The sequence below is a fragment of the Taudactylus pleione genome, unplaced genomic scaffold (assembly GCF_031769625.1).
Source record: "Taudactylus pleione unplaced genomic scaffold, aTauple2 ptg000051l, whole genome shotgun sequence".
In the NCBI taxonomy this organism is placed as follows: Eukaryota; Metazoa; Chordata; class Amphibia; order Anura; family Myobatrachidae; genus Taudactylus; species Taudactylus pleione.
This window is the reverse complement of record NW_028284453.1, coordinates 3,616,079-3,688,167: the sequence shown is the minus strand read 5'-3', so window position 1 is coordinate 3,688,167 and position 72,089 is coordinate 3,616,079. Positions and strand designations below refer to the sequence as shown.

The 72,089-nt window shown below is 43.6% G+C and overlaps 1 protein-coding gene and 2 pseudogenes across 1 annotated transcript; 1 reads left to right on the top strand and 2 right to left on the bottom strand.

Annotated features, from left to right (window-relative positions):
- Positions 1-10,597: 10,597 nt before the first annotated feature.
- On the bottom strand, positions 10,598-10,715 carry LOC148535466 (5S ribosomal RNA; annotated as a pseudogene).
- A 9,041-nt stretch (positions 10,716-19,756) lies between these two features.
- LOC148535465 (5S ribosomal RNA) lies at positions 19,757-19,874 on the top strand (annotated as a pseudogene).
- Positions 19,875-52,052: 32,178 nt separating this feature from the next.
- On the bottom strand, positions 52,053-65,122 carry LOC148535464 (galactoside alpha-(1,2)-fucosyltransferase 2-like). Its single transcript, XM_088462641.1, has 2 exons — positions 65,071-65,122; positions 52,053-53,397 (listed from the first exon to the last, which is right to left on the bottom strand). Exons 1-2 carry the CDS (start codon positions 65,072-65,074, stop codon positions 52,325-52,327), a joined length of 1,077 nt encoding a protein of 358 aa, XP_088318767.1. The 5' UTR covers positions 65,075-65,122; the 3' UTR covers positions 52,053-52,324.
- Positions 65,123-72,089: the final 6,967 nt, after the last annotated feature.

The window sequence follows — 72,089 nt, the reverse complement described above, 5'->3', positions numbered from 1 at the left end:
TAATTATGTTCCTGTTATTCAATCTTTACATAAAGTAGGGAGTAAAGTGACTTGTGATAATATGCTCATTCACAAATATTCTGTATATGGTATGTGATATTTGACATTATTATAGATTCAATGGAGTCATGTAAATAAACAGCTGTAGCCACAGTAGTTATAATCGTGATTACACAAAATGTTTGTGGCTTGGTGCTATAACGCTGCTCCTTTATAGTATGTTCGCTACTCGCAATAGCCACACATATACAGCAGGTACTGACAATACTATTTAATTATGTTGCTGCCCGGCATTCAGATACAAATAATACAGCCGTGATCAGAATTAGTCAATAGCAAAGAGTGTGTGAGCTCCTCTGGCACCTTCCGATTCCATGAGTAAGCCACAGGCAAAATGCGCATCGGTGGGTTACAATTTCTCTGACCTACTGCTTACTAGTGTAGCCACAAACGGAATCGGTATGTAATGCCGGAAGCTCATTAGCCGCCGGATGAAATACCGATGCCAGAAGACTGAAGGCTCTACATCCCGACTGGGGCTGGTAAGTACCCTAACCCTCCCCTGTCCCCCCCCCAACCCTCCCCTGTCACCCCCTAACCCTCCCTTAGTGGTGCCTAACCCTGACCTCCCCCTGGTGGTGCCTGACCCTAATCCCCCCTTCCCCTAGCCTAACCCTAACCCTCCCCAGGGGTTGCCTAACCTTAATCACTCCCCAGGATCCCTAAACCTAACCCTAACCTCTCGCGGCTAACACTAACCTGTCCCTTCTTACCTACGTTTGGGGTGTGGCTGTATTTTGATGCCTGTCTTTAATCACAAATTGGGGTTTCTGCGTCGGGATTCTGGCGACCGGCATTGCGGACACTGGTAACTTAACTACATCCAGCCACGAACACTCTGATACAATATTCCCGGGTCCTCCTTCCCTATAGTACAGCACCATCATATATCCATCATACGGAACGCATTTGCTAATGTAGGTAAAAAGGCATATAAAACAAATAGGTATGATACTAGTATCGTGCGGCGTTGGCTCAAGCCATGCATCGTTATGCTTAACCTGGCACTTTACACTATATAGAAACCTTTGTAATTCCTACACCGTTCACCTGATTGGGATGTAATTATCCTCAAATTAAATCTGAAAGTCTGCAGTTAAAGCACATCTTGTTTGTTTCATTTCAAGGCCATTGTGGTGGTGAATAGAGGCCAAAATATGAAAATTCAGTCAATGCCCCAATATTTATGCACCTGACTGTATATATATATATATATATATATATATACCCCCTATGCAGAGTTGCATGCATCTTGCAGTATGCACGCCCATTATCGGTACACTGGGTTTGCTACTCGTCAACATAATAATCATCATCATCATCAGTCTATACTTGGTGCAAACAATATATCTGGAAACAGGCATATTTCCACTTCCATTGAACTCAGAATAGCAGCACTTACCGAGCTGTTGGGCTGCTCCCAGCCTCTATTGGCACTGTGTGGATTGGAAGGGCAGCAGGTGCCCAAAAAACAGGACTGTCCTGCAAAACCAGGACAGATGTGGAATATTCCTGTGTTGAAAAACATTTAACCCTCATCTAGCGTAAATTTAGAGTCATTTTGACACAGTGCATACAACAAGCCATAATCCCACAACATACCATTATTCCCTCACACTAATACGTGTCGTGTATAATAATTCTACATTTATCATATTCATCAAGAGACTTAGGGGTATATTTATAAAAGTGAGAGTTTTTAGAAGTGGAGATGTTGTCCATAGCAACCAATGAGATTCCAGCTATTATCTTCTAGAGGGCAACATCTCCATTTCTAAAAACTCTCACTTTAGTAAATATACCCCTTAAACCAATTTTCCGGGGATCTTAATTTCTGCGGCTAAAGTTAAGAAATGTATCTAAATTATTAATGATTGCTTACAATGATTGTTCAAACATAAAAAGTGCACTCAAAGCATACAAACTATAGAGCAATTAATTTATGCCTATCTAGTGCAAAATAGGAAATTATAACAAATGTTATTTAAATTTAACAACTGTCGTCATGGTTTGTGTAATGCATGGAGCCTATCAAGAGCTGGCTCTGACTGAGTGCTTCATCTGTTTGCCTTAGAACAAAAACAATGCTTAAAGCAACAGAATCTAATTACAATAATAGTTAAAATCAGGACTTGCTTTGGTAAGTTTTAATAGCTGAGGCCCTTTCTCATTGTCATCATCATCGTTTACTTGTAAGTAACCTCAAAACCGAGCATCCCAGCATAGTCATCAACACAAATTATACCACAAACAAAATTAAATTAGAGGATTCTCTACAATGAGAACAAGGGGGGTCATTCAGACCCGCTCGCGAGCAAAGTTTGCTCGCAAGCGGGTCGACGTTGTGAGAATGCGCATGCGCACGACGGAGGGAGCTCTGGGGTCTCGCACCAAAGGGGGAGTGCTGTCGATGGTGACTGACAGCACGCCCCCTTTGGTGGGCGTGCCGGCCAGACGGAGGCGTTCCCATGGGAACGCCTACCGTCTGAGTCCGGCCCCACTGACATCAGTAATGATGTCAGTGGGAGTGACTTTGGCTCTGATAGAGCCAACATCACTCCAGGGCTTGTGGCAGCGAGACCCTACCGCAAGGGTCTCGTCGCAAGCCCGATGGTCGCGATGGTCTTGACCAACGCGACCATCATCATGGACGCTCGCATAAGCTGTGGGTGGTAACCCACAGCTATGCGAGCATCCATAAGGCCGCTCCACATTTAAATAGGACGGCCCTGATTCATTGCGAGCGTTCTGCTCAGAGCGTTCAGCTCTGAATCAGGGCCAAGGTCCGATCGTGCCGAAAAATTTGCAGAAACACTCGGGTACTTTGTAAGAGTCATTGCTATCTTCTCTGTGTACATTGGTGCCATTTTTCTGGGGAGGAGGGGGCACAAAAATTTGCATAAAGGCCCCCTCATTTATAAAAAAAACACATGTAAAAACAAAACAGGCCCATTCGAGATGGATGAAAGAAGCTCAGACAGACAGTAGACAGGGACCTGTTTGTGAGAGAGTTTTATATTGCTGGAATGTGACCGCTGTTGTTAAAAAAAAACACGACTGTATATTGAGAGAAAAACATGTAACAAAAACACAGGCCCTGATTCAGAGCCGGATGCTCTGACAGAGCGCTCGCTCTGAATCAGGGCCGTCCCTGCTCCTGGGAGGCCGCTCCAAAAAGGAGCAGGGACGGCCCTGATTCAGAGCGAGCGCTCTGTCAGAGCATCCGGCTCTGAATCAGGGCCTGTGTTTTTGTTACATGTTTTTCTCTCAATATACAGTCGTGTTTTTTTTTAACAACAGCAGTCACATTCCAGCAATATAAAACTCTCTCACAAACAGGTCCCTGTCTACTGTCTGTCTGAGCTTCTTTCATCAATCTCGAATGGGCCTGTTTTGTTTTTACATGTGGTGTTTTTATAAATGAGGGGGCCTTTATGCAAGTTTTTGTGCCCCCTCCTCCCCAGAAAAATGGCACCAATGTACACAGAGAAGATAGCAATGACTCTTACAAAGTACCCGAGTGTTTCTGCAAATTTTTCGGCACGATCGGACCTTGGCCCTGATTCAGAGCTGAACGCTCTGAGCAGAACGCTCGCTCTGAATCAGGGCCGTCCTATTTAAATGTGGAGCGGCCTTATGGAGGCTCGCATAGCTGTGGGTTACCACCCACAGCTTATGCGAGCGTCCATGATGATGGTCGTGTTGGTCAAGACCATCGCGACCATCGGGCTTGCGACGAGACCCTGCGGTAGGGTCTCGCTGCCGCAAGCCCAGGAGTGCTTTTGGCTCTATCAGAGCCGAGAGCACTCCCACTGACATCACTAGTGATGTCAGTGGGGCCGGGCCAAGACGGTAGGCGTTCCCATGGGAACGCCTCCGTCTGGGCAGCCACGCCCCCGGCACGCCCATCAAAGGGGGCATGCTGTCAATCACCATCGACAGCACGCCCCCTTTGGTGCGAGACCCTTAACGACGGCTTGGCCGTCGTTATTCGGGTCTCGCGCATGCGCACGACGGAGCCGCCTCTGTTGTGCGCACAGCGTTCGCGAGCGGGTCAGAATCAGGCCCACAGTCTCAACATAGGGAAAACTTCTTTGTTTATAGTTTTTGTAATAATATGGGTATTATGAGTTAACAGGCAACTGATTGTAGCAGAGTAGGGAAATCATGTAACATTTTTGTTTAAACTAGTTAATCTGCAGGTGGGTGCGTACAGTTTGGGAGAAGTACTGTAGGCCAGGTGAGGAAGGCAGGGAGGTGACACGTGGATTCACTCAGCTGGGGTTAGAGAGGGGAAGCTCACGTTTTTAGAGATTAATGCCAAGGTGGAGGATTACCATAGAGGAGCTGTGAGATTTCACATCCAGGGAGCAAACAGAGAAGTTCTTTAGGTTTCTGATTACATGTTCCATTTGATAAACGTGCCAGACACTGGATAATAATAATAAAAAAAACCCATTGTTATGGAAAATGGGTGACTTCTTCCATGATGCTGCTGTCATGTGACAGTGCAGACAATGGACCTCATTCAGAGTCGGTCGTAAGCGGCCGCTCGGTCGTACGCATCCAATGTTTCCAAACCACGCATGCGCACGGTTAGTTGTGTGCATGTGCGTACGAGGCTTTGCGATCCAAAATGCTGTTGATCGTACGGCTTATGAGCAGGAAGTGGCTTCCGAGAGTTGATTGACATGAAAGGCCATTTGTGGGTGTTGACAGGGGTGGTGGTCTGAAAACGCAGGCATGCCTCAGCGTTTTGAGGGCGTTTTAGGGGCGTGCATAATTTACCTGCTACGACCGACATAGAAGGCCGGAAGTAGTAAAACATCACTCTGCGAGCAGGTTAGAGGCCTGGCTGATCGTACAACTTGAGGTTGGGCATGTGCTCTCTCAAGCCCCAGAGTACAATCGATACTATCGAATGTTATTGATGTTAGGATTGATGTTTTTATTTTGAGCCACACAATGCAAGCAGCTAATAATCGTTTGTTGAAGCTAATAACACTGCTAATTGGCTTGTAATTGATTCAGCTGCGTTAGCATTAGCGAATAATAAGAATAAATAAATTTCATGGGGATGGCTTATTCTATGCGTTTTTTTGTTAATTTTAACATGCATTTAACAACAGCACAACATTATTATTCCAAAATCCGGGTTTAAAATCTTTTTTATTTACAAACGCACTACCAGTAAAACATCAGCATGAACTAAATGACATTTGAACAACACAACATAAGCGGCCGCAACCATCAGAAGAAAATTAACATACAGTGACTGACAACGATTGACTCGATCACTAGCTGCTATCACTCGCTAGCTAGAGGAGGTGATTTGTTCATGTATGGGCGTCACTTTGGTTGCGACCGACCAGCCGTGCGATTGCTTCCTTTTTCAGTTTCTTGGTCGTTAGGCGTACGACCGAGTGGCCGCTTACGACCGAAAAAGCTGGGATTAGCAGTGGCAAACGCAGGATTTCCAGAGGGGAGTTTCCAAATGCTTAATTTTAGAGCGAGTGTGGCCAGTCAATGAAGAGGGCAGAATTAGTACTTAACCAGCTTTAATAAGCGGCATACAAAGTGTATTGTATGTATTAATTTCAGCATATACAGGACCAGTGATCACAGTAATCCATTAAATGCGTCAGTAGGCCATCCTGTCTGAGGTGAACGTATTTATTTTAGATGTGGGCACCATTCCAGACTATTGGAGAAAGTTCGGGAGCCTGGAGGAGCAGAATAAGAACCTAGCACTGCCCTGGACATATATGTACATATTGGGCTCTATAGCAGTGCATCTCTAACAGTGCATGTTTTCCAGATCTTCTAGTTGGTGCACAGGTTATTTATTACTGGCTGATACATGTTAAAAGACCCACAGGTAGTGTTAATTATTTCATTTGTGATACTGAGAAAAACATTCAGCACTAGTAACAATCTATTATATTACTATTTCTATTGTGATCATGGTGTGGGCTGGGGAGGGGGGTTTCCAGGCAGACGGAAACCCCCCCTGCGTTTGCCTATGATTAGCAAGGCAAGCTCTAGCCAATAAGAAGAATTTTTATATATCTCAAAGGAAGATCTTATTACCTCATAGGGCAATTAAAAGGAGAAAGTATGATGGATAAGTCACACTACTTGTTAAATGGAACATTGCTATAATGAAAATGGCAATGACGCTGTGTTTTGATGGAGCACAGGCAAGAAATAATGGATTAGATGAAGAAAAATGGGTCTCCTGCAGAAATATAAAGTCAAATTGACCTCTCCTAAAGGTGCGTACACATGGTACGATATCTATGAACGATATGAACGATAACAATATCGCTCAACAAGTAATCATTCATTTTTATGCAGCGAGCGACCAACGACAGTGGCGGACTGGGCCGGGGGGCAGGGTGCCATCTGCCCCCCGGACCGGTACAATGCTAGTATTCCACGGCCGCCTGGCTGCCTGTGGGAGTACTGTAAGACAGTCGCAGATGGTTCTTCAGCTCCGATGGGCGGCTGGCCAGCTACGCTTCTAGATAGAGCCGACTAGTTGCAGAGGCTAATCAAAAATGGCTGCCCCCATAGTAAGCTACAAAGAAATGGCCGCTGTCGACCAATGGGGAGCCAGGTTTCCTTTCCCAGGAACCCTGGAGGCTGAAAAGTGTAAAAAAGGGGGTGGGGCTTACCGGAGAGTCTGTCAGTGAAGAGGAGCTAAATGAGAAGTTGGATGGCACCCAGGGAGGAGACAGACAGGGCAGAGGTGAGGAGTGATCCAGTGTACAGGAGATCCTGTGCTTCCTGTCTTTTCTACCCTTTTAGAAACCAGGTAAGTGGAGGGTGGAGCTTATATACAGTGTATGTGTTTCAATCTCTCTCATCTATCTATCTATCTATCTATCTATCTATCTATCTATCTATCTCCTATCTATCTCTCTATCTATCTATCTCATATCTATTTATCTATCCCACATCTACCTATCTATCTATCTATCTATCTATCTATCTATCTATCTATCTATCTATCTATCTCATATCTATCTATCTATCTATCTCATATCTATCTATCTAGCTATCTCTCATATCTATTTATTTATCTCATATCTATCTATATATCTATCTACCTCATATCTATCTATCTTATCTAGCTATCTCTCTATCTATCTCATATCTATCTATCTATCTCATTATCTATATATATTTCTATCTATCTATCTATCTATCTATCTATCTATCTATCTATCTATCTATCTATCTCATATCTATCTATCTATCTATCTATCTATCTATCTATCTAATATCTATCTATATCTAATCTTGTATACAAATTATATCAGTGTGGCATAAACTTTGCAAGGTTTTTTTTTCGTTCTTTATAATATTCATTGTCGGAATTCAATCAAGCACGATGCTGAATAGCCCTGGGATTGAGCTCCTGGAGCTATTCAATTCAGCGCGCTGTAAAGTCGGAGAAAGCCAGTTCTCACAACTTAACCTGGGTGTTTAGTCGTGAGCACTGGCATTCACCGACTAAAGTGCCGGCCGTGTGGTTGTCAGCGCCGTGCTGAGCTGGCAAACAGCCGTGCGGCCGGCAGTTTTGTCGGATTTCTCCTCGCATCCCCAGGGGAGTGCGAGAAGAAATCCTTTTGCCCGACCAAACATCGCGTTGAATTGAATAGCTTCAGGGGCTCCCTCCCGGGGCTATTCAACATTGCTTTGAATTGAATTCCCATGCGTGTGTGTGGACTTAATGTGTCTTTATGTACAGTATATGTTTTCAAACTAGGTACTTTTAGCAGGGGACTACGCCCTGCCCATTTTGTTAACTATGAAATGCACCCTACCCGTTTTGTGATTGATGAATTGTGCCCCGCTTTCTCTGGGTCAGATAAACACACTGTGGGACGGAGCTTTGGGGAAGACGTAACAAAGGGCCGGGCGCAGCTGCTCAACCCAGTCCCCAGGAGACGCACACAATAAACGGTATTTATTTATAGCTCTTTGTCATAACAATTTTACCATCATATACTTAATTGGCTATTTAAACCACACACACATTACGGAAACCATTGTTGTCACACCCATTTTTACATTGCATTCGCTAGTAGAAAAACTGGGCCACTTGCTTGTGTCTGCCCCCCAGGCTGAAAGTTGCCAGCCAGCCCCTGACCAACGATGTGCATGGACGATAACGGTGTCTGTGCTCGTCCGTACATGCAGGCCAACTTGAACGATATTGTCAAGTTTTGCCTGTTCAGAGATGTGGCAGGATGACATAACTGAAAGATACCTATCATATTATACTTTGACCAAAGAGCTACATTATCTGACATAGAGAAGGGAATAACTCGTTTCTATGGCAAATGGGGACATTATAATGAATCTTTGTATTCTGCGACCTGAGAACAAATTATGAAATTATTTGAAACCCCCTCGTGGTCCCATACCAGACAATCTTTATAAGTTGCTTTAAATACTATATTCCATTATTATTAAGGGTCTATGAGGGCGATTCAGACCCGGATGCTAAGCTGTGCTCTCTTGCAGCCGTCAGGGGGCAGATATGCAAATTCCACGATCGCACGGCCAGGCTAAAGGATGCCCTCTATGTCTTAGAGAGCAACGGCAGAGTGATTGCAAGCCGGTGTAATGACGCCCACTTTTTTTTCTTAGCACACGTCATCTCCAGGAAGTGTATGATTAATCAGCAACATCGAGAGCCATCGGAGCTGCACACAACGCTTGAGGTAGACCCTACCTCGCCGCAAGCGCTGCGAACAGTGCATGCTGAAATACAACCAAGTGACGTGTACAATGACGCTTCATTGCTAATTATGGACACCCATTAAATGCTGTTTTAATGCCCAGACACGCCTGCGTTTGCAGCACCACTCCCTCGTTCACAAGCAACTTCCCCTGTAACCACCCACAAACGGCACTGTCACTCAAAGTAGCGTCCAGTCTGTTTACTACGAGTGCACGATTCCCAGATGCAGTGAATGGTTCGCGCATGCGTATTTTGATGCATACGCATGCGCAGATGGGCGACAATTGCCCATAGCGAGCGATCGCAGCTTAGTGTCCGGGTCTGAATCAGGCCCTATATGTCTTAAATGGGGGAGGAAGCCAGGGACCTATATGGGTCATTCCATGTCAAGTGAACCAGGGGCCCCATTTGACCATCTCCGATTTGTTGAAATTTTGCATGAAGGTTGGTAGATATCTAGAACTAACTTTGGTAGAGTTTCAGTTCACAGTATGCAATAGTAGTGGAGTTGTAGCCCTGGTAGTGGAGGTAGGTGAAACTATCACCGTCTCCGTGGTGCACAATTAGCAATGTTCAAGTAATTGCTGTGGCAGATCTAGGAGAGCAGAAGTTGTGAAAGTGCACAGGCTTATACAGCTTTTGATTCGGTTATGCTTCTTTCTTGCTATTGGACTTCAAAGATGGCAGCGAATTTAACACGCAATTTGTGAAAGCAAATGGGGACAATTTTCAAAATTGGTCCACTTGACGCAGAATGACCCATATGCAAAAGCTACTTAGACAAATGAGAACTTGGGAGGGCAACCCACCCAATTTATCTACAGTAATCCATTTAGTCACTGTTTGTCTAGAAAATTTACATTTTAAAATAAATTTTGTGACCTTAAGCAGAGATCATAATGAATTTAGATTAATTTGTTTTTGTATTTTTTTCCCTCCCACGGTGCTTGTAGTACCAAATTTGCTGTTATTGATTTAAAACATTATTGGATGAAACAACATTGCTGAGTTTAATACCATCTAGGCCTTCTATACTGCGATATTATATTTTGTTTGTATATCTTTATACCTATGTGGGTTATTCATATTGTATCTTTTTTATGTATGTAACCAGTGGGTTAAATAATTAATTTCTACATAGGCATATATGTTGTAACACACATATACCCTGTGCTAGGCCCCATTGAGGTTTGAAAAGAGATTGTAGTTGCAGTCTAAGCATAGAATGGTCAGATTCACCTTGAGGTCAAACAAGACATAAATTGAGGCCTAGCTTGTACCTGTCATTACTATTAGTAGATGTACAAAGGACGAGAGAAGATTCTGCACAGAGCTGATTTTCTCAATTCAATAATATCCAAAAGGACCAACCATAAGTAATCATTACTCAAATGATGTCATTCAAAATTCGTTGGTGGTGCTCCCATAGCCCAAAAAGACAATAGATACACAAAGAGAAGAAAGTAGGGCTAGTTGTTGGGGCACTCTTAGAAAAATACAATTAAAATATAACTTTTATTAAATATAAGTCAATAAAATATATGGTACCAAAATCCCCCAAGAAAAAGAGCAAATTAATCAAATGCAAATGGATCTAATTGAAATGCAAGATCCTGAGGTAATCCTCTGGCGAAATATTTAACAGTTTATCATCATTCCAATGGGTATGCACATATTAGTCAAGAAGAATAAAGATGTTTAACCATAAAGTGGGTAAAACAAATAGAAATATGGTTTGTGGTGCTCTGCCAATCGTCATTGGGGTCCCATATATTCCTCTTTAGCCTACGGCACCTGGTATTCCCTGGGGGTCTCCCCTCCAAGTACTAACCAAGCCTATCACCATTTAGCTTCCAAGATCAGACGAGATTGGGCATTTTGGTGATGTATGGCTGTAGTGATAGTCCTATGAGGAAAGGTAGATTACCCCCACCTAGGTCAGAGCAAGAACACAACCGAATAGTAAATGTAGGACTGTCACAATGAGAAGTCCATTTTTTAATATAAAAGATGTTGTGTTCCAAAAAAGTTTACACATGAGCATACTTTAATTGTTACACATATATTTTGTACACCAACACTGTCGAATAGGTTGTACAGACAAATAAATATATTCTGATTATAATTAGTGTAACAGGGAAATATAATAAATCACATTTTAATCCAAGTGGGATATCCACAGTAAATAGATATATCACATATATCCAGATATCACATCATCCCCTATATGACTCACCCTTAGTAAAAAATATATCACAAGACAAATAATTTCAACGGATCATGAATATCACAAATGTCTTGAAAAAATCTTTTCACAATAGTTGAATTTCTTAGTATACATATATACAGGTAGCCTGCTGTTAGTTTAAATGAAGAGCCAAAAGGGTAAGGTTCACACATATTATACACAACAGCAATTACATAAAATTAGCTGCAGGGTAAATTCTGAGGCAGGTGCATGTCATATAATCACATCAAGTCATTGCATCCATATAGGTGTCTTGTGTGTATTTCACCATATATCTCTCTAAATTATTAAATATACATGTAACATATATATAGAGACTAATTGCAGGACACGCTAATCTTAATGCAAATGCATATTACTGTGTCTCCACATTTAAATCCAAGTAGGATATCCACAGTGAATAAATATGTATTACCAAATATCACATTATACCCTATATGGCTCAATTGATCATAAATATCACAAATGTCTTGAAAAGAACCTTTTTATCACAATATTTGAGTTTCCTAATATACATACATAACAGGTAATCCGTTAGTTTAATAAGGAACCAAAAGGGTGAGGTTATATATATTTTTTACAAAGCAGCAGTTTATATAAAGCTAGCTGCAAGATGTACTAATTCTGAGGTAGATGCATATCATATATAGTCACATAAAATCATAGTATCCATATATATGTCATGTGTGTATCTCACCACATATTTTACTAGTTTATTAAATATATGTGTAACATGTATAAGGAAACTAGTTGTAGGACACACTGATCTTAGTGCAAATGCATAGTACTGTGTCCCCTTAAATGAAAAACATAGCTCCTATAACAAGTAAATATTCCAGAAGTTTGGAAATATAAATCTTGGCAGCAGGAAGTGAATTGCCTGCTCCAATGTTGAGCCCATGTGTAGCCAACATAAATATAAAGCCTCCTTGGCTAATACGATACCATCCCCATTGTGGTGGGAGCCCAGAATCCAGTCCGTGCGCCGAATGTGCGCCGTCTGTTAGGTTCTCCCGCTATAATGGCAGATGAAAGAGGATGTGCGTTTCGCCCGGCTGAGGGCTTGTTCACCTCGTGTGTATTACATCACACGCAGCCGCTACTTAAATAGAGTGAATATTCATATCTCCCATCTTCTGGGAGATGTCATTGGGTGTTAGAGAATTACCAAGGGGATAGGCCACGCCCACCGATTACGTCCCTAGGCGATCATATAGCTGGTCCAGACAGCCAATCTCAGTAAGGGTGGAATAAAGCATGCTGGTATCTGTAGTTTTATACCATATAGTTAGCAAATCGGGACCATAAAGTAAAGCACTACTGAAATAAGGCATGCTGATATATGTAATCTTTTCCCATAATTACTAATCATAATACAATAATGGATTTGAAATATATGTATGTGTATATAAACACAATTTTTAGCATTTAGAAAAATAGAGCGATTTTGGATGGAATAAAGCATGCTGGTATTTGTAGTGTTATTCCATATAGTTAGCAATTCAAGTTATGGAGTAAAGCACTAATGGCATGAGGCATATTAGTATAAATGGTCTTTTTCACATGGTTACTATTCAAAGATTATATTGATGGGTTTAGAATATATGTATGTGTATATAAATACAATTTTTATTAATTTTTAACACATAGAAAAGTAGAAGGATTAAAAAGTGAAGCATAAGGTAGGGAATATTGTCCTCATACTTATTTTTCTTATGCTCAGTGTAATTCATATGCCAAAATATCATTTAAAAATGAATGTGGGTAGCTCTCATATGAATCAGCAAATTCATTTATTCTCTTAATTATCAGAGTCCAGATTCATAACTTTATATTGTGCAAAGAGAGAATTATATTACAATCAAATAATAGAAGTTCCTCCCTAGGAGTACAATCTATGGACATAACTAACGAGATATATTGTATAGTCAGCAGAGTTCTAGGATCTTAATAGCAGCTTATTAATCCTTTCTTATGCTGCTGCTTGATTTTAAAGTTAGTGTAAATGCCTCGTTATTGTTCAGGTAATTTATACGGGGAAGGGGAAAGAGAGGGCCATTATCTATATATTGGCAAAAATTGATAAAACATAGATGTAACTCTGATCTTTTATAGTGATGGACTTATTTATAATAGTGCAATATAATATATAACTGATCATCAATCAGTATTACCAACACACTAAGTGCATAATAACATATAAAATAAACAAAATGTTTAAAATATATGAACTAAATAGGTGACCATTATAATAGTGAGGAATGAGTGGATATTGTGGCAATAGTGAGAAATAGCAACTTAATTTAGTATAGGTATACAAGTGAACATAAAATGACATACATCATACGAACGGTTGGTAACATAATATATTATATATTAACTGAACAGCAAGTAACCCAGGTCTTATCTGTATCTTATTAACCTTTCATGATCTTAGTTAATCAAAATCATATAAATAATACATTGACTAATCAAATAGTCCATATATTAATAATTAGTACCACATAAATATAATGAATCTAATTTCTTTAAGAGAGATACTCATTTCTTAACAACATATTTTAGTGAATAGTCATTCCTCAAAACAGTGTTATAGACACAAAAGTGCATGAGAATATAGTGAAAGAAAATATGTGAATAGTTAGGTAAATATTATACCACTAATGAAACGTGCAAAGTTGATTACATATGATATGATCAACCAATAAAAATGAAAATGGTGAAAAATTAGATGATTTTAAATTAATATATACCAGTTGAATTAGTGATGGTGAAACAAGAAAAAGTAAGTGGATCAATATATCCGTTTAATTCTTTTCAGTGATACAGACACACGTGAAACAAATAAACACAAAAAAAGAAAACTAGTAAATAACGAAAAAAGAAAAAAGGAGAAAAACGAAAAAAAGAGAACGTGAAAGAAAGGCGGGAGGAGAAAGTGACAATCCTAGACCCTTAATTCCAATATAGTAATTTAATATATAAATTCGTACTGTGATTTATAAGTGCAGTGTATTAAAATTCATATCAAATATGTATTCACATGGCTCTTATTTTTATTCTAAAAGGTTTGATAATGGATCTGGCTACTTGCCAAATGTGTGTTTAAGCTCTAATAAAGAGAATCTCATATGACTCTTATAGTCAGAAAACCCTAAATAATGAGGTCATATATCTCCAAGGTAGTTGCCAGGTATATAAGATTTCGTTTTTTATAGGAATACGCTATAATTTATGTATTCGTTCATCCCGTATGGATTGAGAGCACCCAATTTAAAAGTCCACATGCTTTCTCGTTTAATTAGTTCTTGTGTTAAATCACCTCCTCGAATGCCCATGGTGATCTTCTCTTACCCAAATGTCTGAAATTCTTTATAATTATTATTATGACATGTATAGAAATGACGTGCAACTGATGTAAGTTTCTTGAATTTAGCTTTGTCTGAGACAGCATTTCTTATTGTCCCAACCTGTTCAAGAACACGTAGTTTCAGGTTTCTTGAGGTCATTCCAACATACCTGAGATTGCAACTACAGGTAAGACAATATATCACACATGAGGTATTGCAATTGATAAAATCTCTAATTTTGATCTCCGTTCCATATTTATCAATCACTTTTTCTTGTTTTATCATATATGGACATGCCTTGCAAGTCCAACAGGCATAGGATCCTTGTGTTTTATTGACACCCTTGGGATATTTCACATAGTGACTATGTACAAGTTTGTCTCTTAGGTTTTTTGATCGTCGCCAACCCATCGCTACCTTCTTATCCAGAATTGATGACAGATCTTTATCTAAGTGGAGGACCAGCCAGTGTCGTTGGATGATGTCCTGAATGATTCTCCATTCTTTACAAAAATTGCAGATGAATCTTAATCCTTCCTTATTCATTATGAGCTTTTGGTTATACGGTTGTTGTTCACGGTCATTGAATATCAACTTTTCTCTGGGTGTTTCAGAGATGCATGCTTGTGCTCGTTTTATGCATCTCTTACTATATCCTCTTTCTCTTAGCCTATTCTCGAGTTCCCGACTTTTTGTTTTATATACATGTGCTTCAGAGCAGTTACGTTTCAATCTTAAGAATTCCCCCTTAGGGAGGTTTTCAACTGTGGGGGAAAAAATGTGCACTGGTCTGATATAATAGGCTATTTGTTGCTGTTTCCTTTCTGTACAGTTCTGTTTGTAAGGTACCATCACTGGTTTTATAGATTTTTAAGTCCAGGAAAGTGACAAATTCTTGACTGTAAAAATGGGTAAGTTTGATGTTACTGTTATTATTGTTGAGTTCTTGTATGAATTCAACGAGTAAGTCTTCTTCTCCCTCCCATATCATGAGGATGTCGTCTATATACCTCCACCATCCTCCTATATATTGGGTATATTGTTCTGTCATTTCATCGAAGACAAATTCCCACTCCCACTTTCCCATGAAGAGGTTGGCATAAGTGGGGGCACAAGCTGCCCCCATTGCCGTTCCTCTTTTCTGTAAGTAGAAGCGGTCCCCGAACGTAAAATAGTTCTTAGTCAAGATGAACTTCAGAAGGTCCAGAAGAAATTGGTGAAATTGACATGGTTCTTCCATTTTAAGAAAGTATTCAACGGCCTGCAGGCCCAGATCATGGTCAATGCAAGTATATAGGGACACGACGTCTAGGGTAACTAGATAATGGTGTGTATCCAGTCTTATGTCGTGTAATTTCCTGAGAATGTCAGCTGTATCCTGTATATAGGATGCTAATCCTAGTACGTGGCGCCGAAGATGAAGGTCAATAAAACAACTTGCATTTTCAGATAATCCACCTAGTCCTGATATGATCGGTCTCCCGGGAGGTTCACACATGTTTTTGTGAACTTTAGGTAGCAAATATAAAGTTGGCATTTTTGGATTGGACACCTTCAAATACTTGTGTTCTTGTTTAAGGATAATTCCTTCCTGTCTCGCTCGATCCAGTATGCAATCAAATACACTGATGTAATTTTCTGTTGGATTAAAGGTAATTTTTTGGTAGCACTCTGTATCTTCCAATTGTCTCATAGCTTCTTTCTGGTACATTTTTGTTGGCCAAATAATGACATTGCCACCCTTATCTGAGGGCTTGATAATTACGTCTTTCCATCGTCTCATATTCATCAACGCTTGAGTTTCTTGCTTACCCGTGGAGAAGTCCCGTATATCACGGTTGAATTTAAGTTTCTTCCTCTCAATGATTTCCATTTCATATGCCTCCAATTCTTTTTTATGCTTTTCTACTGTCTTTTGAAATGTCAGATCCTTCTCCCAGCTTTCCAGCTTCTTCCCCAGGGTTTCAATTTCATTTTCGCATTCATCCAAGGTGATGTGGTTGTGTTTAATTAATATAGAAATCAAATCTTGAGAGCATTTTAGGAGAGTCATTTCCCAATCTTTGTTGAGATTCTCCGTTGCTAACTTGAATGCTGGAAATATCTTAGGCCGTAGCCCTTTAGGTGTGATCTAGTGTTTGATATAATTTTCAAGAGTGGTAATATCCCATGAAACCCACGTGTGTCTGTATCACTCAAAGGAATTAAACGGATATATTGATCCACTTACTTTTTCTTGTTTCACCATCACTAATTCAACTGGTATATATTAATTTAAATTCATCTAATTTTTCACCATTTTCATTTTTATTGGTTGATCATATCATATGTAATCAACTTTGCACGTTTCATTAGTGGTATAATATTTACCTAACTATTCACATATTTTCTTTCACTATATTCTCATGCACTTTTGTGTCTATAACACTGTTTTGAGAAATGACTATTCACTAAAATATGTTGTTAAGAAATGAGTATCTCTCTTAAAGAAATTAGATTCATTATATTTATGTGGTACTAATTATTAATATATGGACTATTTGATTAGTCAATGTATTATTTATATGATTTTGATTAACTAAGATCATGAAAGGTTAATAAGATACAGATAAGACCTGGGTTACTTGCTGTTCAGTTAATATATAATATATTATGTTACCAACCGTTCGTATGATGTATGTCATTTTATGTTCACTTGTATACCTATACTAAATTAAGTTGGTATTTCTCACTATTGCCACAATATCCACTCATTCCTCACTATTATAATGGTCAACTATTTAGTTCATATATTTTAAACATTTTGTTTATTTTATATGTTATTATGCACTTAGTGTGTTGGTAATACTGATTGATGATCAGTTATATATTATATTGCACTATTATAAATAAGTCCATCACTATAAAAGATCAGAGTTACATCTATGTTTTATAAATTTTTGCCAATATATAGATAATGGCCCTCTCTTTCCCCTTCCCCGTATAAATTACCTGAACAATAACGAGGCATTTACACTAACTTTAAAATCAAGCAGCAGCATAAGAAAGGATTAATAAGCTGCTATTAAGATCCTAGAACTCTGCTGACTATACAATATATCTCGTTAGTTATGTCCATAGATTGTACTCCTAGGGAGGAACTTCTATTATTTGATTGTAATATAATTCTCTCTTTGCACAATATAAAGTTATGAATCTGGACTCTGATAGATAATTAAGAGTATAAATGAATTTGCTGATTCATATGAGAGCTACCCACATTCATTTTTAAATGATATTTTGGCATATGAATTACACTGAGCATAAGAAAAATAAGTATGAGGACAATATTCCCTACCTTATGCTTCACTTTTTAATCCTTCTACTTTTCTATGTGTTAAAAATTTATAAAAATTGTACAGTATACACATACATATATTCTAAACCCATCAATATAATCTTTGAATAGTAACCATGTGAAAAAGACCATTTATACTAATATGCCTCATGTCATTAGTGCTTTACTCCATAACTTGAATTGCTAACTATATGGAATAACACTACAAATACCAGCATGCTTTATTCCATCCAAAATCGCTCTATTTTTCTAAATGCTAAAAATTGTGTTTATATACACATACATATATTTCAAATCCATTATTGTATTATGATTAGTAATTATGGGAAAAGATTACATATATCAGCATGCCTTATTTCAGTAGTGCTTTACTTTATGGTCCCGATTTGCTAACTATATGGTATAAAACTACAGATACCAGCATGCTTTATTCCACCCTTACTGAGATTGGCTGTCTGGACCAGCCACATGATCGCCTAGGGACGTAATCGGTGGGCGTGGCCTATCCCCTGGGTAATTCTCTAACACCCAATGACATCTCCCAGAAGACGGGAGATAGCGGCTGCGTGTGATGTAATACACACGAGGTGAACAAGCCCTCAGCCGGGTGAAACGCGCATCCTCTTTCATCTGCCATTATAATGGGAGAACCAAACAGACAGCGCACAGTCGGCGCACGGACTGGATTCTGGACTCCCACCACAATGGGGATGGTATCGTATTAGCCAAGGAGGCTTTATATTTATGTTGGCTACACATGGGCTCAACATTGGAGCAGGCAATTCACTTCCTGATGCCAAGATTTATATTTCCAAACTTCTGGAATATTTACTTATTATAGGAGCTATGTTTTGCATTTAAGGGGACACAGTATTATGCATTTGCACTAAGATCAGTGTGTCCTACAACTAGTTTCCTTATACATGTTACACGTATATTTAATAAACTAGTAAAATATGTGGTGAGATACACACATGACATATATATGGATACTATGATTTTATGTGACTATATATGATATGCATCTACCTCAGAATTAGTACATCTTGCAGCTAGCTTTATATAAACTGCTGCTTTGTAAAAAATATATATAACCTCACCCTTTTGGTTCCTTATTAAACTAACGGATTACCTGTTATGTATGTATATTAGGAAACTCAAATATTGTGATAAAAAGGTTCTTTTCAAGACATTTGTGATATTTATGATCAATTGAGCCATATAGGGTATAATGTGATATTTGGTAATACATATTTATTCACTGTGGATATCCTACTTGGATTTAAATGTGCAGACACAGTAATATGCATTTGCATTAAGATTAGCGTGTCCTGCAATTAGTCTCTATATATATGTTACATGTATATTTAATAATTTAGAGAGATATATGGTGAAATACACACAAGACACCTATATGGATGCAATGACTTGATGTGATTATATGACATGCACCTGCCTCAGAATTTACCCTGCAGCTAATTTTATGTAATTGCTGTTGTGTATAATATATGTGAACCTTACCCTTTTGGCTCTTCATTTAAACTAACAGCAGGCTACCTGTATATATGTATACTAAGAAATTCAACTATTGTGAAAAGATTTTTTCAAGACATTTGTGATATTCATGATCCGTTGAAATTATTTGTCTTGTGATATATTTTTTACTAAGGGTGAGTCATATAGGGGATGATGTGATATCTGGATATATGTGATATATCTATTTACTGTGGCTATCCCACTTGGATTAAAATGTGATTTATTATATTTCCCTGTTACACTAATTATAATCACAAAATATTTATTTGTCTGTACAACCTATTCGAGAGTGTTGGTGTACAAAATATATGTGTAACAATTAAAGTATGCTCATGTGTAAACTTTTTTGGAACACAACATCTTTTATATTAAAAAATGGACTTCTCATTGTGACAGTCCTACATTTATTATACGGTTGTGTTCTTGCTCTGACCTAGGTGGGGGTAATCTACCTTTCCTCATAGGACTATCACTACAGCCATACATCACCAAAATGCCCAATCTCGTCTGATCTTGGAAGCTAAATGGTGATAGGCTTGGTTAGTACTTGGAGGGGAGACCCCCAGGGAATACCAGGTGCCGTAGGCTAAAGAGGAATATATGGGACCCCAATGACGATTGGCAGAGCACCACAAACCATATTTCTATTTGTTTTACCCACTTTATGGTTAACATCTTTATTCTTCTTGACTAATATGTGCATACCCATTGGAATGATGATAAACTGTTAAATATTTCGCCAGAGGATTACCTCAGGATCTTGCATTTCAATTAGATCCATTTGCATTTGATTAATTTGCTCTTTTTCTTGGGGGATTTTGCTACCATATATTTTATTGACTTATATTTAATAAAAGTTATATTTTAATTGTATTTTTCTAAGAGTGCCCCAACAACTAGCCCTACTTTCTTCTCTTTGTGTATCTATTAGTAGATGTATAATGAGCCATTCAAAGCTTATATGCTGTTATCAGTAGACAGTGAGCCACATTCCAATAGACTGACCATTGTAAGATGTGTAGAGACGCTAAGCATTATGGGTAATCTGAGACTCTACACAAAGGAGATTTGAAATAGAGTTTATCTCCTGACAAACTAGGATACATCATTACTGTATTTCTTTGTCTGAGTATATCTTAGTGCTTATAGAGCATGTGCAAAAGATAAGTTTGGCCAATGCTACGTTCTACCAACAGTGCTCGATACCCAGTATGTAACTAATATGGGCTTAATATCTGCAAAGCCAGCACCCATATTCTGGTATATAAATCAAGACCTAGACAAAGGCTCTTGGCTCATGCATGGATCTGAGACTGCAGTAGGATGCCTGGAATGTATATTGAACTGCCTGGGCGTTATTGAAATGAGGGCTACCCAGATGAAGATGGAGTACATATTATGTTGAAGATGAAGTACATCTTATGTTGAAGATGATGAATTACCAGTGTCATCTGAATACCTAGACAAAAGTTGAGTATATTGTATACTTTGTATGTTTATTGTTTGTTTATTACTTGTAAATAAATTGTGTTCATTTGTACTCACTCAAATGGTCACATGTGTGTACTATTCATTTCGTTCAGAACGAAACCCACCGTTATGCACTTGATGTCAGATGTGGGATCGAAAGGGTTAAATAGTTTGTGACCAATTGACTGATTCTGTAAAAACAGGCCAGATGATGTTTTGCTTTTTCTGTTGCTGTCCTATATATTGTATTGTGTTTCCTGGCTCATTCCTATGAGACAGGATTGTGATTTAGCTTAAATCACACTGTATGTTTTGTCTTTTTCTTTAAAAAAAAAAAGAATAGAAAAATGCTTTGCAAATTGTTGAAACATGTGAAAATTGCAAAGGGTAGATTACAGAATAAGTTGATGAAATTTCAGAAATGTGTTAAAAAAATCTCAGTTTAATCCAACGAGTTTGGGGACGCCTTTAAAGAGTTGTAGTGATTTGAGGTTTTTAAAAGCAAATGATTTTGAATCAAATGATGAAATATTGCCAATATGTGTTTCTGAGAATTCTGAAAGTCTGCCTTTAAGAAATTCCATAGGGAGGGATACGGAGTTCTCTCAAGCAAGAGTTGAGATGTCAAGTGGTGACTTATATACAGTTTGTGCAGAAATGAGTGAGCTTGAGATACAAAGAGAAGTGTGTGAAGTTACACAGATAGAATTTCAGACTGAAATTAAGCAATGTATTCACACTACAGAAAGTGTGTTTGATCAGAGAAGTGATTGTGTGATGAAAATGTCTGATGATTTGATAAAATGCAAACAAAATGTTGAAATCCATGAATTCAGAGAATATGCCCAGAAATCAGAATCAAAATTGAATGCAAATGAGGTTTCTGACAAATGCCAATGGTTAGTGGTACTCATGAGGTGACTGATGGTATGCCTGAATTACCAGTCACTGTCCAGCTTGACATCCACTGTGAAATGAAAGCAATGCAGGAAGTGTGTGAATGACCATTAAAAGGGGTGTTGCTAAGTGAAGGGGTGGTGATGATGCCTTTTGCCTTGCCCAATGAGACATGGGAGTTTCCCAAAGTCAGGAGATGGGAGTTAGGCAGGATTTCAGTGAATGTCCATGGCCCTGAGACTGAATACTACCCCCATGAGAATATGACTTTTACATGGCATGATCAGCGTGTCATTGTTGAGTTTAAAAATGCAAAAAGTGAACAAGATGTGTTTTCTGATGAAACATGCATTGCCAACGATGTTCATGGTTTACTTGCTAATTGTGAAGGAGGGGTTGGTGGGTATACACTGACTAACCACAAGGGACTTAAATGCATTACAGACACACTGATTGTGGGAATATTTTGTGACAAAGTTGCAGATTTTGTGTTTGGTAATGAAATTCGCATCCCAGTGTATTTCCTTACAAAGCCTTACCAGCCAAAGGTTTTGAAGCAGCTGAAAGACACACAGTTGCCAAAGACAACAGCAGAAGCCTCATGCTGATTGAGGAGATTAAAGCGCTACTTGCTGGCCGAGTGAAATTTAAACCAATGTTTGAACTGTCCATATTGGATTTCTTTATAATCACAGATCCACGGTGGTGGGAAAATCTCCAAGACAGAGAGCATTATTGGTTCATGGACTATGGTGCTATCTGCACCCATACAGGATTGTTGTGGATTTTTGCTGGAGCAAAGCAGCTATCTTTACAAGCTGACAGCCAAAAGACAGAAGAAGGGGCTAGGGAACTTGTTGCATCTATGACTGTTTTCCAAGTCACTGACAAGACTAAATGCACTGAGAAATGAACATTTGACACAAAGTCTATATGGACTGCTGTCCAAAACTGGAAGAATAACGTGGGACATGCTGATACACACACACCTACAGCTTCAATGGTGTGCAAACAAGTGAAGTGAGCACAGACCATGGTGTGCAATTCACTGCAAAGATAGCACTGATGATGCTAGGAGAACTGTTAAGCCATGACGGAGCTGACGCTGCATTCGAGCAAGCTCAAATCAAAGGGATTCCTTATATCCAAATCATCCTCAGAGACATTGCAAAAACCTATTACGTTTGCCAACAGCTGGAAATGTGGCCTACTGTACCATGCTTGCTACTGAAGACCTCATATACTGTGAAATGACTGCACTAGTCTCGCAGTTTGATTTCATCGTTTGCCACCAGTGGCGTAACTACTGCGCCTGCGGTGGCTTGGAGGCGCTGGGTAGCTTGGGGGCGACGGGGGCAGTAGTTACGCCACTCAGTGGTGGAACTCCCATAACTACGGAGGGTGCAGGGGGTGCGGTTGCATCCCCTGCACCCTCCATCTGCCGGGCGCCTGCTGAGTGTGTTACCAGCGGGCGCCCGGCTCTTATTCAAACCCCCGGCGGCAGCCGGAGGACGGAGCTCCCTCCGTCTTCCGGGTCCCGCAGGGCACTATGGGAGTGACATCATGACGTACCGCAACAGGGGGGCCATACTACAGGGGGGCTACTACTGGGGCAGCCTACTACTGAGGGGGGCCTGCTACTGGGGCAGCCTACTACTGGGGGGGCATACTACTGGGGGGGCCATACTACTGGGAGGGCTGCTAATGGGGGGCATACTACTGGGGGGCTGCTAATGGGGGGCATACTACTGGGGGGGCCTGCTAATGGGGGGCATACTACTGGGTGGCATGCTAATGGGGGGCATACTACTGGGGGGGCCTGCTAATGGGGGGCATACTACTGGGGGGCATACTACTGGGGGCACTGCATAGGGGACCCTACTACTAAGGGGACTGCATAGGGGGCACCACTGCTGGGGGCATTGTGTAAGGGACACCGCTACTGTGGGCATTGTGTAAAAGGGGCACTACTGTGGGCATTGTGTAAAAGGGGCACTACTGTGTGTCGTAACATAAATAAGAGACACTACTTTATGGTGTAATGTGAATCAGGTCCTATGTGCGGTGTAATGTGAATAAGATTGTGCACTGTGACTCCTTGGGCCGTAGCCCACTATGTAAACAAGTACTGTGATTCTGCTGGCCGTACCCCACTGGGTGGGTGCACTACTTTTCATTTCCGCCACTGCTGTGTGGCAATGTGTCATAGATGTGCTTTATACTGTGGTGTCTGTGTCGTTGTGCTGCTGCTTTGTCGCTTAGTAACCAGTCAGCTCACTGCAACCTTTGGCCAATAATGTTGAAAACATTATTATAAGCTGTGATATGGTCTAAATTGACTGGAAATTAATGTTATTGAGGTTAATAATACTCTAGGAAGAAAAAAAAGACCAATTTATGTGATTTTAGCTTTTTTTGTCAATTTTTGTAAAAAAAATCCAAATCCAAATCCAAAGCCAGTCACCGCAGTTTGGCAAATCCAAATCCAAATCCAAAGCCGGACGACGAATTAGAACCAAATCCAAATCCGGCAAAAATGGTCCGGCACACATCCCTAGTTGTAACACACATATACCCTGTGCTAGGCCCCATTGAGGTTTGAAATGAGATTGTAGTTGCAGTCTAAGCATAGAGTGGCTAGATTCACCTTGAGGTCAAGCAAGACATAAATTAAGGCCTAGCTTGTACCTGTCATTACTATTAGTAGATGTATAATGAGCCATTCAAAGCTTATATGCTGTTATCAGTAGACAGTGAGCCACATTTCAATAGACTGACCATTGTAAGATGTGTAGAGACACTAAGCATTATGGGTAATCTGAGACTCTACACAAAGAAGATTTGAAATAGAGTTTATCTCCTGACATACTAGGATACATCATTACTGTATTTCTTTGTCTGAGTATATCTTAGTGCTTATAGAGCATGTGCAAAAGATAAGTTTGGCCAATGCTACGTTCTACCAACAGTGCTCAATACTCAGTATGTAACTAATATGGGCTTAATATCCGGAAAACCAGCACCCATATTCTGGTATATAAATCAAGACCTAGACAAAGGCTCTTGGCTCATGCATGGATCTGAGACTGCAGTAGGATATCTGCAATGTACTGCATATTGAACTGCCTGGGTGTTATTGAAATGAGGGCTACCCAGATGAAGATGAAGTACATCTTATGTTGAAGATGAAGTACACCTTATATTGAAGATGATGAATTACCAGTGTCATCTGAATACCTAGACAAAAGTTGAGTATACTGTATACTTTGTATGTTTATTGTTTGTTTGTTACTTGTAAATAAATTGTGCTCATTTGTACTCACTCAAATGGTCACGTGTGTACTATTCATTTCGATCAGAACGAAAGCCACCATTATGCAATGTAATATCCTTTTTTTCAAATTAATAATAGCAAAATTATTGAAAATTAAAATATCAATTTTATGTGGCCATGGCATTATCTTTTCTTTTTAGTTCTGATTTAATGAGTGAAAGCAGTGCTGTTTTTCTTATTCCTTGTTTGCATTTATTGGTTGGCTACCATTCAACACAGCAGCTTGATTCACTCATTGTTATTCATTATCAAGGTGGATTTAAATACACCATTTTGGTATACTGATATTTTCATTCCAGCACCTTTCGATATATATATATATTTTTTTATGAGGAATGTAGTGGCCTAAACTCTCCCATAAAATGGAGAATGGTGCTCACTTATCTGAAGTGTATGGATCCTGGCGTGGTCCTCTTACAGGAGACCCACTGAAAAAAGAAGCATCCTAACAAAAGCCTTATTGGGATTGGTACGGGGTGCCGGCTGTCAGAACCCCAAAGCCGGCATCCTGACAGGGTTAGTATACTGACACCAGTCGGTCAGTATTCTAACCCTCCCCATCTCCCTACCCTAACCCTAACTCCCCGATGCCTGACCCTAACCTACCTCCCTAGTGCCTAAACCTAACCTCCTTCTCCCCCCTTAGTGTCTAACCCTAACCCTCCCCATAGTGCCTAACCCTTACCCTAATGCTAACCCTCCCCCCAACCCTGCCACTTACCTTCAGGATTACAGTGGTCAGGATGCTGGCGCCGGGTTTCTAACAAGTGTCGGGATTCCGGCGCCAGCATTCTGGTCACCAGAATCCACGCGGTCGGGATATTGACCACATCACGCCCTATTTATCCCAATCAGCATCTCAAATAGGAGGGGAAATAGGCCTGTAAAACGTAACGTCATTAAAGCCCAACGTAAAGTTTCCTGTATTCTAAAACTTAGTTCTGCCCCTGACATACATCCCTCTGACCGAGAGGACATTTATGCAGCTTTTCTGGACTATTATTAATAGTCTTTAAATATGGCTCCTCTAAATAGTCCCACTTTGGGTATGCAGTTCATTGGGGACGTTGACAGCACCGGTTGCAGAAAAGGTCCATTTTGTTATGAAATTCCTTTCTAATGGTATGACTCCGGGCCCAGAGTGCAACTAGTGGCAGCTGTGACTCATCTCACATCAATGTTGAACGACATAATATCATCACTGAGTGGTGATGCTGATAAGGCATTTCACGAGGTGTTGTGGTCACATATACTATGTATCCTTTACTTTCAAGGTTTTGGTGCAGCATTTGTGGCTGTCTTCTAAATCTTGTATCAGGACCTGATGGTGCTCCTCACTGTGAATGGCCCTTTATGCTTTATCGGGGTAACAAGGCAGGGATGACCTCTATCCCCACTCCTTTTCACCCTCGCCCTAGACTCTTTAATTAAACATTTTTTGCATAGCTCTGTATGGAAGGGCATCACTTTTGGCCCTTTGGAAAGGGCTCTGCTTTTGCATAGGATCTGCTTTTATACTGTACTTTCACAATCACCACAAAGTTATCCTGGAGGCACTCCAAAGAGACTTCTATTCTATTTCAGGCTTTTTAGTTAATACGGCAAAAATAGAAGCACTGGTCTTTTTCAGGGAGATGTGGACTGAATAGTCAGGTTATTCTTCTTCCAATGGGATACTTCCTCCTTGAAGTACAGTATTTAGGTTTATATTTTCCCTCACACCCCTCCCAACTTAATGTGGCTAATTTTCCTGCTTTATTTAGGAAACTGAAGAGGGAATTTGTAAATCTATGACCTGCCAGGACCTGGAAGAAAGTTATGTATTTTTGCCTTGCATGCAGGGAGGTTCCTGTTTCCTCTAGTCCACAGGTTCTCAAACTCGGTCCTCAAGACCCCAAACAGTGCATTTTTTCCAGGTCTCTTCACAGAAATCACAAGTGAAATAATTAGCTCCACCTGTAGATTTTTTTTTAAATGTGTCAGTGAGTAATGAATACACCTGTGCACCTGCTATGTGACCTGGAAAATGTGACCTGTGTGGGGTCTTGAAGGCCGAGTTTGAGAACCATTGCTCTAGTCCAGAGGTTCACAAACTCGGTCCTCAAGACCACACACAGTTCATGTTTTCCAGGTCACCCAGCAGGTGCACAGGTGTAGTCGTCACTCACTGACACATTTTAAAAGATCCACAGGTGGAGCCAATTATTTCACTTGTGATTCTGTGAGGAGACCTAGAAAATATGCACTGTTTGGGGTCCTGAGGACCGAGTTTGAGAACCACTGCTCTAGTCTGTCTAGTTATGTTAGTCACACGTTCTGTTTCCCTCCTGAAGTTGTCGCTCTGGTCTTTCTAAACCCACATCTACAGAATTTCAGAATTGGCGTCACCTCCCTTTGTCCTATTTCAGTGATTCCCAACCTCGGTCCTCAAGGCACACTAACAGTTCTGGTTTTAGAGATATCCATGCTTGAGCAAAGATGGTTAAATCACAGTATCCAAGGCACTAATTAAGTCACCTGTGCTCAAGTAGGGCTATCCTTAAAACCTGGACTGTTAGTTTGCCTTGAGGACCGTGGTTGGGAACCCCTGTCCTATTTAGTCAGTTGTCATTTGATAAAGATGGTCAGCTTCCCTTGTATATTATATGTACTTCAGATATTACCCCTCCTTTTAAAAAATAAGACTTACAAATGGTTAAATTGACAATGAGAAAGTTCATTTGGGCAAATAAATGCCCCCGCATGTCATTGTTTAAGCTGCAACAGCCATTAGCTTTGGGTGGAGTTAATCTCCCTTGTTTTAGGGATTATACCCTAACTGCAAACTATAGATATGCGATGGACTGGATTGGGGGACAGAAGACATATACCAACTTTTCCATAGATCAGGCATTTAGCCCAGATATGAATCTCGTTACTCTCCATAATTTTCGCTCCTCTGGCCATTCCTCCCCCACCAACATAATATACTGATTTCATCAATATGTGATGCCTGGCACTCAGCTCCCGTCAATGTCTTACTCCTGGCAGGTTCTTCTTTCTCCCCTTAGTTGGTAACCCTAGTGATTGGCATAGTGGATGCTCTTCTGGAGTAGTTGGTTCTTGGTATTTCTGGGTTCTGTGTGTTCTTTACCAATTCCTAGATCCATCTACATTGACTCTTAAACTGTGTACACTACACACTAGACGATTTATCTTCTGATTCTGCATATCGGAGCGACATATCGGGTACATCGTCTAGTGTGTACCCATGATATGCGCGCTCCATGGGGACACTAGCAGCATCGCCTGTTGTACCTGCTACATCGCCCGTTGGACCCGACATCGGCAAGTGTGTATGCACTTGCGCATGCAGTGTCCCTTCGCTGGCAATTTTGTGCTGGGTACTCATTGTATAGTGTGTACCCAGCTTTATACACACTCCCAACTGTCAGAATGTTATGTCACTCTTTCTATCCCACTCTTCACTTACATCCACGTAAATATATACAGTAGAGTGGTCCCTGCTTTGACTGATTCCAACAAGGCCTGTGTGCTGGACTGTGCACTATGCTTCTGCCCCTCTGACATTTTTACTACAGTATATATATTATCTATCAACGTAAGCACCACCAACACCAGGCAGCAAAGCAAAATGCAATACGGAAATCCTGAATGTGTCTCAGCGAGCTATATTCTATAGCTATATTCTACTAGAGATGAGCAGTTTGGTTTCCCTGGAAACCAAACACACCCGAACTTATGGGTCTTGAGTTGAATCGAGTCCCAGTTCAGAACCACTTTGAGGTTCCGACTCAGAATCCTGACTCAGGTCTTCTCATAATTCGGAATTCTGATTTAAAAACCAAATCTTGCGTGTTTTGGATTTCATTTAAGTTCTTGTGTTTTCAGGCGCTGTGAGGTGGTCACAATTGACTGGAAATGAATGTATTGATGTTAATAATACTATAGAAACAAAAACAGGTCCAGGTCACATGATTTTAGCTGCATTTATACATTTTTGATGAATCCAAAACCAAATCCAAACCAAAACATGATGATGATTTAGAACCAAAACCAAAACACAGGGGTCTACATACATCTCTAATATCGACTGTCAAATTGAACTCCCTAATGGTCTCGGCATCTTATACAAAAATGCACTATAAACTCTTACACTGTTCCTACCCGACTCCTAATTTCAGATTCCTCATTGGCACTTCCTCAGATTCCAATTATTTGAAATGTGCACAATAAGAGGCTGACCTCATGCATTGTATGTGGTAGTGGCCCAAAGTGCAGCAATTTTGGCCAATTGTTCACGATTACATACGATGCAACCTGGGAGTTTCAATTGACCTGACGGCTCAATGGGCACTATGGAGTTTTTATTCTCCCTCTTTCCAATGTAGTTTATCTTATGGGACTACACTTCTGGTACCGTGAGTAGCAGCGGCAGCAAAGAGAACTATTCTGTCACAGTAGGGCCTCCTTAGATGTACCTAGTATATCGCTCATGTTGCCCAGCTTGTCCTCCTCTTTCACATGGACTGGACTGAAATGTCCATAGACAGAGAGGATAGAGCTAGTCACTTGTGGAACTACAGTACTTATTCCAGCAGACCCTGAATGCCAAGGCATCAGCATGCACTGGTAGTTATGGGTATGCTGGTGCTTGTAGTGCTATAAGCCTACAGAATGTCCAAGCAATTATTAGCTTCCAGGCCCTGCTGGCACTTGTATTTCCACAATCTTCATGTATTAAACTCTATAAACCATTACCCTGGTACCCACCATCCACAGGACTAGTTTGCCTTGTGTGGGCCAGCATAATTCTCTAAGGGAGTTCAGCATCATGCTGAACCAAGCTGGGACTGGCTTACACAAGACAGAGGGGAACCCACTGCTCTTATAGCATGACTGGTCCTGTATGGCATTGCTTTGTGCTTATTACAGGCTTTATAGTGGGGTGCACTTTTTGTCTCCCTGCATTCGCAGTAACCTGCCCAAGGAATCCCACTTATGCTGCTTACTCATGTTAGAGGAGAGGGAACAAGTTTTTATTTAGTTATTCCCTTAGTCTATAACAGTAAAAATACATATCTACAGTCAGTGTAAGACTCGGGCATGAAAGGGCCCAATGGTGGAATGCAGTGATAGGAGCCCATACTTAGAGGTGTGGCCAGTCTCCAGAGACGGTCTAGGCCCCTCTAAATATATACAGTAAATACTGCTAGTGAATGCATGATAATGTACCAGATTAATAACAGCAGTGCATTGTAGAAAATACACAGTAGTCCTGTGCAGTATAATTCAAGTGCACAGTCTGGAACCTGATCCCTAAAGAAGGGGGTGGGCCCTCAGGCACTTTTTTTCCCCTGTACCCTTGTGGGCCAGTCCGACCCTGTCTACAGTATGATCATCATCAGCACTTAATACCAGGCCCAAAGAAAATATAAGCCTTGTAAGACGTGTATCTGAAGATGCACAGGTGCCTGCTTTAAATAGGCATTGTACATACTTGCAGACTTTCTGGCTCCGCTCTCTGGGTGCTGCAGAGGGCATGGCAACCACAATGGTGGGTGGTGCAGGGGCCAGGCGGTGGCAATGGTGAGCCGGTCCTCCATAAGGGATTGTAGTCAGGAAGCCGACGGTCTAAATACCGACCGCCAACTTTCCGACTGTCTAATCCCAGCAAAGTACTAATGACAGACGTCGAAAACCTGATGCCTGTCATTAGACCTACGCCGGGAGAATGATGCCCGGCATACCGAACAAAGGTAAGCCAGGCGCTGGGCACGGACAGCCGCGTGGGAGGGGAGGGTTAGGTTTTAGGGCCCCTGGGGGGACTTAGGGTTAGGTACCCCCGAGGGTTAGGGTTAGGCTAGGTATTACCTACTACACCCCTCCATATTTGTGATAGAAGTCCAGGAGTAATCATAACTTATCTCAGTTCTAAAAATTGTGTCATGTATGCCGAAAGAAAAACAAAAAAAGGCTGACTGTCCTAGTCCTCGCTGGGAAATAATGCATATGTAGAAAATCAGCACGTAACCCTGAACAAAGCAGTATTAATTTTTAGTTGTTGGCAGATTTTCTGTAGCCGTTTACCACCTGGAGTTTAATACATAACTTGCAAACAAAGTAATCTGTAACAAGGAACTAGCAATTATGGGTATCATCCAATAAAAATAAGCACAGGTCAAATTCCTATTATGACATTTAAATGAAATACTTGCTGGTATTTAATATGTTTTCTATTGTTAATACAAAATAAATGCATTTTAAATTAGAGATGAGCGGTTCAGATTCTGTGGAATCTGAACCGCTCCAAACAACGAGGATCCGAGTCCACCCGAACGCTGTTCGGGTGTTCCCCGCCTGACTCGGATCCCACTTCGAGACCGAACGGCAGCCTCCTGTCGTCGGATCCCCGCAAGAGAATCTGACGTCAGGGCCCACCCTCCCCAGAAACAAACACATAGCCGCCAGAGTCAGACAGACTCTCATTGGCTGCTGCGTCCACGGAGGGAGCCGACTGGAGCTCACTCATGAGCTCTTCCTTCCAGCACCCCCCCCCGCTGCAGGTGATGGGAGAGACGTCATGACGTCTCTCCCATTGTGCAGAGAGGAGCGGACGGCTGTGGACAAGGCAGGAGCGGGGATTCAGGAACATTTTTTTTTCTTTGTGTGTAAGGGGGCGCTACTGGGGGCATACTACTAGAGGCACTTCTAATGGGGGTATACTACTGGGGACACTACTACTGGGGGCATACTACTAGGGGCATACTACTAGGGGCACTACTAATGGGGGCATACTAGTAGGGACACATTACTGGGGGCACTGCTAATGAGGGCACTGCATAGGGGGCACTACTACTGAGGGCATTGTGTAAGGGACACCACTGCTGGGGGCATTGTGTAAGGGACACTATTGCTGTGGGCATTGTGTAAGGGGCATTACTACTCTGGGCATTGTATAAGGGGCATTACTACTGTGGGTTTTGTGTATAAGGGTCACTACTGTGGGCATTGTGTAAAAGGGGCACTACAGTGTGTCGTAACATAAAGAGACACTACTTTATGGTGTAATGTGAATCAGGGTCACTATGGGCTCTATTTACTGCAATCCGCATTGGGAATGCAGATTGTAGTGTGATATTACCGACTGAATCCCCTCTGCAGCCTTATCACGGTATTTTTGCAAAACATACCGTGACAAGTGCCCGCGCATGCACCGACCGGCCACCGCTGCTACCCCCTTGCGCTAAGCCCCACCCCCAGTGCTAAACCACGCCCCCCACAATTGCGGACCCCCCCGTGACCACCCCTCCCTTAATTGCACTTCCCTGCATAATCCGGGCCCCGGTGATGTCCTCCATGGCTCCGGTCAGCTGACATGCCATACTGCACTAGGACCCGGTCACCTGATGAGGGCTGCAGTGCAGTATGGGAGACTAGCTGACCGTAGGTAGGACATCATCGGAGCCCCGATCACCGGTCCCTGGACTCAGGTAGATCCATTTTTTATTTGACTATTTATTTTCTTACAGTGTATCAGCGTGTGGTCAGCTGATCACTGGGGCCGGCTCCGGGCTCTGCTGTGCCCGTTAGAGCAGAGCAGGAGTCTAGTAACCGGGGGAGACCCTCGATAACGCCACCTCCAGGTGGCGTTATTATCACAGGGCCTCCCCAGGTATTTTTTTCACAATTTATTTTTAGTAACTTGCACACGGATAGCATTTCCCATTACAATTATGGGAAATGCGATCTGATTACTAAAAATAAGTGATACTTAGGGGTTGGAGTAGAATTTTAGGAGTTCTACTGCAATTGCCCTGTAGTAACTTTAGGTGGCACTAAAATAATGCGAAAAGGGTGTGAAAATACCCATTTTCACTTTATTTTAGTAAAAATAATGATAATAAATAGAGCCCCATGTGTGGTGTAATGTGAATAAGATTGTGCACTGTGACTCCTTGGGCCATAGCCAACTGTGTAAACAAGTACTGTGACTCTGCTAGGTGGGTGGGAGGGCCCAAGGACAGATCCATCTTGCACTACCTTTCATTTCCGCCACTGCTGTGTGGCAATGTTTCATAGATGTGCTTTATACTGTGGTGTCTGTGCTGCTACGCCGCTGCTCTGTCACTTAGGGCTCTATTTATCAACATTATGTTTACTAAAATAAAGTGAAAAAGGGTGTTTTCACACCCTTTTCACATTATTTTAGTTTCACCTGCAGTTATTACAGGGCAATTGGAGTAGAATTAGTAAAATTCTACTCCAACCCCTAATTATCACTTATTTTTAGTAAAGCAGATCGCATTTCCCATAATTGTAATGGGAAATGTGATCCGACCATAGTTACTAAAAATAAATTGTAAAAAAATACCAGGGGAAGCCCTGTGATAATAACGCCACCTGGAGGTGGCGTTATCCAGGGTCTCCCCCGGTTACCGGGCTCCCACTCTGCTCTAACGGGGAGAGCAGAGGCGGGAGCCGGTACCAGTAATCAGCTGTGTGGTCTAAACAGACCGCAAGCTGATTGCTGTAAAGGAAAGAAAAAAAAATGTAAACATTTTTTTTTTACTTACCTGAATCCAGGGACTGGTGATCAGGCCTCTGGTGATGGCTCCTCTCCGGTCAGCTGGTCTCCCACAGTGCACTGCTGCCCGGTCATCAGGTGATCGGGCCCCAGAGCAGTATGGGAGATCACCTGATCGGGAAGCCCGGAAAAGATCACCGGAGGCCAGGACGATGCAGGTAAGTGTAATGAAGGGAGGGGGGGGGGTCATGGGGGTCCGCGATTGCGGGGGGCGGGGCTTAGCATCGGTGGGGGGTAGCAGCGACGGTGGGTCGGCACATGCGCGGGCTCTTAGTCTCGGTAGTTTTTCCGAAAATACCGTGACTAGAGAGCAGATGGGATCCGCAGGGACAGAGCTTTATCGCAAGCTCTGTCCCTGCAAGGGATTTATAGTAAATCCCTGTGATATTGCCTGAATTCGCAATGCGAATTCCCCTGCTTTGCGGAGCATTGGAGCAAGTCCGGGAGTATGGGGGAGCAACAGAACAACCTAGCACCATCCCAACTCAACTTATTCATTGGATAGTGTATGTAATAGATGGTAATAAATAATTACCATTATAGATGGTCTTTAGTATAGGCCAGAGGTTCCCAAATGTGGTCCTCAAGGCACCCAAACAGTTCAGGTTTTAGAGATATCCATGGTTGAGCACAGGTGGTTAATTCAAATTGTCTGAGGTACTAATTAAGTCACCTGTGGTCAACCATGGATATTTCTAAAACCTGTAGTGTTGGGGAGCCTTGAGGACCGCATTTGGGAACCTCTGGTATAGGCTGTGTGGCAGTGATTCCCAACATCGGTCCTCAAGGCACACTAACAGTCTTGGTTTTAATGATATCCATGCTTGAACACAGGTGGTTAAAGCAAAATAACTAAGGTACTAATTAAGTCACCTGTGCTTAAGTGTGGCTATCCTTAAAACTTGGACTGTTAGTGTGCCTTGAGGACCGCAGTTGGGAACCCCTGCTGTATGGGATAGAACACAGGTTCTCAAACTCAGTCCTCAGGACCCCAAACAGTGCATGTTTTCCAGATCTCGCAAGTGAAATAACTTTAGAATGTGTCAGGCAGTGATGTACTAAGCACTGAGAGTGATAAACTACCAGCCACTCAGCTCCTAACTGTCACTCTACAGGCCGTGGTTGAAAAATGATAGTTAGGAGCTGATTGGTTGGTAGTTTATCACTTTCTAAGCTTAGTGAGTAATGCATGCTTGCCTACTTTTGAAAAATAATTTCAGGGAGATTGTGGAAGCAACACCTATGAGCGTGGTAGTAAAGTTGGCGTGTACTGCTACATCTGAGGGGCGTGTCATAACACTGACTTACATCCAAATGTAAACGAGCCTAAAAGCAGTTCGTAAGATCTAATTTTTTATGAAAATACACTGATACATTACAGAAAACGCATATAGCCATTGTGCCTCATAACCAATGCAGGGACATGATACTAATGATGATCCCATTTGAATGTAATATCTCTGTTTATTTTTATATATAACATTCATAATGGGGGTAAGGTAGAATCAGGGAGATTGCTAGGCTCTTCAGGGAGACAGGGAGATTACTACTGTTTCAGGGAGTCTCCCTGACAATCAGGGAGAGTTGGTAAAAATTGAGTAATGAATACACCTGTGCACCTACTTGGTGACCTGGAAAATGTGAACTGTGTGGGGTCCTGAGGACCGAGTTTGAGAACCTCTGGGATAGAGCGTTAAAAAATAAACTTTCTGTATGAAACATTTATCTCATATAATAAAATAAGTGATCTGGACCGGGTGAAACATCTCATAATAAATAATATAAAAGCTCCTGATGAACTAATATTATCTATGAATGATATGTAGTAGTCATGATGTCAATATAAATACATATAAATGTAAATATAATGTGTTGTGTTTGAAAGAACAAACATCTCAATTCAGGCGGTGGGTGAAAGGGTGACAGGAAAAACGGATAAGCTGTCTGCAGTCTCCAGCAGAAGGGAGGCGGAGTGCTGAGGGCCTCCCAGTGTTTTACGAGTGCTAGACAGCCCCCTGCGGCACTGAAATACACCCAACACTGCCATGTGCCCCCCCCTCCCCATTTACTAAATTTAGACGTTGTAAAGTTTGCAGAGTTCATACTTTACAATAACACATGGCAAAACCTTGATTCTCACTCGAAGACCCCCCTAAACCGCAGCATGATTGACATGCTGTGGCGTTTGGGGGACGTGTCTGGGCGCCGTTCCCCAGGAGGGATGAGGCCAGGGATTCCTGGCTTCTTGCATGACCAGGCACCGGCCAGGCTGCGGGAGGCTTCTGACCAAAAGAGCAACCATCAGTCGCGATGTTGATCCCAGCCTGTGACGTTGGTCGCAGTGCTGGGATCACAAGTGCAGCAAGGAGGTGTCTGACACATCCTTCTGCATTTGCATGCGAGATGGTAGGATTTGCGCAATCGCTTGTGTGCGGCTGTGTAAATGTAAATCCGTCTATCTCTGAAACAGGCCCCTTATCCGCAATGTGTCAGCAAATCAAACCGTAATCGGATGGAAAACCCGTTGCAAGATAGTAAAAGCTGTGTGTTTTTTTTATTATTCAAACACAGGGCCTGATTCATTACGGATCGCAACTGCGATCACAATAGCGATTACGCACGCAGTCTCACTGCGATGATATGCTAATGCACTGCTATCGCTACGCCGCCGCAGCACAACATAAGGACGGCCACCTTACCTTACACACATCCGTAATCCTTAGCAAGACAGAAACCATCGGTAACATCGAGTACCATCGCAGCCTCACGCACACTTGCACAAACTCTGACCTTACTCAGGAATTGCTAACCTCATTACATGCAGTGAGTACACAAGCTGCGTAAGGCATCGCAGTACCTAATTTATGCACGCCCCTGAAACGGCGTTCAAACGCACTAGCACGCCTGTGTTTCGCCGCCCACCCCCCGTCCTCACCCACAAAGGGCACTTCCTGTCAATCACTCTGTGATGGGTCTGCGTAGTCACGGTGACCGCAGTGGCCGGTTCGAGCACACGCACAGCGATACATGCGCAGTACGCATCACTTGGCCGATTGCGTGCATATTAACAGTTGCAATCCTTGCCGAATCAGACCCACGGTTACTTATTTAGCAAGAGATAAGAGAATGTAAAATCCCTTGGTTCTGGTAAAAACCGGTAACAGGATGTAGTAAAAAAAAGCCTGTACACACAAAGCCAGCCTCATTACACATTTACAGGTATGCAAAGCGATTTAACATTGTTTACAATATATGTCAGAGCATCTCAGAGAAAAACACACATTTTTTTTCTTCTCTGCTAGTTAGAAGTACTCTAATGGAGGGGAGGATCATTCAGGGGTCGGGGCGCTTCACATAATTCACTAAGAATCGTGTTATTACACCCCCATCCTGTCCATTTCATTGGGCTGCGGGAGGGTGACATACTCTCTGGATTCCCTGGAGAAATTAAATAATTCTGGAGTTCCCCAGTTTTTCCAGGATTTTAGGCAAGTATCTGTTTCTCCTTCCGGTGGCGTCTCTATGGGCTGCACCGGGCATCACCCTCGAAGGGGGTGACACCAAAATTTCGGCTCCTTCTCAGTGACAGGAGCAGGGTGCTGCAGGAGGAGCTGTCAGTGCAGTCACAGTCTCCAGGGACATCCCAGTATGTCCGAGGGCGCTGGGCACGCCCCTGCAGTGCGGTTATTGGGAGTTCCCATGAGGTCACGCCTCTTTATGGCAGACCCCTTTTTCGGGCACATGCGGCTCCACCGCCCGGGGAGAATTTAGAGTGCACACCAGGTGTCCCCAGACCAGGTTACGCCTCTGTCTCCTTTCCTGCTTTAGAACTTGATATAAAACCCTGTCTGTGCAACGATGGCCATGGATACAAAGCTGCAGCATAGTGACATGAATATTTGAATAGTATAGCAATAAACCATACCTGCCTACTCTCCCGGAACAGCCGGGAGGCTCTTGGTCGCCCCAAAAAGTAGGCAAGTCTATAGGCCAGCTGACATCTGCCTGCATACCCCCGGACGTCCCTGCACCCACACACCCATCCCCATAGCGGGTAGGCCGGTGACACGATTCACGCTGAATCGCTTCATCGGGGCCCCATCCCCTGCTTTATAATGCTGGAAATATCTGCATTGTGCAGCTCCACTTCTAATGCCGGGTCAAGTGCCAGGTCACCCCCCCCATGAAGGGGGCAGCCAAAATGTCGGCAAGTATGCAATAAACTGAAAACCGTCAGAAGACATGTTAGGTCAGTGATTCTCAACCTCGGTCCCCAAGGCACACAGTCCTGGTTTTGTGCACAGATGGTGAAATCAAAATAACTGATTAAGTCACCTATGCTCAAGTATGGCTATCTGTAAAACCAGGACTGCTAGTGTGCCTTGAGGACTATGGTCTCTAGGACTTGCCGGAACTCAGCAGGTGGCCTCACCTCCAACAAGTGCCACTGAGGGCCTGATTCAAGAAGGATCACAATTATAAAGCTGCACGCAGACAGCTTTGCAATTGCGATCCTTGCAATAATGCAAATGCAGCAGCAGGTGTATGACACCCGTGTCACGACCAGAGCGTTCTTACCTGTTGGCTCGCGGTCTCTGCCTGTGCGAGCGCTCTGGTGCGGTTCTCCCGGTGGGGGTGCCGGTGCTGGTTACTGGAGGTTGGCACGAGGAGTTCCCAGGGGAACAGGCCATGCTGGTACAGGTAAGACTGGCAGCTTCTCCGTGCTGCAGACTGTTGGGCGCCGCCATCTTTATTTTGGGCATGTGACCTGAATGGGCCAATCAGGTTGGAGCATCTGCATGTGGCTCTCAGGAGCCTATCTTGCACCTTTCCTTGGTACTCTCTCTGAGCTCCCTAGCCTTGGTATATTGCAGTCTCAGCAGTGTCTCTCTTGCTTCCTGTCAGCATTCCAGGCAGTGGCGTAACTAGGGTATTTGGAACCCAGAGCAAATTTGAAAAGGGAGCCCCCCCGCCCCCCTCATCACCCTGAAAAAAATGGGTGTGGTCACTTAAAAATGGGGCGTGTCAACATGACACACCCCTTTATTTTCACGCTGAACATTCCTATCTATATGCACCTTAACCCCAGTAGTACCCCTTATACAGTACCCCCAGTATGCAGTTGTGGTCCCTCTTATGCAGGCCACAATGCAGTGCGCCCAGTAGTGGTATCCCCTGATGCAGTTCCCTTTATATAGTGCCCCCTGTAGTAGTCCCCCCCCTATGCAGTGCCCTTTATATAGTGCTCCCAGCAGTAGTCCCCCTCCATGCAGTTTTCCCAGTAGTGGTCCCCCTTATGCAGGCACCCAGTAGTGATCCCCCCTATCTAGTGCCCCCTGTAGTGGTCCCCCCCAGTTCAGTGCCCCTAGCAGTAAGCCCCTTATATAGTGCCCCCAGCAGTAGTACACCCCCTCCCATGCAGTGCCCCCAGTAGTGGTCCCCCTGATGCAGGCCCCCAGTAGTGACCCCCCCTATCCAGTGGTCCCTGTAGTGGTCCTTCCTGTTATTGCCCCCAGTAGTGGTCCCCCCAGTGCAGTGCCCCTAGTAGTAGGCCCCTTTTATAATGCCCCCAGTAGTAGTTCCCCCCCCTCCCATGCAGTGCCCCCAGTAGTGGTCCCCCTGATGCAGGCCCCCAGTAGTGATCCCCCCTATCCAGTGCCCCCTGTAGTGGTCCTTCCTATTATTGCCCCCAGTTGTGGTCCCCCCAGTGCAGTGCCCCTAGTAGTAGACCCCTTTTATAATGCCCCCAGTAGTAGTCCCCCCCAAGTAGTGGTCCCCAGTTGAGGTTCCCCCTCCCGATTAAGTGCCCTCGGTAATAGCCCCCCCCAGTAGAGGTCCTCCCAATAATGGTGCCCCCAGTAATAGCCCCCCCCAATAGAGGTGCTCCCAATAATGGTGCCGCCAGTAGTTGTCCCGTTGTGCCCCCACCCCCAGTAGAGGTCCCCCAGTAGTAGCCACCCCCCTCCCCCATTGTGCCCCCAGTAATGCAGGCAGGTTTTAAAAAAAATATATAAAAAATAAAAATATACTTACCTGAATCCACGCTGCTTCTCCGGTCCGCGACACCGCTCCCGCCGCCGCCCGCCAGTCCTCCCGGGCTGGCGCGCTCAGCATTATGGGAGAGACGTCATGATGTCATGACGTCTGTCCCATTACCCACTGCAGGAGCTGGACGGAAGTCCGGCTCTTGCAGTGGGTGCTGCAGGAAGTCAATGAGAGTCTGTCTGACTCTCATTGGCTGCTGTTTAACACACGCATCGCTGCCAGCGCTGGCGGCAATGCGTGTGTTATGCACAGCCTGAGTCCGCCTCCTGGCGCTATTGGGCAAGCACTCAGGGGGAGGGAACGGGCTCAGGTGTGCAGCACAGGACTGGAACTGGAAGCCTAGCGCCGGCCCTGTGTAAATGTGTAGCGCTGACCGCACTCACTGCGGTCGGCGCTACACTGGTGGCTAACTAGGGCGGGCCAGACCGTGGTCGGCGGCGCCCCCCCCGCGCCGCCGGTCCCACGGCGCCCAGGGCACGCACCCCGCTCGCCCTGCTCCAGTTACGCCACTGATTCCAGGCAGGTCCCAGGATTCCTGCACCTATCAGCTATAACCCACGTTTCCCCCTCCACTTGTGACTGTCCAGCCTCATGCACTCAGAACCCACTGCAGTTTACAGACCTCTGATCCTCAGTAAACCTCTATTCGACTCAGGGCCTGATTCAGACCCGCTCGCGAGCACTATGCGCGATGGTGGCCCAGTGCGCATGCGCACGACGGAGCCAGCTCCGTCGTGCGCATGTGCGAGACCCGGATAGCGAAGGGCAAACCGTCGCTCCGGGTCTCGTACCAAAGGGGGCGTGCTGTCGATGTTGAGTGACAGCAAGCCCCCTTTGGTGGGTGTGCCGGGGGAGTGGCTGCCCAAATGGAGCGTTCCCATGTGAACGCCTCCGTTTGGGGGCGGACCCACTGACATCACGAGTGATGTCAGTGGGAGAGATTTCGGCTCTGTGAGAGCCGAAATCTCTCTGGGGCTTGTGGCAACGAGACCCTACCACAAGGGTCTCGTCGCAAGCCCGATGGTCGCGGTGGTCTTGACCATCGCGGAAAACGGACGGACACTCCCCGTTTCCGGGAACGCCTGTCCCGTCCCTGCAACGCCAATCAGGCAGAGGCATTTAAGGGCTTGCGTGCAATTGAGCAGGACGCATTCTGCACACTCGCAGAACCGGGAATCTGTGTTCAGTAGTGCACTGCTGAATCAAGCAGTGTGTATGCATGGCTTTCCTCCCTGGGGTTCCTAGTGAACGGACACACCTCTGAGACCCTTGCAGATATATTACCCCTGCAGAGCCCACAGACTACCGCAAGTACACTATGGGCTATATCATAGGTTCTCAAACTCGGTCCTCACGACCCCAAACAGTGCATGTTTTCCAGGTCTCCTCACAGATTCACAAGTCATTAGCTCTACCTGTGGATATTTTAAAATGTGTCAGTGAGTAATGACTGTGGGCTCTATTTATTAACATTATTTTTACTAAAAAAAAGTGAAAAAGGGTGTTTTCACACCCTTTTCACATTATTTTAGTTTCACCTGTAGTTATTACAGGGCAATTGGAGTAGAATTAGTAACAGTGGCAGGTGGGGAGTTTGACTGGGGCGGTACACCTGTCAAACCGTAACGCAGGTGTCCTAAGGCGAGCTCAGGGAGGACAGAAACCTCCCGTGGAGCAGAAGGGCAAAATTAGTAAAATTCTACTCCAACCCCCAGTATCACTTATTTTTAGCAAAGCAGATCGCATTTCCCATAATTGTAATGGGAAATGTGATCTGTGTGCAAGTTACTAAAAAGGGGAGGGGGGGTTGCGGGGTCAGCGATCATGGGGGGCGGGGCTTAGCGTCGGTGGGGGGTAGTAGCGACGGTGGGTCGGCGCATGCGCGGGCTCTTAGTCGCTGTATTTTTTCCGAAAATACCGCGACTAGAGTGCGGATGGGATCCGCAGGGACAGAGCTTTATCGCAAGCTCTGTCCCTGCAAGGGATTTATAGTAAATCCCTGTGATATTGCCTGAATTCGCAATGCGAATTCACTCGGTAATATCACACTACAATCCGCATTCAATATGCGGATTGTAGTAAATAGAGCCCTATGGCCCTCATTCAGAGCCACTCGCTAGCGGCAGTACGCTCGTTCTGAGCGATGTTCGCACATCTGCGCATGCGTACGGTTTTTAGTACGCATGCGCGAACCAGTCAGTGCGGCCGAAAATCGTTTGTACGCAATATAGCGAGTGCCTGCTATTTTGAGTGACAGAATGAGGCGTATGTGGGTGGTAACAGGGGAAGGTGCTTGAAAACGGGGAGTGGAGATCAGAACGCAGGCGTGCTTAAAGGTCAAAACGGGCGTTTTAAGGGTGTGCATAATTAATATAGCAGCGTCAATGACCACGTCATTTGGTTTTTTTTAACTCAGAACTGCTCGCAAAATAGCGGTTGAAAAAACCAACCACAAGAATAGCGAGCAGTTCATATCCTGTTCGATGTACTCGATTAATCTAATAAATAGCGGACATGACGTATGGTGCGAGCGGCCAGGGGGCGTTTTTAAGAAATAAAAGAGTGTATGTTTTGCTCGCTCGTTCAGACTTAGAGGTGTGAACAGACTGCAATGTGCGAACGGATCATTTGAATAGCCACCCCTTGGTTTTTGAACGAACGCAAATAGCTAACGGCTCTGAATGAGGGCCTATATCTGTGCAGCTGATGGGTGACCTGGAAAATGTGACCTGTATGGGGTCCTGAGGACAGAGTTTGAGAACCACTGGGCTAGATGTATGAAGCCATGGAGATAAAGTGAAGAGAGATAAAGTACCAACCAATCAATCAGCTCCTTACTGTCACTTTACAGGCTGTGTATAACAGTTAGGAGCTGATTGGATGGTACTTTAGCTCTGTCCACAACTTGATACATCTCCCCCTATATTACCACCGGTACATTAGAGGGACATAATGCTACTATTAAGGGAATAAAGGAGATTTATTCCTAAAATGTTCCTGTATAGTGATCATGGCACCTGGGAATTGGGCAACTATGACTATTCACCCCTCCCTTACATGCACCCGTGGTGGGCTAATAACAACTACCTATATATCACTGTTCTCAGAGGTTGTATCAGTAGCTGTAGGGAATGCTGATCCCTATACAGTAGTGTCATTCTACAGGTCTCTGGGGTGCCTCCAGGTGAGATATACATAAATGTATGACCCAAAGGGGATGTAGTTATTAGACCGCCGGAAGAGATGCCGCCAGTCTAAATGCAGACGGTTCAAGCCCGACATGCAGAGCCGGCCCTAGACATAGACAAACGAAGCAAATGCCTAGGGGCACCAAAGCCCGCCTAGGGCTGGCATAGGTTTGGGGCAGGCACAGCCGGGGCACCTGCTGCTGGCTGGGCAGAGACTCTGGCAGCTGCTACTGTCACTGTGCAGCGTTCATGATTGGAGGTCAACAGAATGACGAGGTACGTCCGGGTCGTCTTAGGAGTTAGTCGCGGGGGGAGGGTTAGGTTTAGGCACCCCCCGGGGGACTTAGGGTTAGGCATCACCTGGGGAGTGTTAGGGTTAGGCTAGGGAAAGGGGGAGGGGGATAGGCGCCCCCTGTGAGGGTGCGATATTTCAATCCCATTCCGACACAAAGTGGTGCTCTTATAATGTAGTGTAGGACCATCAGAGCCTTGCCATGGTTGGTGGCTTACTATATGTCTGCAAATGTATATAACAGAGATCTCTGTATTGCTATTATTATGTAGGATCTATGGGCCTGATTCAGCAGTGCACGATGTTCGGGAATCTGCACAGACGCATGACCCATTCTGCGCATGTGCAGATTGGGTATGCAATCCCGCTCTCAGACTGGTAGCAGACTGTCAGTGATTGACAGTCTGTTGCTGTTTGTGGGTGGGGAGGGAGCAGCGATGCCCTCTGTTTCTCGAAAAAGGAGGTGTGTCGCCGCCATTGGGGGTGAGGGAAGAGGCCAGGATCTCCGTCGGCTGATGGAGATTTCCTGGCCTCTTCCTCTCAACTGCGGCGGCCGGCTGTGGGACCCCATGGGCCACCTTAGCCGGCCGATGTTATGCAGATTATCCGATGCTGCGTTGGTGATGCCTCCTGCTGCATTACCATATCTGCAAAAATCACAATTGCAAAACTGCCTGCGTGCACTACACACTACTGTATATGCCTGCGTGCAGCTTTGTAATTGAGATCCTTGCTGAATCGGGCCCTATGGGCTCTATTTACTATAATCTGCATTTGTAATGCAGATTGTAGTGTGATATTATCGACTGAATTTGCATTGCGAATTCAGGCAATATCACAGGGATTTACTACAAATCCCTTGCAGTGACAGAGCTTGCGAGAAAGCTCTGTCCCTGCGTATCCCCTCCGCACTCTAGTCACGATATTTTTGCAAACAAATACTGTGACTAGTGCCCTGCGCATGCGCCGACCGCCCACCGCTGCTACCCCCCCGGATCACCCCGCGACCCCCCCCTTAATAGCACTTACCTACAGTCATTGGTGCTCCGGGGATGTCTTACATGCCTGCGGTCAGCTGATATCCCATACTGCACTGGGACCTGATCAGCTGATGACCGGGCCGCAGTGCAGGATGGGAGACCAGCTGACCGGAGGGGAGTCATCACCGGAGCCCCGACCACCGGTCCCTGGAGTCAGGTAAGTGAATTTTTTTTTTACTATTTTTTTTTTGCAGTGTATCAGCTTGTGATCTGTTTAGACCACACAGCTGATCACTGGGACCGGCTCCGGGCTCTGCTCTGCCTTTTAGAGCAGAGCAGGAATCCGGTAACCTGGGAGACCCTGGATAACGCCACCTCCAGGTTGTACCATTCTGTGTACAACTATAACCGTTACCAAGTAAAGAAATAGAACTTTGGACCTGATTCAGGTTCGCAGCCGGCCGATGTTTGCATTCTGCGCATGCGTATAATACACAGTGCGCGAACCAGGCGCAGTGATCGGGAATGCGATTGCAGGCAGTATGCAGACCCATCACTAAGTGATTTACAGGAAGTGCCGTTTGTGGGTGCTGACGGGGGAGTGATCGAGCGAACGCACCGTGCGATCCGTGCTGAATGAGGCCCATAAGCTACAATTGCAGCAATGGTTTTTTGTGTGCAAGTTTTGGAGTAGAACCCACCATTACACAAAGCAATAGCCGTGTAAGGTATGCCATTCTGCACTATTTGTAAATTCATATTTTTGCTACATTTTTGGCCAACAATAGAGCTGCAACAACAATGGCTAATTCAGTGGCGTCATGAGGGCGGTGTGGGACGCACCCGGGTGTCACCCTTTGAGCGAATTAAACCAAAATGATGGCTCCGGAGCCGGATGCTGCAGCATGACATTCTCCTTTAGCACCCGGCTCCTGTCATAGAAGAGGAGCCGACAGTGCTGACAGTCCAGCATCTCCTGTGATGCTGGGCTGCCCCCGGAGTGATGTCATCGGGATCCTCTAAGGCCACGCCCCTTTATTTAGGCCATGCCCCCAGTTCTGCTGGGCACGCCCTCCGGGCTCATTTATTCTGTCGTCTGGTGTGACTGGGGTAGAATTGGGAACACATGGTTAAATGCCACCTGTGAAACAGAAGCAAGGAGACATATTGTGGCACAGTTCTGAAAATCTTTGCTCAGTTCAGGATTCAAAGAAACCCAGAGATCTCACTTCATTAAGAAAATATATATATATATTTATTAATTGTTATATCAACAATCTTATAAATAAAACAAATACATTACATAAAAATGCCCATTAAAAACAACCATCATTTTGTAAAGTCCCATAAAGATCCCTAATTTTGTTAAAAAAAAAAGAAAGAAAAAAAATGAAGAAGTTTTATAGGAACATTTACTGTAAGTCTTCTGAGTGTCTTCTGTAAACATGTCACTATGAAGAAAAAGCATTTTTTATTTTAAACATAACAGTCTTATAGCTGCTGGAATTTTGTAAACGCATTTGACGAGTGTCTTCAGGCGTTAGTAAAAAAAAAAAAAAAAAAAACTAGCATTAGAAAATTTATTAAAAACACCAGTGGGTACAGTCCATAACATTTTTCTAATAAAAGTGGTCTTTTTTATTTTTTAAAATAACCTTAAAAAAAAAAAAAAAAAATGGACTACTGGGCCAAATAGGCTAGTTCAGTGGTTCCCAAACTGTGCGCTGTGGCACCCTGGGGTGCCTCAGAACACTTGCACCCCTCAGGTTGGTGGTCCAGCAGAAATCAAATTATTTATGGTCACTGTAATGTACATATGTGGACAAACAGAAGTGCAAGCCTGTCCCTACCACATAACTGAGCCTAAGGATAACAGGTCAGCACAATTTACTTCACTTCAGTTTGGGAACCACTAGGCTCGTTGATCATCGTGAAACAGCTTCTAATAACTTTTGCAAATATGCAAACATTTTAAGTTCCATTTAGAAATGTGTAATAGACATGACATTGTGGGGGAAGTATTTTTCCTATGCATCAGAAAGGGAGCCTTCAGAAACCTAAAATGGATTATTATTACTCTCTATTTAAATGGTGCCACAAGGGGTCCGCAGCACCTTACAGAGTGCATAAACAAACAGTTTGAACAATACAAGCAAAAAGTGAATTACAGTACAGTATAGGAAGTTGCAGTACATGGACAAGGTTTATAAACATTGCTGCATCGGCAGCCGTAATACCCAAGGGCAAGGGGCCATAGTAGGCAGTGGGGAGGAGATGTTGGCATAACTGCTAATAAAGAGAATTCCTTCACCATCATCTGCATAAAGTATGGAAGGAAATGTGCAAATTTGATTATAGTGGTATGATCAACCCTAGCACCCAATAATTAAATAATATATTGCAGACTCTGGAGTTTACCTGCGGTTATTTCTATGGGTTATATACTAGTAGAGGAAGGAGGAAAAGGAAAAACAAAAAGTGATTTACTATGTAACACCTGATATCAGGGAATATGTGTTCTAGCAGGAAGAGAATGTCCATACTCTCTTATCTGACACAGAGGAGCAATGGTTAATCATCCCTGAGCGTCATGTAAAGTAGACTATGTAAGCCATAAAGTTGCATTAGCTTTGAACAGAAATTTACATTACTAAATTAATTACTGCCCAAAAATCCAAGAATCGTAAGGTGATCTATGAACCCAGGGCACACACCTTGTACAAAGACCAGTAAGGTATTCATTTAAAATGAGTACAGGAGCCATGCTAAGTTTGCTAACTAAGCAAAATATATACTGTAGTATTTTCTTAAGGCCACCATACACGGTGTGATATAGCAGCCGATGCAACGGGTTGGAATGATATGGCTGCTATATCGTTCCGTGTGTGGGTATAATATCGGCCAGTGCGCGCTCTTTCTGCGTGTTCAGTTGATTTGGGGGAGCGATGCATGATCCCATGCAGCGCTATGCGGGTGGGGGAAGGGGGGGTGCCGGGATATCGGCCACCCGATCGCTTCGTGTGTGGGGACTGCTCGATATGTCGGCCATCGGAAGGGCCGTCGCATCGCAAGGTGCATATCGCACCATGTATGGGGGCCGTAATAGTCATTTGCATAGGATTATCAGAAGTGAAACTAGGTAAGTGGAGACAGACATTTTGGGCTCTATTTACTACAATCCGCAGTTTGAATGCAGATTGTAGTGTGATATTACCGACTGAATTCAGGCAATATCACAGGGATTTACTAAAAATCCCTTGCAGGGACAGAACTTGCAATAAAGCTCTGTCCCTGCGAATCTCCTCCTGCACGCTTATCACAGTATTTTTGCCAAAAATACCATGACAAGTGCCGACCAACCGTCGCTAAGTCCCACCCCCGCTGCTAAGCCCCACCCCCCGCGATCGCAGACCCCTCCGCCCCTTACACTAACCTGCAGTGATCGGTGCTCCGGTGAAGTCCTCCGTGGCTCCGGTCAGCTGACATCCCATCCTGCACTGGGACCCGGTCAGGTCACCTGACCGGGCTCCAGTGCAGGCTGTGAGACCAGCTGACCGGAGGGGAGACATCACCGGAGCCCCGATCACCGGTCCCTTGACTCAGGTAAGTTTTTTTTTTTACAGTGTATCAGCGTGTGGTCTGTTAAGACCACACAGCTGATCACTGGGGCCGGCTCCGGGCTCTGCTCTGCCCGTTAGAGGTGGCATTATTATCACAGGGCTTTCCCCGGTATTTTTTCACAATTTATTTTTAGTAACTTTGGCCAGATCACATTTCCCATTCCAATGATGGGAAATGCGATCTGCTTACTAAAAAATAAGTGATAATTAGGGCTTGGGGTAAAATTTTACGAATTCTACTCCAATTGCCCTTTAGTAACTTTAGGTGATACTAAAATAATGTGAAAACACCCTTTTTCACTTTATTTTAGTAAAAATAATGTTAATAAATAGAGCTCTTTATGAGCTGAAGCTATGCTCAGGTAAATGCAGCTGATCGATTCACTAGGCAGCAAGCGCACCGGTGATGTCATTGATTCTCTGCAAAATGATTGGCTGTGTGCTCAGGGGAATTACTGAATTGGTAAAATGGCTGTATCTACTGTATCTAGGCAACTTGTGCTTTTTAAAAATAGTTGTATAGTTATAGAGGACTTGTGGTCTATATTTACAGCAAGTGGAATAAGTTTTAATAACACCCCTTCAGCAGAGCTGGAAGGACATAAAATAGACCACAATTTAAAATTAAAAAAAACGTAGGAGGGGATTTATCAAAGCTTGGAGAGAGATAAAGTAACAACCAATCAGCTCCTAACTATTTTACAGGCTATGGGGCCCATTTATCAACGAGTTTTATCATACGCAACAAGTGATAAAACTCAGTTATGTATGATAATGGTGCTCCAGCCAATAATCTCGTAACTGCCATCTATCTGAAAAATTAAAGTTGGGAGCCGATTGTCTGAACCATTTATCATACGCAACAAGTTTTATCACTCGTTGCGTATGATAAAACTTGTTGATAAATTGGCCTCTAGGTTTGATAAATTTAGGTTTAGGAGCTTATTGGTTGGTACTTTGGAGTTGATATATTAAGCAGTGAAAACAGTGGATAAGTGTACCAGCAGAGAAATTGCCCATAGCAACCAATCAGCTTAGAAAGTAGGATTTATCAAGTACATTATATAAAATGATAGCTAATTGGTCCACTTCTCAACCCTTTTCACTGCTTGACACATCAACCCTTTGGGGCATATTTACTAAAGTGAGAGTTTGTAGAAGTGGAGATGTTGCCCATAGCAACCAATCAGATTCTACTTAACATTTAACTATCACATTCTAAAAGATAATAGTTAGAATCTGATTGGTTGCTATGGGCAACATCTCCACTTCTAAAAATTCTCACTTTAGTAAATTTATCCGTTTATTTGTCTCCCAGCTTTGAAAACTCTCCCCTCAATGCCATAAATTCTGTAATTTGCTCTCAATAGCTTTACAGTGCTGTAGGTCACTGAGCAACAACAAAAGAACCAATTCATATGGCAAACAACGTACATGCCAACTTCATTTCAAACTAAACTATAACCATGTACCCACATTAACCCATTCAGTAGCACGGGCACATGCATGCGTGTAAACTAATATATTATGTTTCTAGAGAGGAAGATGGTTGGGGGGGAATTGGTATGAAATACCGCCGGCCGCACGGCCGGCGGTTCGATTTCCGGCAGCGGCAGCCCGACATCAGCAGAGTTCCGAGCAGCGGAAGCCTGACAGCGCTGGAAATCCCGATCGTGGATAGGTGAGTATCTACTAACCTAACCCCCCTAACCCTAACCCTCCTTAGGGGTGCCTAACCCTAACCTCCCCCCCAAGTGCCTAACCCTGATCCCCCCTCTAAGTGCCTAACCCTCCCGGGGGGGTGCCTAACCCTAAGTCCCCCACGGGAGCCCTAAACCTAACCCTCCCCCCCACGGCTGTCCTCTCGCGGCGCCCGGCATCACTACGATCGGGATGCTGGGCGCCGGTCTACCGGCGTCGGGGAAATGCCGGGCGTCAACATCTAGACGCCCGGCATTTCACCCTTGCCGGGATATGACAGTCGGGAAGCCGGCTGCCGGTATTTAGGCAGTCGGCTTCCCGATTGCATACCGTTGGGGGAACTCCTCAGGGTTGTAATGAAGCAGTTGTGCATTAAAGCATAAAGAAAGGGCCCTCTGAGGTCAATAACCATGCTATAATACAAGATGCTTCAATATTATCCTGAGTAGTTCTGTCTCTTATTTATTAGGAATTTGACTTTTACATTATCTTATTAGGAAGACACCTTGCCTTTTAATTTTAGTTATCCATAGTGTCAAACCACCTGCAGGTTAGGTTATATTATAGATATATTTGTTTGTATTGGTTATTAGTTTTGGTTGATTATAGGAAATGTATACCTTGACTCCAGACCCTGGCTAAAGCTACCTACGTCTGTACAAGAAATTCAATAATAAGCTGTGCATACTTGTGGTGGCCTTGTTTATGAACTTGAATAGTTTTTCCCCTTTCTAATGCCCATAAAAAGAGTATTTAATACAAGATGTTCTACCACATTAAGGGGGGAGATTTATCAAAACTTGGAGAGCGTACCAAGCCAATAAGCTTCTGTCATTTTTCAAACACATCCTGTAAAATGGGAGTTAGAAATTGAAGCGGTTGGTACTTTGTGGTCACTAAGCTTTAGAGAGAGATACAGAGAAGAGAGATAAAGTACCAACCAATCAGCTCCTGTCATTTTTCAAACACAGCCTGTATTGTGACAGTTAGGAGCTGATTGGCTGTCCACTTTATCACTCACCAAGGCTTAGTATATAGACCTTTTAAAGCAGGGGTGGGCAATCAGCCGCCCAACAACTGTTGTTGAACTACGAAACATTTTTAGCATGGTCGAACAGCAAAACTGTGGCAGGGCATTCTGTGTAGTTTTACAACATCGGGGGGGGGGGGGGGGTGCTTATTGCCCACCCCTACCTTAAAGACTTGTTTTACAATAAACCCTATAACTGTTGCCGGATGAGAAGAGACATAACAATGGTGACTCCGTTCTATACAAGCGAAAGTCATAAATTAATTATATAACTATTATATACACACACTTAGAGTTGCCCCTGTATTCGAATACATTATACCAGAGGTTTCCAAACTCCGCCATTACAGTCCACGTTTTAAGGATATCCATGCTTGAGCACAGATGACTTAATTAGTACCTCAATTTGATCTAACCATCTACATGCAAGCATGGTTATCCTTAAAACCTGGACTGTATTGGCAGCGTTTGGGAACCTCTGCATTATACTAAACTTCTCCAAACACAAACAATTACAAATTTACTAGTTAATAAAAGTGGGTGAACTGATTTCTTATCCTACTCACTTACTGGACAGGATGCAGCCAATTTAGGGGAATATATACTAAGCCTTGAATAGAGAAAGTGGATGGATATGAAGTACCAACCCTGTCACTTTACAAGCTGTGTTTGAAAAATGACAGGAGCTGATTGGTTAGTACATTATCTCCAACCACTTTATGTACTCCAAAGCTTAGTACATAGACCCCTTAATCTCGGGAGATTCTTGGGTTATCTTGAGAGAGACAGACCTATTTCCAGCATGAAAGCTCTTGTCAAAATATATATTAGTATGTAACACAAGTATTCTACTACATCTGCAAGCACCATTGTATCTCAATATAATTTATACATCAGTCATCAATGTAATGGCAATATTGTAAAACTCTCTGTAAACCTTAGCACATTTCCCAAATCCCCCCCCCCCATGTATTTTGGTTACTGGTTAATAGGAGATTACAATGCCAGTTTATACCAAAGAAATATTCCACTCTTATCTAACCTCCACTAAAAATATTAATTCAATATATAGGGGTCTATTCATCATCACTTAATTAAGTTATCGGGCCATTCATCAAGAATTTAAAGCAGGAGTTATCACATATCTCCTACTTACCTTCCTTTTGCGGAATGTCCCGCTGTCTCCATACCCTAATATGAGGACAGAATTCATCAAGCTCCGAAAATACAATATTCGGAGCTTGTATACTGCGGAGCTTCCGCCATCTTCAGATGTGGATTGCAACCCACTCCTTCCCTAAAGGAAAGAGGTCCGGGTTGCGAAAAAGGGATCCTTCCACCGGACATCGGAGCTATTGTGTGCATGCGTGACCTGTAGGTCAGGTATGCACACTAACATCCGTCACTGCTCTGAAATGAGCAGTGAAAAGATTCACTGATCCGAAGAGAAGCAGTGAAGCGGCTTGTGGGGACAGCTGATGTTGAATCATCTGTCACTGCGCAGGAGCAATGATGAATTGCTCCATATTCCACAGCGAGTTAGAATGTTAATTAATCGGGGTCCGTTCGGACCATTAACATCATGAATAGGCCCCATAAATTTAAGAAATTGCTGTAGGATAAAAGGACAGTGCCTACAATTTCAACTTGGTGCAAATGTTTTTTTTTTTTTTGTCTTTACTATAAAATAGGTTGTAGTTAAATAATCTTTCAGGATGAGACATAGCATGAAAAAAATATTACAATTTAGTTATCTTGTAACGACTCACATGGCATTGCAATAAATACATGGTTGGTAATTGTTTTACATTAAACTGTGAAGACTTTAAGAAAGTTCTTTACTAATATGGTCTTTGGCCTCATACTAAAATTCATGTGACCCTCGGAGAATTCATTAAGGATTGTTTTTGTTCAGAAGTGGGGAGAGATCAGCTGGTATTCCCATCCACTCCGGTAGAAAAGCAGCTTCGTATTTGAAAAGTTTAAGGAAAGGAGAATCTGGCAAAGTGTAGTTTGATAGGTAGATGAGTTCACCTCGTGCCAAGTACCCAACCCAAATACCAAATGTCCCTATAGTCATGATGGTGTGGTTACAATGTGCCAAGAGGGCAAAGTCACGCCCCGGGGAGCCTTCCTGACCATCCCCAGCAAAGTGAACATCTCCCAGAGAATTATTTATATTCTCTTTACACCAATCCATGCCGTTACTGGTCACCACAAACAGTGGGTTTTCATACTTATTTCGGAAGTAGTCCGTGGCTTTCTGCAAGTATCCTTTGTCTGCGATTACCCCTTTCCAAGTGTTTGGCATGACATGCACGTAGTCTCCTCTACGAACGTGAATCCCTACAAAGGTGACATTTTCCCGTTCTCCTCTCACTTTGGCAAGATAGGCGTTAGACTCTTCTTTTATAAAGTCATGGAAAGTAAATTCTTGAAGAATCTCATCCCTTATGTGATGGTAAAAAGTAAATGAACAAGGGTAACCACCTAAGTTAACATATTCCCCTTGAATATTTCGGTATTCATCAGACATCCAATCGTGTAGCCCATAATGTCTCCATTTGATTCGATTTATGACATCCTGGTTAAGCACTGGCAATCTAATTTTGAAGATTTTAGACAGCTGGCTGTGCATCCCTGGTAAGATGTAAGCTTGATGACCATTCATCTTCGCGAGGGCGTAAAGCGTTGCATACTCCCCCATTAAGTTACCTAAACGGCCAATAGCATTCACTGTCCACATACCGGTCAATGGTTTTGGTGCACTTAGAATAGGTGCTATGCATTTATAGAGATTTTCTCCTGACATATTGTGTTTTATGTTGTTATCTCTAACAATGCCCATGAACACCTTACCATCTAATGTGGAATAGTGAATGTATGAATAGCTCGTAATAACAAGGACAATTAAAGAAGCTCCCATGATCCAGAATAGACATCTGTTCATTTTCCCCACGGTTCCAGCTACAGAGAAATGGAGAAAAAGATGAAAATTAAGCATTTGCTAAATTTCAATTGAAGGTCAATAAACTCCATGCTGCACATTTATATTATGGTTTCATTTTGGAAAATAATTATGGAATATATATATTTGAGAGGCTGGAACAAACGTTGTGTTAGGTCATGTGTACAAAGGTTAGGGTAATTTAAAATGGACAAACCCAATAATAAAAATATGGCTTTATGCCAGTCTACTGCACATGCCCAATTCTCTGGGAACATGCTGTCCATGCCACGTCCTCTGAGACTTCTCTATTGCACATGCGCAAAGCACTGGGAAAATGGGCACCGCACCATTTTCCCAGTGATTTCTGCTGTACTGCAGTGCCAGTCAATGTGGGACTCCAGAGAGGTAAGTAGAATTATGGGTGCACCCATTATAGATACGCCAATGAGTATGCCCTATTCCTGCTGAGTTCCTTGGCAAGCGCTATCTCTGTTTTAAGACAAAAATGTTACATAAAATTGTTAATCTCTATAGATTATAAATTCTACCTGGTTTCACTTTAACAATCTCCTTTGGCAATCTTGTAATGGATTGGTTGTGTTTTTACTAATGATATGTATTTCGTACAATTTTTCATTCCATATGGCAATCATGTGTAAATGGTGTAACCTTTCCAACTACATGATATTCTATGCCAATTACAACTGGGAAACAAACTGCCTACAGTATCTCCCCCATCATTTATTAAAGTAGTTGTCCACTTTTTAACAATCCCTTCGCTAAACCTTGTCCCCGTCACCGTATGCCAGCTTTCTTATTTTTACTGTAGCTCAAAGCCGAAGACTGGGTTCAGAAAATAGGGTTAATGGATAGGAACAAAATGGAAAAGGCTCTTTAAAAAGAGTACTGAGAAGTTATGAGTGGGTTTTTATTTATACTTTGTAAGGGAAAGATTTACAAATTTTAATTTTATTTATCAAATTTGCAGTTAAGAATGAACAATTTGGTTCAGTTTGAAAACCACTTGCCACTAAACATTTACATGGCTTTCACACTAACTTTAATGATAATATAATGTCAACCAACACATACTGCATTGATCTACCTACCTAAAAAGCGAAAAATAGACATTATTAGAGAATTTATTTTCGTATATGCAGGGGCAGATTGGGGACTAAAAGTGGCCCTGATAAAAATTTCTAGACGTGGCCTCACGTGGGCGGCTCCAAATTAGCTGTAGGCGGAACCCTCACCAATAGGGGTAATTAGTACATCACTATACCTGGAAACATCGGTGATAGGCAAGGCTAAAGCAACAAGTAATGGAAGGCGAAGTACACACAACAAAAGGTGGAGCATGTCACAGCAGCCGGACCAAACACACAAGGAGGTTAGAAAGTATTATGTTGTACCACAAGTAATTAAGAACTTAAAACTGGGGCGACATTTCATCCTTTGCACTCACCAAATATATTTTTATAGCAATTTTAGCTACTTCAAGCTATACTCTATTAAACACAAGGAATGTTAGTTCCATATATTGCAATAGCTACATCATTATATGGAACATTACAGCTCTAAATAACTATATATTCCCTGTCATGTCCACCATAGTAGCTCTGACATGGAAGTGGTTTGCTTTCTACTACATGTAATATTTAATACTAGGTATTTATATAACGTACATCTATTCAGCAGTGCTTTACAAAGAGTATTTGGCCATTCACATCAGTCCTTCCCCAGTGAATATTCCCTACCACATGTACACATGAATGCATATGTTAATGGACCTATCCATTAGCAGATAAATTGAACGACTGAACGATATATCGTTCAGTCGTTCAATTTATCTGCTAATGGATAGGCCCTGTACGATGACAGATGCGCACTCCCGCAGCCGATAAATGTTATCTTTCATCTCTCCAACATGTTGGTCAATTATCGCATATCGCTGCCAGATATTAGACATATCTGGCAGTTTATATGCAGTAAATGACGAACGATATTAACAGCAGCTACAAAGCATTGGAGACAAAAAAATCCACTCCCTGAATGATGTCATGCGATATCGTCCATCGTTCGTCTTTTGCAAAATTCTGTCATGTACATAACAGATATCGTTCAGCACAGCCACCGGAATTTTCAATAGATATCTTTTGTCTTTCATCGTTCAGAAAAACATCTGCTAATGGATAGGCCCCTTTAGTCTTTATTAGGAATCCAGCTGCAAATCCCCACAAGGTGTGCAGAGTCAGCCAGCACAGAGGTTACTCCAGAATGTGACATCATCGCAGCTCCTGTGACTCCTTAATTACATGTGACATCACACCAGCTGCAGGACTATAAACAAATGAATTAAGTGGAGGAACTGAGGTAGCAGAGGTTGCTTCCCAAAGCCACTCCCCCCTGCTATCACACCAGCCCTAGCCGGCTTCCAGAGGCTGCAGCAGATGCAGTCCCTAGAAGTCGGACTGCTTGCTAATCTGTGCGCATGTGTGGGATCGCAATCCTGTGCATGTGCACAATTACAGACCCCCGGCCAGCCAAAGCAGCAGTAGTTGTTGGACGTGTCAGGACATTTGAATGGACATTTTTTTCTCATCACCAGTCCCCGGTAGAAAAATATTAGACATAGGCTGACCTGCCTTTTAGACAATATTTACTTTCTGATGCAAGCTAATGTTCTGTAGGTCGGTAATATCGTTCATTGTGAGAGAATGACATAAAAAACAGCCATCTATAAATCTAGCTTATGATAATTGGAGGTTCCAACAAACCATTTGCTCAACATTTCTTGAATTTTAGCCACCAACTGTCAAGGCTAAGGTATAAGAATAATGACTTAGATAGTGGTGGCAATTGTGGACTACAGTAGCAGTACTGGAGGGGAAAAATATACACCCAAACCGCCAATCCATCAGAAATCTGTACTGGATGTGATGGTTACATGATCCCCAGAACCCAGAGGCCGCCAGGATCATTTAAGTCACCACTGGGCCACCAGGGATGTTAACGTTACACTTGGATTTGTAACACAAGTCGTTAAGTTGGACACATTTCAAATTAAAATAAAATATAAGTGTAAAATGCGCCCAGCCCAAAAGGAATAAAAGAATTGTATTTTGCAGTTTGCTCAAAATAAATCCAGCTCTGCAAGGGTAGCTGATGCGCCAGATTTATTCCAGGTAAAACAGTATTATGTGCGCCAGATTGACACTAGGATACCACTATCTCATATGCATCTGGTTTATTCAGGAGATGTTGGTTCATAGTGTTAGCAGTAACCAGTAAGTGCTACAGTTACAGCAGCCAATTTGTACTTTAGTGAAGTACAGATGTGTTCACATACACCCATCATTTAGCGCCATACGTCACGACTTAGATGCCCTGCCACGCATAGAGATTCCCAGACTTCCATACCTATTGCTTAATTTGGCGTCTATGGGGCCTATTCATCATACGATAAATGGCCCGGTAACCATGCAGGAATGTTAGTTTCCGCATATTTACGTTACCTGGCCATTCATCATGAAGAGTTTGATAGGTACCATGCTGTTACTTTGCTCGGTCTATGGCTGTGCACCACTTTCCGTCTCTGCTTCTACTAGCGGGAGTTGTTGTTAACTCAAAAATGTGACAGAATCTGCATCCGGAAGGATGCGCAAAATGTTTTTTAGAAGTTACGTAAAAAATATACAAGATGCAGCTTACATCCAATTCTACATCAGCCCAAACGTCTGAATAATGCTGCAGGCACAGCAAGGAGGATTGGGGCCCTGTAGCATTGTGATGGCCCCATTATGTCATAAAATGCTACCCGCCACAATGTCTACTTCATCCCCACTCAATATCCAAAAGGACAGACAGCAACTTGCATAAGTAAGTAGGAATTTTTTTTTACAGAAGTCTGATATTTTATATGTTATTATGTTTCTACTGTTATCATCAGGGCCGGCTCCTGGTCTACTAGCACCCTGTGCGAGAAATGTTTGAGCACCCTCCCCAATATATTATTATTATAAAAAAAAAAAAAAACACACACATTGTACCTGAATGGGAAAAACAAAACAAACACACACACACACACACACACGACTGCACAGGAAAAAAAATAAAATAATAAAAATCCCGCCCCCACAGGAAAAACATAAAATACACATTACTTGCCCCAGCCCCCCCACAGCAGACTGACCTTACCTGTTGATAGCAGATGAGAAGAAAGGAACTCCCGGTCCTTTGCTGCCCTCAGCCACAGTTGGCATCGGCACCCAGAAGTGGCTGCAGCCTCAGTGACCTGCTGACGGGTCGTCTGCGTGATCTATGATGTCACGCTGCATCTCCGTAGGCAGGGCTGCCATCAAGAGGGTACAGTTGGTACTGGTGTGCCGGGCCCGGGTTCAGAGGAGAGCCCGCAGAGCGCCATTGATCCCACCTATGAACTTCTGCTTCACAGGCAGATGTGTGCCTGTGACGAAGAAGCAGTTTGGTGATAGGATCATCAAGAGCTGCAGCCCCTACACTGTCTGACACTGAATAGCAACAGCTGCAAAAATCGGATTCAGATAGTAGCACTGCAGTAGCGTTCCCTGGCTGAGGGCCCTCTCTCATAGCAGGCAGCTTCAGTCAGGACTTATGGGATGGCCATCGACTATTCGAAAACATTGATGGTTTATGGCCAATGTTGAGTATATTTACCATCGATGACTAAGAGCCAATGGTTCTTAGCCATCGATGAACGAAGTGTGAGACGTTTTTTTTTTTTTTCTCGCAAAGAACGGAGCTTAACCCCGCCCCTGGCACCGCTAAGCCCCGTCCCTGTTTTTTCATTGGCCCATGGGCCGCCATTCTCTTCTGCAGTGGTGGCCATCAAGGGGTGCAAACCATTGATGGTTCACAATAGATGGTTTGTGTGCCATTGATGTTAACCACCAATGTACCCATCAATGGTAACCATCGATGAACACCCCACCGATGGCCATCCCTACATCTCAGCTGTCAGCTCCTACTATTCCCTGCCCCCCAAATATGCTCCTCCTTGATTCTCCTCCTCCCTTCTGCTTAGTGCTCCATGCTGCTGCTGCCGCCGCCATCAGAGTGCATGTATGCATTGGTTTACCAAGTGTGCCTCTGACTCATCCCTCCCCATATGTGCCTCTGACTCATCCCTCCCCAAATGTGCCTCTGCCTCTGTGCTTCTCTCCCCAAACCTCCCCAACTGTGCAATATAAAAATAAATAAATGGTAGGTCCCTGAGTGCACCGTCCCCTACAAGCAGCTGGTGATCACTAGCTTTCGGTATCCCTTTACCCAAACAATGTGGAAAAGTAGAAAGTAGTGTAGTGGTCTCAGTGCTAATGGTGTAATGATATATCTAACAGGATTTCAAAATGGCAAAACAGATTTGTTCTCTTAGTGAATCACAGTAAAAACAAAAGCACAATCCAATATATGTAATCTCATAAAGTACATATATAGTGAAGATAACATGAAACTATATATAGCTCAGTGAACACACTTCATAAACACTTTAACTTAGCTCCAGATCTAAGCAAGAATACACAATAAATATAACCTAAAATAGCTCCAAGTCAGAGTAAATGAATATCGATAGTTCATACCATAGGGTGGATGTGAGTGTCACTTCAGGTACAAAAACAGGGGCTCCGGATAACACCCTGCTTTGGACACTCACCACGGTTTGGATGTGCAGCTACCTACAGTATCTTAAAAGGACCAGAGATATAAGCTTGGGCGTGTCCAATGCAGGGTGTTTTTACCACATTTTTCCTGTAGTACATCCCAGCCATTTTGTTAGATATATCATTGATTACACCATTAGCGCTGAGACCACTACACTATTGTTCCCCTGCCCAGCTAATTTCCCAATGACTCCTCCAATAGTGTGCCTCTCACCCTCTAACAGTGTGCCTCCCACCCTCTAACAGTGTGCCTCTTACCCTCTAACAGTGTGCCTCTCACCCTCTAACAGTGTGCCTCTCACCCTCTAACAGTGTGCCTCTCACCCTCTAACAGTGTGCCTCTCACCCTCACCCTCCAAAGGTGCCTCTAACCACTCCCTCCTCATGTCTTACTCTCCCCCCCACACTCACACACTGTCCCCATCTCTGACCCTGCACCCTGTTGCCACTTCCCTGAGGCTGGTGCATGACAATAAGAATTGGCATGGAAAAATGGTGGAAAGACCATGTACAACACCACAAAACTGAACGTGCATATGGCGGGTAAGCGCACTTTTTTTCTTTAAGCAGCAGCATGATTGACATGCTGCTGGCATTTGGGGGCAACGACGGTCAGCGTTATAGATAGTGGGGGCATGTCGGCCCCCTTTTCTGGGGCTTGCAGGAGCCAGTGCCCGCGTTTCACAGACCCCAGCAGCATAGCTTTGCTGGACATCCTGAGTAACCTGTGGGATGTCTGCACTGTAAATTGGATGCTACGTCTTTAGACGCAGCCATCGGGTCTGAGAAGCAAGGAAAGGCATTAGCACATTCACTCAGATCTAGATGCAGCACCAGGGGCGTATCTATAATGAGTGCAGGGTGTGTGGTGCACACACCGCACACCCTACACCCATAGAGTGTTCTACTTACCTGTCCGTAGTGCCTGAGCAGCCTAGAAAAAGACCACCTCTGCCTGGGCCTAAAGTTAGAACTGGCAGTGCAGCTGGCGCTGCAGTTGCCATAAGGCCTTCCAGTCTTGATCGGTTCAGGGCCCCCGGCGGTAGCTGCAATGCACCCCTTATGGAGCAGCCATCGAACTGGTCCTAGATTGCTCTGCAAACCATAACACTGTCTGGCTACATTCATTAGGAGATAAATTAAGTTTGTACTTTAAGACACATTATCCCCTCTGGAACAGTGCCATCTATGCTGCCAAGCCCTACAGCAATTACAGGATTCACTACAGCTGCAGTCACACACCCTTGAAAAACACACCACCAAGGATGAGGTATGATACCGGTCAGTCTTGAAAGCAAATAACTCACATTAGAAAGCACCACAGTACTTAGGCAAAGCATGGAGCAAGCACATAATTTGTAGAAGTGACATTACAGTGCTGCTGCATTCCAAATATACCTGCCTTACAAAATATTAATGTTCTATGTATGTACATACATCATACTTGCCAATGTACATACATCATACTTGCCAACCTCCTGGCTGCCCCCTTCAGTTTGGCACTGCGAGTGGGGTGGGGCTCAGTGGAGGCAAGCAGGTCTGGTGGCAGGAAGGAGGCGGGCCTGTCTGGGTCATTGTAATGTTCTATTTATGTACATCATACTTGCCAACCTATTGGCTGCCTCCTCCAATTAGGCACTGTGGGTGGGTGGGGCTCATCGGAGGTGGGCTGGCTTGGTGGCAGGGTGGAAGTGGACCAATCTGGATACGTAGCGTCATTGTAGCCCCGCCCCCACTATGCAAAGCAAGGGCCAGAGCAACGATGACACGATTCAACACGAATTGCATCATCATCCTCCTGTGCCGCCCACTTCACTGGGTGGCTCCAGCCTCCAGGAGACTTGTCCACCTATCCAGGTGGACGGGAGTGCCATCCAATATTTGGGAGCCTCCCGGCCATTCCGAGATGGTAGACAAGTATGATATACGTACATATTATAAATACTACACATCTAGTATACATTCATACACCGTGCTTTAGATAAAATAAAAAAGTATATAATCACCCTGCACATCAGTTCTAAAGCACTAACATGATAATGCAACATTTCATCTTCAGATTTTACTCAGCAATGTGTGTTTTGGGGAATTTACATTGACATTTAAAATATTCCCTTAACAGAATTCAACATGAGACTTCTCTTACAGTTAATGTTTACTTACTTAGTATATGCACTGAATAAATATGTCATTCTGTGGGTTATGATGTGATTGCTCAATTACAAACTGATCTTGCAATGTACAATGTAATAATAACACAAGTGTAAAGTAATTCCATCCCTCTCTGACATGCCCTCTATATAATAATAGTATTAGTGCAGCACATGAAACACGAAGAGTTGCATTGGGGATATTTTGCAGCTAATTTGCCCCTCTTTCAGCCAAGCTGGTGAGCTGCTCAGTGTCACTTCTATTCTGTCCTGAATAACCTCACCACTGTGGGCACAGCTGCAGCCATGGACTAGAGAAGGTGTTGTTGGGAGACAGACAGTTGAACTAAAGCAGAAATGACAAAACTCCATGCTTCAATTATTTATCTAATGGGCCCCATACATCAGAGATGGATGCTGCTACCCGGCATCTCAGGATCGCAGAAATCCAACATGTTGGATTTCGGCGATTTGACGATCGCGATCAAAAAATTATTGCAATTGTCAAATCGCAGACATTTAACATGTCAAATGTCTGCGATCCGGCGACGGATTGCAGAACATCGATGGTGGGCGATCTGAAATTTACGATCGCAGCCCTGCATCGCGGCGATCCGTTGCAGATGTATGGGCACCTTAACACAAATATCTATAGCACATGATCTAACCTGAATAGCAGAACTGTGATAACAATGACAGTATACACTACATATACAACAATTACAACATTTGTGCCCTGTATGGTGGTAAATTAATTTGACTTCTGCTAAATATATTATAATATTGGATCCTCAATAGAGTACAGACATTGCATTTTATTTTTGTTCTGGGCATCAAAAAAAGTACCTATTTACATAAGTTAATCACTAAGGGGCCTATTCATCATCACTTAATTTTCACAAAACCAGGTGAAAATGCACATTTTCACCTGCAATTGTAAAAATGACGTTATCGGGCCATTCATCAAGAAGGTATAGCAGGAGATATCACAGATATCTCTTACTTATTATTATTATCAGTTATTTATATAGCGCACACATATTCCGCAGCGCTTTACAGAGAATATTAGGCCATTCACATCAGTCCCTGCCCCAGTGGAGCTTACATTCTATGTTCCCTATCACATGCGCACACACATACTGTACACTCTAGGGTTAATTTTGCCAATTAACCTACCAGTATATTTTTGCAGTGTGGGAGGAAAGCGGAGTACCCGGAGGAAACCTACACAAGCACAGGGAGAATATACAACTCCACACAGGTAGGGCCGTGGTGGGACTCAAACCCATGACCTCAGTGCTGTGAAGCAGTAATGCTAACCATTACACCGTCTGTGCTGCCCTTCCTCTGCAGAATGACCCACTGTCCCCATATACTAGTATCACAGATATCTTCTGCTTACCTTCCTCTGGCGGAATGGCCCGCTGTCCCCATACACTAGTATCACAGATATCTCCTACTTCCCTTCCTCTGTCGGAATGGCCCGCTGTCCCCATACACTAGTAGCACAGATATCTCCTACTTCCCTTCCTCTGGCGGAATGGCCCGCTGTCCCATACACTAGTATCACAGATAACTCCTACTTACCTTCCTTTCGCAGAATGGCCCGCTGTACTACACTAGTATGGGGACATTCGCCATCTTCAGATGGCGAATGCTCCCGCTTGTGGATCGCAACCTGCTCCTTCCCTATGGGAAGGAGGTTCGGGTTGTGAAGAGGGATTCTTTCGGATCCCTCCGCCCCTGTCCGTCTCCTTCCACCGGACGTCGGGGCTCTTGCGCGCATGTGTGACCTGTAGGTCAGGCATGTGCACTCCCATCCCCGCTCCAAAAAGAGCAGTGGAAAGATTCACTACTCCGAAAAGGAGAAGTGAAGCCGCTCGTGGGGACAACTGATTTTGCATCAGCTATCACCGCGCTAGAGCAATCGCGGCAAGCTAGAATGTTAATTATCGGGGTCCGTTCGGACCCCGATAATTAACATCATGAATAGGCCCCCATACCCTTTAATTTGGGACACATATGAATGACACAGGTTCTGTGGTTGGCTGACTTCATGTCCCCAGTTCACCTGGTATTAATCAGCCACAGTACCTGTGTAATTAACCAGGGGTGTATCTAGGGATCCGAGCACCCTTGGCAAGGTCATGGACTCCCCCCATAATTTCAGGAAGTGCCCCCAGTAGTAGCCCCCACAGTAGTAGTCCCCTCTATGCAGTGCCACCAGTAGTAGTTCCCCTTATGCATTGCCCCCAGTAGTAGTCTCCCCTATCCAGTGCCCCCAGTAGTAGTCCCCCTTATGCATTGCCCCCAGTAGTAGTCCACCCTATGCAGTGCCCCCAGTAGTAGTTCCCCTATGCAGTGCCCCCAGTAGTAGTTCCCCTATGCAGTGCCCCCAGTAGTAGTCCCCCTTATGCATTGCCCCCAGTAGTAGTCCCCCCTATACAGTGCCCCAGTAGTAGTCCCCCTTATGCATTTCCCCCAGTAGTAGTCCTATTTATGCATTGCCCCCAGTAGTACTCCCCCCTATGCAGTGCCCCCAGTAGTAGTCCCCCCTATGCAGTGCCCCCAGTAGTAGTCCCCCTTATGCATTGCCCCCAGTAGTAGTCCCCCTATACAGTGCCCCAGTAGTAGCCCCCCTATACAGTGCCCCCAGTAGCGGCCATCCCCCCATAAAGTGCCCCCAGTAGCCACACTCTCCCCCCCTGTGCTGTGCCAGAAAAAAAAAAACACACACAGAAAAAATGAAGCAACTTACCTGATCCAAAACTCCTGCCAACGACCGCCGCTGTCCAGTTCTCCGGGCCCGCTCTCGCTCTGCATGTCATGACGTCTCTCTCATCACTCGCTGTGGGGGTAGCCGGGAGACGGAGCTCATGAGTGAGCTCCAGTTGACTCCCTCTGTGGACGGAGCAGCCAATGAGAGTCTGTCTGATGGCTGTCTGTTTGTTACTGTGAAGGGCAGACTGCTCTCACTGCAGTCTGCCCTACACTTGTGGGGCCCGGGGGAATAGCGGGGCTAATTCAAGCCCCTGGTGTAGTCCACCCATTGGCTGCTGTGGCACTGCCGGATGGCGCCCCCCCCTTTGGCTGGCGCCCCTGGCGTGTGCCATCCTGGCCAATGGGTAGATACACCCCTGTAATTAACATGTATCCCAAATTAAAGGAATGACATGGAAAGCATACTATCCCTTTAAACTAGGACACTCTTGAATTATACAGGTACTGTGGCTGGCTGACTTCAAGACTGCTTTTCACCTGGTTTTATTCAGCCACAGAACCTGTGTAATTCATGAGTGTCCCTATTTAAAGGGCTAGTATGATAAGCCTTTCTATTATCCATGCAATCAAGGATGCTGGTGTTCAACATTCGCCCTGATTAAAGTATGATTTCGGCACCTGTCCACGTGGAATATAAAAATAAAGCTCTTGAAACACAATAGCAGCATTAGTCCTTTGTGTGCGTTGGCTGCAGGACTACATCAGTCATTACTTTAGCCTCAGAGCTGTGACTTCACACATTCTTTCTTGAGAAGCGACAGTCACAAATAAAATGTAGCAGCACTAGCACGGAAGGCTGTCAGTTATTGTTATTACATTTTATTTATAGGGCACCACAAGTGGTCTGCAGCACCGTACATACAGTAAAGGGTACACAGAACATTACACTACAGTAACCAAGTTATAAACAGAGCACAAGTAACAATTAGCAACACAATTCTCCGTACACAATACAGCTGGGAAGGTGAAGGCTGTCATAGAAGTGCTAGAGAGGAGAGCTGTGAGACAGCGGGGAGGAGGACCCTGCTCCTAGGAGGTTACTCCATAGAAGCATACTCACCCATGGGTTCTGGCAGAGGCTGCAGTCTGTCTTCTAAGATGTAACTTTTTCCTCTACGCCACCAGTGTGTGAGAGCAGTGCACCTGCACCATAATCACCTGTCACCTGCTGATTTAAGGTAAGGGGTGTGAATAGAGTAGTCACACAGCCTGGACTAGGAGATACAGTCACTCTGGGCGTGGTGAGTATTTCCTGCTTCATTCTCATGATTAAGAAAAATCAGGTACTGTACAAGGATATTTGCTTTAACTCTGTCTCTATTTGTGTCTCTCTGATAAGAGAGAGAAGTACATACAGTATGATAGCCGACACTAAAATGGTAACGTAACGAGGAAATTGCAGATATGTTGAGTAATCAGTGACCATATTTAAATGTGTGTAACTAGTGGCAACGTTTAATTGTTTTCTGTTTGCCATCAGTACTGCTCTCAAGACGTATTCTATTTTCCATAGTCAACTATAGCTGGGTACACACTTTGCCGATCCAGTGATCTTGCGACGGTCCGATACGATGTAACAATATATCGTGTCTGCGTACAAACTCAGGGCCGTAGCTAGGGTAGTGTGACCCGTGCCATGGCTCAGGGCACTGCAGGGCAAGGGGCGCTGTTTGGGCCTGTCAATTTTCCTATTTAGAATTATTCTCACTTGTAGCTTCCTCTTCTTTTATCCCCAGCATCTCCTGTCCTCTCCTATCTCTTCCCTGGCCCTTCCCCATGAGGCCATGCCCCTTTTTTGGGTGCATTATGTCCCTTTGAAAAATGAGGGGGGCACCAACGCTCTTTCTGGCACAGGGCACCAAAAAGTCTAGCTATGGCTCTGTACAAACTACACAAACTCCCGTACGATGACATGGTATATAATTGCATGATTAATGTAACTGCATCTCATCTCATCGCATGTCGCATTGTCCCATCTGATTTAAAGCATAGGAAGACGCGACTACACGATTCATGATTTGTGTGTACACACTGCACGGTGGTAGTGCAGAGTGATCGCAGGTACCATGGTTGCACAACACATTGTGTAGTGAGCACCTGACCCAGCTTTAGGCTAGTGCCAAGCAAGTGGATCTGTGCGCTCTGTTCAAATGCTCCCACACAGCTGCATGTTGCCCACTGCTCTCATAAAAACCCCACGCAATTATAAAATAAACGTTAATTAAAAATATGAAAAACCTTCAACTTTGAACTCAGATTTAACACTTTGTGCCTCGGCCATGGCGCTACTGAACACAGGCCAGCGGATGAACAAGTCTGCACCCGCCTTGGACTTTATAAACTGTGCTACAAACAGGCTGTTCCTATAAATGTGAGTAGACGTAATATTTTACGGTCTACTCTTATTGGTGACACGGAAATGTGCGTTCTAATGCTGACTACCGAAATGATGATGTCACAGCTGCTCTCTTATAATTGATGTCAGGGAAAGCTGGTTTATTATTATTATTATTTAATTTATTTATTTATTTTAGTCATTCGAGATCTGCAGCAATCGGGGCAAGAGAGAGGGGGCCCAGGTAGCAGAGCTGCAGAGGTGTGGAATGCAGTGATGTGCGGTACCGCACGTCACCGATGGAATGCATTGGCAGCCAGAGAAAAAGAGAAGAGTCTCGGTGGCATTTAAAACATGGAAGTGGCCGAGAGCCAATCACAGCTCGTGGGACGGTAGCCAATCAGCAGCAGTCTCTGCTAATTTGCTTGCTGCTGTTCCACGAGCTATGATTGGCTTGCGGAACAGCAGCTGGCTGCCGTTCCGCGAGCTGTGTCCCGGGGGAACTTGGGGTTAGGCACTCCACTGGGGGGGTTAGACTAGGGGAAGTGGGGGTTAGGCACCCCCGGGAGGAGGTTAGGGTTAGGCCCCCCCCCAGGAAACTTAGGTCTTAGCTGCGGGGAAGGGGGGGCGGTTAGGTTTAACCACTTACAGGGGGGGGTTAGGCACTTGGAGGGGGGGAGTTAGGGTTAGGCACCCCTAAGGGAGGGTTAGGGTTAGGGGGGGTGATGGTTAGATATAGTGAACAAAACGTAACTGTCGGGATCTTCTGTAGAAGGTCTTTCGGCGTCTGTATTTGAACCGCTGTTGTGTTTCATATTTTTTTTTTTAGCATGACTGAGATAGTGAAACCTTTTGCTTTTTGATGGTTCAATGTACACAAACTTTGTTTAAGGCACAAAATTATTAAAATAAAGTATAAAATGACCTATAGGCTGTGTGTATAAGCTGTATATGAAACATAAATGAATTTCAGGTATGTACACAAACTTTGTTTGAGCCGCAAAGTTATTGAAAATATTGTATAAAATTACCTTCAAGCTAGGTGTATATAATACATAAATGCATTTTGTGTTTAGATTTGGGACCTATTCCTAAGACACATCAATATGGTATGCAAATATTCCAAAATACGGAATATTCCGATATCCATAATACCCTTGGTCCCACGCATTTTGGATATGGGAGACTCAACCTGTAATAAAGCTGTGCAGTATATGTGGGCAACCAATATTTACCCCACATCAAAATAAAATGTATGTATTTACAGCCCTTGCATTGCAAGATGGTTTGTCCAGGTTCACAGTTAAGTGCTATTTCTCACTCTATTCGCAAAGCTGAATCGGGCCCTATGTTCCTTTGAAACAACGTAACAGCCTGTGTGGCAACACAGTCTCTCTAAAGCATTACTGGTACACCACTCTCCGTCTTGCAGTCAATGTATATATGTGCTGCCCACGCCATTAGATTCAGCAGGTCTCTATGGTGTAGTGATATCCAGGAATTACAGTCACTTCCCTGTTTGCTGATAGGATGTACAATTGCGTGTAGGAGAGATCTGTGAGCACTTGGCCGGAGTGCTGGGACGGATGTCAATATGAGCCTCTGCTAACAGGATTCGCAGACAGACTGGATTGGTTCTCGGCGCTAGGTCAGTATGTCCCAGGGGAGCTGAATAGCCCTTGTGTGCCAGGGTTCTCCTGTTTGCTGATGTGATATACAAGTTACATGCAGCAGGGTTCTGTGAACACTTGGCCGGGGTGTTGGGATGGATGCTGGTCTGACTCTCTGCTGACAGGCTTCACAAACAGGTTTGGTTGGCTTACGTCAGCACGTCCCTGGAGGGCTGAATAGCACTTGTATGTTGGGTTCTCTTAAGTGACAGAAGCAGTATAAGTGTAGCAAGATAAATTCCACTGGTTCCACAGTACAGTATATGTCAAAGGAAAGAATATAGGTAATTGCCTTCTCAAGTGAAATGCTTAACGCGTTTCAACTATTTGAAAAATTACAGTTAAGAGCTGATTGGCTTGAGCACCATTTATCATACGCAGTGAGTTTTAAAACTTGTTGCGTTCCCAGCAGATTTTCATGGTCAAATCAGACATTACCTTTAAAAATACAGAATGGAACGAAACCAGACTGTTGTGGGGGGATTCTACCCCCACCTTCAATACACCATTGCCGCACCATCAAGGCAGCCCCCCCCAATGTTAAAAAAAACACATGATTAACAATCCATGAGATCCTATTGATGGTTTAAAACCATGGGCCATTTATGGTACAGCCATTGATGGACGTCACTACAGTATACTATAAATTTATGGTATACTGTGTTTGTTTAAAATAATTTTTCTTTTTTAATAAAATCATGTTGGATAAGTTTTTAAATAGATGATCTTGACCTAATTCAATAAAAAAAAATTTTTTTTGAGCATTTTTATGGAAAAAATATTAGCCAGTTAAGTGGTTAAAGAAGGGCAAGGGGTAAGAAGAGGCACAGAGAGCATTTAAGCCCTGTTACAGCTGTGGTGTCTACGAGTGCTATGTGCAAGTCTAACATTTCTGGTTCTGACACTGTAATCGTAGAGAAGCCTCCTTCCACCATTTTTGAACCCTCTGAATATGTGAGGATGAGGAGTAGTAAAAAGTAATGATGATGATGGTTTAGACCTTTTAAATATAGGATGCTACTAGAAAAGTGCAACAGGATGAGGGGGGCATTTGTGTATCTGAAGCTAATGAGGATGTTGATGATGAATGTGTTGGACAAGAAGAAGTTGTGGAGGAGGATGTTGTTTGTGTCAAAGTAAATCAGTCACCAGTGGCAGCAGTTCCTGTCATGCCTGGGCAAGACCAACAAATCTACCTCTTCTGTGGTGAATAATGTTTACCCAAATACTGACAACATTTGTCAAGGCAGAAAAGTGGAGGTTTTGTTTATTGCACTGCTAATATGTATAGGGGGTTGAAGTACTGAAAACCACCTAATGAGTCACCCTCATAATGGTGTCCGGACAATTTAAATGAACGGTTGTGGTGCTCCTGCAGATTCATTTTAACAGTAAAAAACAAAAAGGGAAAAGGAGAAGAAGCTATGTGGAGAGCTCTCTGAAGAACAACACACTTGTGTGTTGAAATAGCATTGAATGATGAGTGAGGGATCTATGCTTGCAATGGGTGTGGTTCATTAGATTGACAGTGTATAGATCGACGGGTACAAAAGGTCGACATGGATGTAGGTTGGCAGGGTCAAAAGGTCAACATTGGTATTGTCGACACAAATGATTGACACTTTTTTTTTTTTGCTTACTAACCATAGTCTTCACCCTAACCATCCCCTTGGTCCTTGATACTTAACCCTAACCGACCCTCTTAGAGCCAGACCCTAACCCTCCGATGCCTAACCCTAAAAAAACAAACCAATCCTGTGTCGATCATTCCATGTCAACCTTTTTTTACCTATTGGCTTATTGCTTGTCAACCTTTTCACTGTCTACTTTCCATCCGCTTGCAATTGGAAATAACAGGCAATATCAGGATGTAAAGGAAGCTGTTCATTTCTACTTTGGGCTGTTTGCGAAAGGCATAGCACAGCCAATGAGATAAGTACTAAGCTCCCACTGCCACTGAGAAAACATGAATAACACAGTGGAGTGAATGATGTAACTTGTAAATTATTGATCTCTAAAACTATAAATAATTACAGCTCAAGGTTATACCTTAAGCATTAGTGACACATCATAAGAGGGATGTAGTTAATAGATCGGTTCATGCTGGTCTAAATCCCGACTCATCCTGCCCGACAAGGGACTTAAAATAGGCATCGAAATGCTGGTGCCTAATTTAATCCCAACGCCGGAAGAAGGTCCCCTGCCACCCCGATCATCCTCGGACAGGTAAGTATAACGCTTAGTCTGGGGATGGGGGGGTAGGTTTAGGGACCCACGGGGGGGACTTAGGGTTGGGCACCCCCCGGGGAAGGTTAGGCTGGGGGAAGGGGGGGTTAGGGTTAGGCACTAGGGGGAGGTTAGGGTTAGGCACCCCGCAGGAGGGTTAGGTTTAGGGTGCGGGGAGGGGGGTTAGGTTTAGGCACCCCTGGGGGGAGGTTAGGGTTAGACTTTTACTTTTAGGCTATTGGCTCTTGATTAAGACATTCTATAGAGTTATACAGTATTGTTTACTAAACTGTCATCCTGTTTGCCACTGCGGTGCCACTATGTTTTATAGATGTGCTATATTGTCTTAAACTGTCTTGTGTGGCTACGATGCCCTGTTACTTGCTAAAGCCATTTCCCCATGTTTTGGTTTTGTATCTGGATTTATCTTCGTGTTTTGATTTTGCAAAACCACTCTCAAGTGTTTTGCATCTGATTTTAAAAACTTTATGAAAAAAAAAAAAAAAAAGCTAAAATCATGTAATTTTTGCAATCCAAACCCCATAATTTGGATTTAAAATCCAAATTCTGAATCATGAGATCAGAACCGCGACTCTGATCTTTTCGGATTTGGGTAGATTCGGATTTCTGGAAAAACAAACCACACATCTGTATTTAAAACCAAAACCAAAAAGTCTGGCATCTGGAAAAAGTCTTTATTTAGTTTTAATAAAGCTTCTACATATCGTAAAATAATGACGTTATGCTTTTTGGCAGGGGCAGTTTAAGAGTGGAACCTGATTCAGACCCGGTCGCTAAGCTGCGCTCGCTCGCTCTGAGCGTTGGTTGCACAACTGCCCATGTGTATAAGTCGTAGTGCGCAAACAAGCGTCTGCGATGTGAAATCGTCTGCTCATAGTACACAGCCTGGCTGCTACTTTGAGTGACAGTGCCATTTGTGGGTGGTAACAGGGGAAGGTGCTTGTGAATGGGGGAGTGGATGTGCAAACGCAGACGTCATTGAACATGTGACTTGGATGATTTTTCCATGAACTGCTCGCACTGCTTGCGGGAGCCTAGGTCTACCTTAAGTGCTGCGAGCAGCTCCGATGGGTCCCAATTAATCATACATTTCCAGGGGATGATGTTTGTTGCGAGTGGCCAGGGGGCGTCTTTAAACACTTGCGAGCGCAATAAGCCCTCGCCCGCTAAGACATAGAGGTGTCCTTACACCGCAAAGAGCGAACGCATGTTTTGCATAGATGGCCCCTTTTTGAGAGCGAACGGCCGCAAATAGCGTCCGGGTCTGAATCAGGCCCTGTGTCCAGTCTCTGTCCGGGTTCTCTTCTTTCTGGGTAGTGCAGGTGAGTAGGGCCACTGCTTGGGGTTTTTTTTTTGTCATTGCAGCTAGAGGGAAATACTGATAGAGAATGTTCTCTGCAACCATTTCTGTATGTGAGAAGAAACCCAACAGAGAAGACTGAAGAATACATGGGGAGGTGTATCGCAGTACCACTAGAGCTCAAGCAGGCTCAGTGGATTGCACTGCTCATTATTCTCCTGTTGGATTCAATTGGTATAGTAGCATTAGTAACCCAGACTATTGCACTATTGTCCTTCCCTTTTTTTTTTTTATAATAGTTTAAGCCTTTTCTATAACACATTGGATCTTTAGGCCTGATTCCCAGTCGCATACAATGCTGATGTTCTTGGATTTGAGTGATTTTTGTTGCCACCGCATGATGTGCGAAAATCCCTAAAAACCCGGCACTTGTGACACACGGTGCGTATGTACAGAGCCGCAGTTGTGATTGTGATGCACGGTATCAGCAATCTACTAGAAATGTGCTGGCCGTTCCTGGGCGGCAA